Raw genomic sequence first — 52,973 nt, forward strand, 5'->3', positions numbered from 1 at the left:
TGCTGTCGTGTCTGCAAGGAGCTCTGCCCATGTCCCACTTACCGGATGTAGAAGAAAAAGACAAATATAGGAGCAGATCCTGCAATCTCCAGCAGCCTCCAGTTGCGAATACCATAACTCAATCCAGCCAAAAGCATCTGTCCGATGGCGAAACAGCAGTGAGAAATAAGCACTGCCTTTGGCCGGGAGGAGACACCAACCCATTCTGTAGCTGAGAAGAAGAATGGAGGTTCAGAGCCACTCATGCAAATGATTTCCCCTGATGCAAAGAGGGTGTTTCCCCTGGAGAAGGTCTCTCCAGGAGGTGAGGAGAGGACCCCGGCAGCCAGAGCTCTGGCATCAGTCACCCATGCAAGTCACCACTGTTTCATGAGACGCATCACCTCTCCTTATCGTCAGGGTGACCTGGTCCTCTGCAAGAGGACATGAAGCTCAGGTATGTCACCTCTTCGCCGTCAGCATCCACAGAATCCCTCACTGGGGCAGAGCTGGGGCCCTAATCGATGATGTCCCAGAGCCACTGGGCTCTCTCCCTGCACTGACCTCCCGAGTTGGGAGGTTGTCCCCTTGCCCTCCTCTGAGCACTGCCATGGGAGAGATGCTCCCTGTGGCTCTCACTCAGGGTGGAGGAGATGCCAAAGTGCCAAAAGACAGTGCAGAGCAAGAGCTGTCCTCACTGCGGTGTTTTTCAACTCGTACATAATGATTTTTATTTCTTTACAGACTTTTCCTATCGCATCTTGAGAGGCCACATCTGTCTGCCTTAGAGCATGGGCATCCTACTCACCTAAGGCCAGTATCGTCATGGTGATCCCTGACACTGAAGCCCCCACGACACATCTGAAGGCCATGTACACATAGAAATGGGGCACAAAGGCAATTCCTACACCAAACAAGCACTGGAGGAAGACAGAGATCAGAATGACTGGTCGGCGGCCAATCCTGGAGAGGAAGAGGGAAGACACAGTCGGTATTGGAGAGACCCCATGGAGATGGGGAAGAGCCCAGCCGGTCACACGGTGATTGTTATCACCTTCTCTTGAGGGTGATAAAGCTCAGACTAGGCTCTGGGTTGACATGAGAAGCACCCTGCGCACACACTGTGCCCTTCTCCCTTCAACCCCCACGGGACCTGAGGACTTTGATCAGGGTCCCTGTTAGTGAGGAGCGGTGACAAAATGCCCAGGGTGCAGTGACCAGGCTGGCTGGGAGCAGTGAGCTGCTCTGTGCACCGCTGGCTTTGCACAGACCCTGGACGGGCGGTTGTGTCTCCTCACCTGTCACTTAGTGGCCCAAAGATCATGGATCCTAGGAGAAGCCCCGCCATGTAGACAGACTGGGAGATGTCATTCAGGTCCTTCCTGTCACACACCAGGTCAAACTGGAAGAAGGAAACACAGATGCTTTTGTTCTTGACGAGCTCCAGATGCTTTCTGAACCCACCTCCAAGGATGTGAGTCTCCATGGTATGCACGTAGCACACAAGTCAGAGGTGGGGCAAGCCCACCCACTCAGTGGTGCCCCTCTCCTGGGCACTGGGACCTGCAGGACTGTCCCCCCAAGGCACCCCCAGGGGAGCCTCTTGGTTGGCAAATTTTGCTTAAAGTGGGACTTGGGACAGAAGTCTTAGCAGCTTGCTTCCCCCTAGAGCTCCTGCCCTCCCAGAGGAAAAAGAATGAGCGCAACGCTGATTCCTGAGGCAAGTAGTTTCTGTTAAAGCGATGTTCTGCATCCAGAGGGCATCTATGGAAAGAGTCATATAGGGAAGATCATGTATAGGAAATACAGAGAGGTCAGAAAGCAGCGCAAGAAGGTTAGCACTGCTCGCAGGAGCACTGTTGGTGTTGCTGAAGCTCCTGTTGACCATTAGATGTGTGGTTTTGCAAGCTTTCCTCTCCCGGTCAAACCTGGTGTCTCCGTACAGAGCGAGGAGCGATGAGGAACTCGAGCTGTTTGCAACCACCTAGAGCTGGAGTTACAACCCCGAGATCCCGAGGCAGACACCCCACAGCTGCTCGCCCTGACAGTTCCCCAGCGTACGTGGGAGCAGAAACCAAGTGCTGAGCTCTGCCTCCTTCCCCTGGCCACGGTGTCCGAAGCACAAAGCTGTGCACAGGGACAAGTTGCAAAGTTACCCTCAGTCTGCAGAGGGACATCTGGGGCAGAAAGACCCAAAAGGTCCCACCAGGAGTGATTAATCTCTCCACCTGCTCTGCCTGTGGCCCCGCTGGCATCTCTGTGGCAGCCTGCAACCCCTCTAGGACCACACCTGGGGCCTGGGTGGTGGAGCCAAGGTCCCCAAATCACCCCTGATGTAAATCTCAGCCCAGCCCAGCTGCACCATGGCCGGCACCACCTTTGACTGAACTGCAGGACAGGGCGGCCGTTTGGGTGTCCCATCCTTTCCATGTCCCCGGCACGTCAAAATGTGATTACAGACCTCGGTCAGCAGGGATGGCGGTTCTGCTGAGGGGTACACCCAGCCACTGCTGCATTTCTCCGTGGCGTTCAGGCCATATGTCATGATGGAGTCGAGGTCCCAATCCACCGGTGAGTACATGGAGCACTGCTCGTACGCCCCATCCACGTCCCGGGGCAGGGTGAGGTTCAGCTGCTGTTCCTCCGTCAGGTTGGGGCCGATGGCACGGATCCAGCTGGTGTCACAGTGATGTGGCACGTGTGGAATCATAAAAAGTTGGCAAAACTGGTGGAAAGCCACCGTGAGGCAGGGAAACAAGGTGAACAGTACCAGCCATTTCTGAAATGGCCCAAAATCACCAACCGCTTTCAAAATTTCCCCGATGCCTGACATTGGCAGCTGCGTCTGGAACAGGACAGTGCTGGGACAGACTTTCCAGAGGGCTGGAATTAATGTTTAAACCTAAGATAAGCTCTGCAGTTGTAGGCAGCCACCACAAATATGTAAAGTCAGGACAGAATGCCTGATGTTCTGCCTGTCCTAAGTACACCATGTAATATATTAATCATCTCTGTGCCACCCACGAACATACAGTGCTGGCTGGAGGAGAAGGACCCCTGTTTCAGGCAACCTGGGCCACCCCGTCTGCCGGGGCCAGGCAGCATCGACAGGGGAAGACTCTTCTCCAAAGCAAATGCAAGTGCAGCATTTGCTGAACCATTGAGCTGGTCCCCAGTGGTTCCACTTGGGAAAGGAAAGTTCAGAGAGGTCCACATGGGGGCTTGATGCAGAGCTGGGAAAAGTCCAGGGGAATAAAGGGAGTGATGCCAGTGGATGGGCAGAGCCAGAGACGAGGAAGGGTGACCAGTTGGCTGTGGTCCCAGGCGATAAGAGACTCCATGACCTTCATCTTTTGCAGCTTCCCTGCGCAGCCACGAGCAAGCCACGTGCGGGCCCTTCAGCCTTCCCACCAGTTCTGGGCCACCCCATAGGCTGGTGAGGGCTATAGGCACGGAAGATTTGGGGAAGGCATACAGGCATGGGAGAAATCCCACACAGGGCATTGCCACTTGAGGCAGGTTTGGCAAATCGCAGCTCAAATGCCTTCCTGCTTTAAAATGGCCATTGAGAACATGAAACCAACTCTGTTCAGCCCATCCCTGATGTAGGAACAGCATTTGCCTGCGGCCCCTTTGGGACGTCCATGAGGTAAAGCCTCCAGAAGTGCCCAAAAGCAACTTGGATGCTCCTTCTCCTGCCCACCGATCCATGGGAAGAGCGCTGTGTAAGTGTGATGGAAACCAGACCATGACTGCCCCATTTGGGTTGACCAGGGCACCCACATGGGTCAAATTTGGAGGTACACCAGCTCCGCAGGCAGCCAGAGGAGAGATGCTGCCCTCGTGCTAAGCCCAGCTCAGCAGCCACCAGCAGGCAGCACCAAAGATAGAGAAAAGCAGGCAGACACTGAACCAGGCAGAGGTGCCGGACAACACAGAATCACAGCATCACAAAATCACAGAATCACAGAATGGTTGGGGTTGGAAGGGACCTCTGGAGATCATCCAGTCCAACCCCCCTGCCAAAGCAGGGTCACCTACAGCACAAATTGGGTCTGTTCAAGTCAATTAAGAATCTCAGATGGAGGATGAAATTGAGATGCCTCTGTTCACCCTGGGCTCTGCTTCATCGGCAGGAGATGGGACAGGCCTAAATCTTGCTAAAAGCAGAATCATGCATGTCCACAAGCTCAGGAGGTTTTCCCAGGCCTGATCCTGCTGTCTCCCCTGGCTGTCTCCTGGCTCCATTCTAGAAGGAGTCCAGGGCACAAAGCAGCCTCATCCACTCTTCTCTGCCATGGTTTAAATGCAGAAGCCCAGGAGGGTCAGTCAGACACCAGCCATGGGTCTCATGGACCTGGAGAAGCAGGAGCCAGAGGACTGGCACAAAACACTGCCAGAACTTATGAGAGAGAAAATGGGGTCTGCTCTGCTCTGACCAGCATTGGAGAGCCTGAGCTGGGCATCACCCTTAAAGGAGGCTGGAGGATACCAAGGCCCAGGGCCGAGAACCAAAGGAAGGAGTGGGAACCCCGTCGCTGGAGGTTTCCAACAGCAGGTGAGGAAGCAGCAACGGTTGACCAGAGCCGAGTCACATCTCTGGGCTGAGATGGCCTCCTCGGGCCCTGACCATGTGTCCATGACACACCTTTCCATGGCTTTTGGTCAAGGTCATGAGGAATTTTTCTGCTGCTATTTGGGAAGATCTTGTGCACCAAAGTCAAAGCACGGAATGAGCGTTGCCTCCAGGCATGCCCTGCTTGAGCCCACCACACTCCAGCCTTCAAAACACCGTTTACCACAGCACAAAATGACCAGAAACCCAGAAACAAAAGGATGCTACAAATCTGAGTGACCAGCATCACCTCATGGGCTGAGGGGTACACCCAGCCACTGCTGCATTTCTCCGTGGCGTTCAGGCCATACGTCACGATGGAGTCGAGGTCCCAATCCACCGGTGAGTACATGGAGCACTGCTCGTACGCCCCATCTGCGTCCCAGGGCAGGCTGAGGTTCAGCTGCTCTTCTTCCGTCAGGTTGGGGCTGATGGCACGGATCCAGCTGGTGTCACAGTGATGTGGCACGTATGGGACCATAAAAAGTTGGCAAAACTGGTGGAAAGCCACCGTGAGGCAGGGAAACAAGGTGAACAGTACCAGCCACTTCTGAAATGGCCCAAAATCATCAACCGCTTTCAAAATTTCCCTGATGCCTGACATTAGCAGCAGTATCTGCCGAGACAGGCTTCCCCGGGGCTGGAACCGCTACTTAAGCCTGACATAAGCTCTGCAGCTGTAGGCAGCCACAAGAAGCATACGAATTTGAAGAAAAAGCAATGCTCTGGGTTTGGATTTGTACTCACACTGCATTCCCATTAAGTGAAATGGACATTTCAGGAGGTGCACATCCTCCAGGGGAGGTTACTTTCCATTTGGAAACTCCTCAGCTGGCAGGAGAGATTGTGAGAAGGTGATGGGGATGTGTCTGAAGAGCAGGGAAGCCTGGAGGCATGGGCAGTAGAAGACACCTCACGAGGAGTACCCACAAAGGGAAACACCCCAGGATGAAGGTAACTGGGGTGGACTCTTCAGTCACAGGAGGACTATGAAGGCAGCATGGAAAGGCTTTAGGACTGTCCATAAAGGGATTTCATACAGAGGCATGGGGGGCAGACAAAACAGGGATATAATTCTCCGGGGCTTTTTTAAGCAGGGTTTGGCCAAATACTGGAAAGACTGCAAAGAAGTTGGCTTCGATGCAGAAGGTGAGATTCAGGAACCCAGAACGTCCCTTACCATCCCATGTCTTAAACTTGGAAGTTACATTCACCCAAGAAAAAGTTTTCTGGGTCTGCAAGTAAAGAGGAACACCTTAAGAAAAATAAAGAGCCAAAAAATGGCAAACTAAGCCCAAGAGCCTTTGAGAGAATGCAAGAGGCAGCTTAGAAAGTGCCACCATCCAAAACTACAATTTTTTATTTTTGCTTTGGTGGGGAATTTTTGTTTAAGCAAGAACATGCATATTTTTAAGCAAACACTGATGGGTGCATCCCAGCCAAAAGGCCTGGGGAACATGCCTAGAACTGGACCATCCCTATCCCCTCCCAAAAGACACACACCTTGTTCTTGACAGTTCCTGAAGCTTTAGAGAAACTTCTCCATTCCCAGCACTCCAAGCAGGAAGACCCCTTCTGCTTCCATTAATGGAGACACCATGATCTTGCTCAAAAAAACCCCCACTAAGCTCGGGGTAAATCATGTCAACAAACTGGCAGAGTTTGAATGAACAGGGCACCTCAGGAACAGTAAACATACAAAAAGTTTCCAAGGACCTCCAGTGAGAAATATTAGGGTTTTTTTACTTCTCAGGTAACACTTCCCTTGATTTCTGAAAATTTCCTTCCTTTGTGGAAGATGTGCAAGAAATATTGAAAGATGTGAAGGAAAACTCTAGGGTTTCTCCAGTGCAGTGCTTCAGAGAGTTGGCTTTCCAAGAGGGAGCCAGGCACTCTCTGCTTGCAACCAGGCACTTCTCTTTTGCATGACATTAGGTGACACTGAAAGGTTGTGGTTCAGCTGGCAGCAGCCAGACAAGGTCCCTGTTAAAGGATGACCACGACTGGGGAAAGCTGTCCAGATGCCCACTCAGACACCAAATTGCAGCATTCACCGTGACAAATCTACTGCCAGAATCAGTGGCATATTAGTGTTTTCAATCTCGTGGCAAGAGGTTTACTGACAGTCTGCCAACAGTCTTCTCACCTCCACACTTGGTCAAGACCTTTCACTTCCAGCACCTCCTTGCTCTCGCAGCCTAAAGCACGACCGCTGGCACACAAGTATGCTGCAGCAGGGGATACTGGTGTGTCCTGGTTTCAGCTGGTGTAAGATTAATTTTCTTCCTAGTAGCCGGAGAGAGGAACGGCACAGTTAGAACTAAGAGTTGTCAGGATGACGAGAGATGAGGACATGCCTGGGCTCTATCTCTCACCATCAGTGTATTTTCCTGAAGTCCTGGCTCCACTACAAACTGGGTGAGAACTCAGAGGCACCCTTGGATCAGATCTGCCCTGAAGCTTCAAATTCAGCAAGAACAAGTATTGTGGAGGTGGAGAGGAGGGAGTGCAGTTCATGCTCCAAACGCTTCTCAGGGTATAAAATCATCCCACATTAATACCAGCCTGTGTCACCCTGAGGTGTTCCTGGACAGGAGAAATTCATTCTCAGCTGCACAGGACATGTAGAGCTTGGAGTAAACTTTTCATCTGGAGACAAGCCCTCAGGGTACAACATCCTAAATTCCATCCTGGCTCCATTCCTGCACACCACTCCTGCAGAGCATCCCCAACCCCTTCCCCACTGAGTCTTCCTGGGAGTTGTTGAACCTCCCACCACCTCAAATAGAAATGCCCCAGGGGCTGCAGACATCACTCGGACAAACCCCTTCCCCAAGATGCACAATCCAACCCAACGACAGATAAACCACACACCAAACACTTGCCAATGGACAATTTGTTCTTTATTGATTAAAAATTAGAGACATGCAGTAAAATACAAAGTCCAAAAAAGGAAAAAAGCCTGAATATTTTACATCTTTCGTTATAATCTACAATACACCAAAGCTGTGAAGAGGATCCGTTTTCATTAACAGAGCATTGTCCTTAAAAGTAGGAACTAACTTAAAATTACCACCTGCTTCCAGGTTCAGATCAGAAATTTGCAAAAAAACCAAATTCTTAGTGACGCTGGAAAACAATTGTGAACAGCATTGGCACTTACTGGAACAACATCAGAAAGGACAGTTGTCTAGCATTGTAATAGCCCAAGTAAATATTTTGGATCCCTACCCAAAACCTCTGGAGATACATAGAGCAAAACCCATCAGTTTCTTCCTTATTTATTTTCTCCATTAAAGAACTAAGGAGCCTTGGGTTAGTGTGAGCTCAAGCTCGCTAAGTCTTGGCTCTGGGAAGGTGGGGAATAACTTAATAAATAGATGCTGCATTGTTCCATTTGAGCAGTTCGAGTCCTACCTTTCTCAGCACCAGTACACAAATGAACAAGGAGATCCCCACGGCATGCAGGCAGAAGGGAAAATAATACTGTACCAAGACTATTTTGTCTCCATATCCTAAGGGTTTCCACTACAACCATATCGAGCACAGGGTGACACGAAAACCACGATGCCAGCCTGCTCTTCCCAAGCCAAGAAGCTTGATGGGGAAAGTCGTAGGGAGTGTTTTGTATCACAAAACAGGAGAAAGTGCCAGAGGTGCCACACACGTGTGCACGCACACACTTGGCCAAACCCAGCTACCACCAACTCCCTGGGATCGGTCACATGCTTCTTGGGCTCCTGAGAGCATCTGCTCAGCACCCTGGGATGCTCTCGCTCCCAAATCCTTTCTCCTCACCCTCCCCTTCACACTCACCAGCCACGGGGCTGCCAATAGCCCATGAGGACATAGCAAATATCCAGCTAGGGGCTAAAAGCAACAAGGGCGGTATAAAAAGAACATGCACAATTCAGGAAACTTCCACAGCTGCTCATAGAGAACAATATATAAATACAGATTGTTCATCTGAAAACTTGGAAATAAAAAAGAAGTCCTAATTGAACCCAGTCATTCTGCTTTAACACTTTGTTTCTGCATTGTTTGTGGCTGATGGAAACCAAACACATTTCCATCTGAGTGTTAAATTACAGACTTACAATTTCTGCGTAGAAAACTCTCCAGAGCCAATAGCAGTTACAAAGGCCAATTGTGAAATAGTAGGAAAAAAAAATCAACAGCATTTATTATTCACATATTGCATTACAAGTGTCTCTTATCAAACTCAGAGTATAATTTATATTATCCATGTAGAAACTCAAACTCAACACCACATAGAAATAAAAGCTAAATATGTGTGTGACAGGGTTTCAGTGACATCCTGATCAAACGTCGAGGCTTGGACCGACGAGCAGGCTGACGACCCGAGCGATTAGTGCAGGAGGGACACAGCCCGGCGCTCGCTTGCCCAGTACTACCACTCTACTGGCGATTCTTTATTGCTGTAAAACACGACAGGGATGGTTCCACGGGTACCAGTTTGCAGAGGACTGGGAAAGATGTCGGGAGGACTCGCGCAGCCAGGCATAACAGACTGGGTTTCAAGAACAGTTTGAAGTGCATCTTTTCCAAACGCAGAGTGACACAGACCTCCTCTCCCTCTGACCATGACTACTTTGTTGATCATCAGAAAGACCAGTTTCCAGACAGCAATGCCTCATTGGTCTGCTTTAAGAACAGACTACATCTAAGATGCAAAATGAAAGACGTTTTGAGGAAGGACTGCTTAACGTAAATTAAAAGGTTCAGCCCTCATGCCACGCCTGGCACTCATGTGGAGAGAACCAAAATGGTAAAAAAAAAATAAAATTAAGGCAGTTTACAAAGGGAAGCTGACTTCTAACACCTCAAAGTCAAGGAACTTCTCAAGAACACAAACACAAGGGAAGGTGGCTTTCCCTCCCGTGGGTTAAGACTTAGCTTGCTTTCTCAGGTGCAAGCATTCAAACCAACAGTTTTAAAAAACACAGCTGAAGAGAAGCAGATTTCTCAGCACTCCGGGTGACCCAAACAACATGTACACTGGTGTTTCAGATAGAAGGAGAAGCAGGTAAAGAACAAAAAAAGAACTGTTCAGTATTAAAACTTGTGCAAAAATAGCAAGTGAAAAAAAAATGAAACCACATGTAAGCAAACATTTAGGCAAGATCATCAGAGCAGTGGAACCCCCTGCTTCGTACTCAGTAGTATTTTTCTTTAAAGTAAGGCAATAATAAAATGAACATGCAGGCAATGACGTGTTGGATCTGCATGTTTGAGATGACAGATACAAAAACATGAGAGTTGTTTACAAAAGGTGTAAACGCCATCGGTAATTTCAGGAAGGTTTGTGATCCTATTAAGGAAAATGTTAAAGCTTCTAGGAAGGGGGCTGTAGTTCAATTCTTTGGCAGTAGTGGTTGTTGGTTTTTTTTTTTTAGGCTAACAGAAGCATTACGAATATGCACATGTGGGTTCTCAGTTGGGAAACATCTCCTGGGACCATTGTTTAGCTGATGCTGAGCTGTGCAAATCCTATAAGTTTGCCATCATCAGGAATATCTGAACCTTCGACACCAGATGCCTGAAACACAAGGAACAGAGATTCAAACAGCAACACACATGCTCTACCCCCCGATACATACCACGCTACGTATCACAACCAGGTGTACCAGATATGGTCTGGGGAGGGAGCAGTCACAGGACAGCTTTGCAATGTATTCAGCAGCTCACACTACCCAAAGTTAAAATCAAGCACTTTTTTTTTTATTGCCTTTTTCAGAAGCTAGGAAGGGCTGGGACTGAAGTTTTGCCAACGTCTGCTCTGACTAGGCGTTTGTGCATTAACTGGGGCAAAATAAGTGAAAACTCCTTACAGAAAGATTCAAAAATAAAGGCACTTACCGCATCACTACCAATAAACTGGTTACACCTTTGCTTTGCCACTGTAACTACCTCTGAATTTCACCACCTCTGAAGGATTCATCTGCTGTCCTTTCTCCTCTCCTAGCCTGTCTTCTCTTAGTTTTGGTTCTCTTCTTTTGCCCCCCACCATTTTTTTTTTCCTCCTCCTTCACTTCTTCCTCAGAGACAATGTATCTGGACCCTCCCCATTCTCCTCTTCCAAGAAAGGAGTCCATTGCATTTCTTAGCCCACTTTACCTGCCCTGAAGTACTTCTGTCCTTTCAGGGCAAGTATACATTCCAAGCCCAGAAAATACAGTTTTGTAACATTTTTATATGCTTATTAGCCAGGATAAGGGAATATTTGTGTTAGCACATCATCTCACACTCATTTAACCCAGAGGACACAAGCAGGGAGCTTGCATTACCTACTGTTAGACAACCAGTAGGAAGCTTTGGGAAAGAAGGGAGGATTTAGAGTGCATACATTAGATGCCCACAGTAGACATAACAGGCATCTATATGCAATGCCTTCTCTTTGCAAGTGACAACTTGTTCAATTAGGGGACAGGAAAAAATACCAGTTTGAAAGTGACGGATCTGTTTGCTTGGGGCTCCTCCACAATTTTCTGCAAATTAGCGGCAACTGAAATCACACAAACACACAAAGAAAATGGACAAATATTAGGACAGGCTAGAGAAAAACATCCCAAACTCATTAGGCCTCTTTCTATTACTTAAACTTAGAACTTTTTAAAATGATAAAAAAAGTTTAGGTCTCAGGCTCAATCTACTTAAGTCTAAAGCTTTAAACTGTGAAAATGCCGTCATTTGTTACTATGCTTCTTTTTCAGAGGTAACTATTTTTTTCCTGATGTGGTGGGATTAGTAGTAATAAACTGCCCAACTGCACCTAGAAATCCAGTTAACTTTGCACTAGCAGCCTTTCCAGGCGTTGCAGCCCGTGTGTAAGGAACAGTTTTGCTTGCTGTATTCGAAATATATAGGCAGCGCTGACAGTTTAAAAGTCTCACCTGCTGCACAGAAGGACACATTTATTTAATAAACTGTTGCTAGAGGTAGCTGTTCATCTAGTCGTTCAGACCCATGTAACACAGGCTGCTGCCCCATTGCATGTGCACTTCACACTTCCTTCCCCAGCCCTACTTAAACCAAAAAAGCCTGGCTGATTCCATTCCCAGACCTCTCTTGCGCAGGACTTGTGAGCAGTACAGGCTTGTGCAGCAATTTGGCAATGCATACATGTCAGATGATAATGCATCAATTAGCCTTCATTCTGCGTTACAGGGAACATTTGCTTCATAGTGTTTCCAACTAGATCATATTCTCGTGGACTGGGGGTTGCCTAAATGTACTGGCACAGAATTGTCACCAGAATTAACAGCAGTTTTGTAGAGTCACTGGGGTAGAGAACCAAGGCCACAGCAAACTCTCCCAGTACCCACTAATCAGATCATTTTAAACATGCCAAAAAAAAGATTGAAATGGTTAGAGCAGAAAAATTAATATGTAATTACCTATTACCAGATCTCTGCCATCAACAAGACCTGCTGAAATGAGTTCTTGAGACACACCATCAGCAGTATCTGTTGGGGAGAAACCCAAAAAGCCAGTCACCACGTAACAGAAATTGTTCGACGGTTGCAGGCATCACACAGAAACCTAAAGGAGCTTGTACAAACCAAATGGCAAAAGTGTTGTTTACACAAGATGGATATTAGGGTATACACCACGTGCAGTCAGACATCCCTGAGCTATGCTGTCAAACTCTTGAGTTGGAATTCATCGAAGGGCTGTAATTTGGTCACATCCATGAACAGTTTTACAAGAGATGTCTTCTCAACAGCAGTGCTCCAAGTCCAACCATAAGACAAGCCTTTTAGGAAATCACTGTGGACAGACACTCATACAGGGCTTCCATACACACAACCGCACAACACTGAACACAAAACTTCCCCTTCAAAACCACCTTCACACACTGGAATTTCCCACCAACTCACCTCTCCCTGGGGTAAATTCAAATCGAATATCATTGAGCTCTTTCTTTGAATTCCTGTGGAAAGAAGAGAATTTTATATAGACCATTTCATTGCACTGATCGGTGCCCAAAAGAAAGTGCCGTCACTGAATAATCAGTCTGTGAAGAGAAGTGAATTCATTGCACCCTTCCCCCTCAAAGGGCAGAAACTAATCACTTGGGTGTGCATCTGGAAGCAGGGCTCTCGGCCTTCTCAGAGCCCGAGTGGGCTGAAGTCCAGGATAAGTGAGTGCCACCTCTATGGTATAAGGCCATGTTGTTCCACTGTCTCAGCAACTCATATCTGTCAGCAGATATATCCTTGCAGCATCCCTTCCTTCCTTCAGAGGAAGGAAGCGCTTGCTTACTGCAGATACACACACATTATGCAACTGTCCAGGAACAACTGGGAGGTGATGCTCAGAAGTCCCAGTCCAATGTCTATCAACAACTAAGATGCCTCAGAGATGAGAGGCAGGTTCCTTAAACGAGAAACGTCAATATGTGTAACATAGTAGAATGCGCTTACAATCCTTTTTCTGCCTATTTCTAGGGACGCAGACCAGAATCCATGCCTTGAATTGGGTAAAAGTTCTTCACACTCAGAACTGGCTGAAGTCTGAAGTTGTGCCTGAAGAGTCAGATGGTCCAGCACAAGGTCAGAACCTCTGAATCCCTGATCCCCTTTAAGGAACCTGACTAATTCCTTCCTTCCCATCCCGTTAGAGTTTAAGAACATTTATACAAATATCAAAACCTCTTTCAGTCTACACCTCTTGCCAAACTGAAGAAGCAGATGAGATAACCTGCTTTTCAGGGTTCCAGTTTCAGAAGAGTGGTTGAAATCCAAGCTGACAAACAACATACAACCACCACCCTTTTAATTAAAAGGCAGATGGCAAGATGCACTACAGAATTCTTTCAGTGTCCCTCTCTACAAAGGCTCACTTTGACAGAACAAGTCAGTTTTGTGTCCTTACCTTAACCTTAGTACGAGGCTGATGGGGACTTTTGCATCTTCCTGTACCGGAGCCGCAGCAGGGGCAGGTGGAGCCTGTAATAGGATTACATCATTTTAAAGCACATTAACACTTCTTTTCTTTAGTTTTAAAACTAGAGATAACCTTGACCAACTACAAATACAAATAAAAGCTTAGCTTATCATTGGAATCACGCCACTAGGGTGAAAAAGAAGACAGACAAATGAAACAGGAGAACTTCATGCTTAAATAGTAACCCAGGAGGTTCTCTCTGCAATTGTCTCGAAAAGAGTAAAAGCCACACAACTTTGAGAAATGCCAAAATGGCAGGAGACTTCAGAAGTGTTACATGTAAGAAGACTGCTTGCTCTGCATCAAAGCTTCAGGGTTTTGGGCATTCACGACAGCTTCAAGACCTCCTGTGTTTTAATTCCCACCTCAAACATCTGACTTAAAAACCTGATACAATTGTGAGGATTACTTAGGAAATAATTTAATTGGCAGATTAGCATATACTCTGAGTTACTTTTTTGTGAAATCAAAGGCTTTAAGAGCACCTAGCAGCAATTTTATAGCTGTCTATTTTAATTTCTAAATTACATCTGAGTAATTATCGGAACGTGTGATCAAAGAATTTTATATTAGTCAGCAGCAAATTTCCAGTAGGAAAGATCCAGGAGGTGTCCGTCTTTATAGCACTTATGACACTTCCACTAAAGGGCTAACTGTTAATCAATCTTCACCAAGAAAAAACAACAAACAACAGAGAGAAGGATCAGTGACTCTTCTGCTACGCAAGTCATCTGTACTGCACATGCTGAGGCAGGGACTTTAAATTTGCAGTAACAAGACAGACACAATGCTAGGCTGATAATTTAAGCCTAGAAGTCTTGACCAAGCTTTTTCATCTAGATCATTTGCTTTTTCATGAGAGAAAAAAACCCATCCTTTGTTTAAGACTAGTATTTTACTCCATCTGTTGGTGCCCTTGTGCCAGCAATGCAGCTCAGGGCTTCCGATCACAATCTTGTTTCTGTTGAAGCTGCAAGTTTTAGCAGGTCAGTGAAAACAAACAAGGGTTCATAGAGAAGCCCAGAGGTCTACAAAACAGTAACCAATAAGCTACTAGAACCAGAGGAGAGCTATAAAGAATAACACACTGACACAGAGAGCTGTAAAGAACAACATATTAACGAAAAAGAGCTATAAAGAAGAACACACTAACAGAAAGGTATGAAGTTCACCTTAGGACAAGCTACCAACAAATAAGCTATTGGGCACTAGTGGCAGGGAGCAAGATACTCTGCTAGTACAACTCCAAACACTTTCACTGAGACCAACACTGCTACTTCGTTTACCGAACTGAGAGTCCTGGCCTTCACTGCTGCTGGTGTTTCAACTGCTGCATAAAATTCAGGGATTAAACACTGGCCCTTTTTCAAGAGATTTGAAGGGGTTTGATTTAAGTATTAAAGCTAATTTTAATGTAGTCAAGAATATGTCAGACCCCATCTCCACTATTTTTGTTTAATGACTAATGCACTGTCTTTAACAGTTTTGTAAACAGGAACATGAGCTGACTGCAGTAAAGTGATATACGTATCTTTCTACGTTCTTTAAAGTAAAAATAACGAAACATTTCTAGGAAGGAGTAAGTCTAAGAGTTATTTTCCTGACCAACACTGCCAAGTTTCTTCCCCTTAGGTCTGCCAAAAGGTGATGGTAGCTTGGCCCCCTCCAACAGCAACAGCCTCTCCCCACCAACAAACATGAACATTAGTGTCTTTTATAAAAAAGAAGTGCCATCATTCAGGAGTCTGGCAAACTCTACAGTGCTTTACTCCAGCAAACCACAAGACACGTTCCAAGTGTCTCAGTAATGACTTGGGTTGGCCATTTTTCTCTTTTTAACACAAGCCAGAGCTCTTTCCTGACTTTTCTATGCCTGCCTATCTGACCTATATCCTACACTTTGGGGTGATGTAGATTTCACATCCCCTATACTTCCCCTCAAAGGTCCGTTCTCCCCTCTCTGCTTGAAATGGAAGTGAACCACAAGGTTCAGAGCTTCCCAAATACGGGGTTTCTCCACAATTTTTGACTGCTACAAGGACAGTTTTAACCTAGGCCTCCTGTCTCTCTTCTGAAGTCTGGAGAACTTGAATGTTCTAGTTTCTTCCTCTCACTTTTCTCTCCACTCTTATCCCATAGATGCCAGTGATGCTGAGACAAACAATTAGAGTCTGTTTGTGCTGCACCTTAAAATTCAGGAACAAGCAGCTGGCACTTAAATGAGACTCTCCTTTTTTCTTACCTTCAACCTTGCCTCAAGCCAGAGTCCACTCCCTAAACAGCATAAAAAGTCACTGCTCACCCATAGAATAAGAACAAAAAACTGCCGCACCCACATTAACTGTCTTCCTTTTGCAAGCCACCAGGCCAGCTGGCCCTTCTGCATAAGCAGCAGTACTAAATCAACTTCAGACAAGCAACTTCCATGGCTTCAGATCATTTTAGCATGTCTGGAATAGAACAGCTAAGTGTAAAGCTGAAAGCTGATAGGAAGGGTTTCAGATCTTACCTGGGCTGCTGCTGGGGCTGCTGGAGGAGCCTGACTAGGTGGAGGTACAGCAGTTTGAGGTTGTGCAGGTACTTGTCCTGCAGCCTGAGGTAGTTGAGTAGGTGCCTGTGCTGGAGCATTGAGTGAAGGACCTGGAGGCTCAGCTGATGGGAACAGCTGCAAGAGAAAAAAAAAAGAAAAAGGTGTTTTAATGAGAAAAGGAATTCAAGAGTTCTGACTCCAGCATCAGCTTTCCAAAAACTGTTTGTTTGCCACACAAATCACTTAGAGAAGTTCAGTGCCAAGGGCATTCCCAGGTCTCCAGGACACTAACACTGATCCCAAGTTGGTGTTCAAGGGGTTTAATGTTTCCTCATGTCCAGGGACCCTTTCTGCCCTGACATTTGCAAGTTTTACTCACCAGTAAAGAAGGATAAGAAACCAAGACAGCAGCATGACTATGGGTCTTGGACAAAAATTACACTCTGCAGCTAGCAAGGTTGGATGCACACAGATCGTATCCTAGCTTAGACAAGAGCACCCTATCCTTTAGTTTCCTCCCTTCTTGGAATCTGAGTCTTACTCAGCTACTACTGCAAGTAGCCATGTAGTCACAGCAGAGCAAGTCTGCTTTGACTTTTAGTTCCTTTCAGAGAACACGGCCTAGCAAAGCATTAGGATAACTACTGACAATTTATCCATTCGTAAAACAAACATCAGAGTCAGAGCAATCCGGATATTAACTGAAAAGTGAATCCAGAGCTTAAGTTCTTCAAAACACACAAGACAAGATTGTTTAGGATTGGACTTAAGGTTAGTCCCTTACAAAAAAAAAATATGCAATTAATTCAAGGGTGGGGGAAAAGGGCTAAGTGAAAGTTTAACTTTTTTTACCTCTTGTGTTATTCAGAACAGAGAAAACCAGTTTTGGCATGGTAGCCAAAGAACTGTGAGCTTGATGGCACTTCTTTAGTGTGCCCCCCAACTTACTGCACTAAGTTGTAGGAAATATAAATCACCTTGAATATTGAAAACCTGGGCAGCAGACCTCCAATTACAGTACATATTAAGGGATGTATCACAGTGTGGAAATTCATCCCAAAAGGATTCTACTTTTCAGCTTTTTCTTTTAATTTAGAGTGTATGTCAAATCACAGTGTGAGAACTGTAGTCTTTCTTAAGATCTCCCTTTATAATCACTCCTTGGAAACAGACAAAGGAAGAACAGGACAGCCTAACCCAAGACTAATTTCTAGGAGACAGCTCTGTTTATCTTTCCACGCAGGTAGCGAAGAGAAAGACACAGTCTATTTTCCAGAAGCTAAGCAGTCTCTATCACTGAAAGAAAAGCTATACTAATATTCCTAATGCAAGAAACACAGAACAGAACTGAAGGCAGATTATAAATTGCAACTGAAGTTTTGTTTGCTACTGAATACTACTACAGATTTATTTCACAGTTCTGAGCATAAGTTCTAAACTGGTGGATTAGACTATGCAAAACAGACATTTTGAAGCTGTGTTTTGTTGGGTTTTCTTTAAGAGGAAACTCGAACACCATTGTTTTGCTTAGATTATTCTTGTGACCAATTCGTTATCTGACAACATACAGACTTTTGCCATAGCAAGTAAAGTTGGAAAGATACAAACCAAAGTTACCTCAGGAAGACCTCTTGGCATTACATAGTCAATGATTCCTTTTATAGGCAGGTTTTCAAGCAGAGCTCAGCTAGATACTAGCTTCTACTTCACACAGGATTGTTTTCAAAGGCTAATAAAAACATGTTCCTTGAAACAACAGCAATAACTAGGAGTCATCATTTCGGGAAGTCATTTGCAATTATAACTTACCTCGGAATTCTGTACAGGTTCTTTCACTCTGGGAGACTGAAAAACACAGAAAAAGCTGTCATTGTCTAGACAAAAGTGAAACTTATTGACTAGAAGTACTTGTTAGAACCATACTGAACATATGAAATCAACATAAGTGCTCTGAAGTTACATATATGTACAAGATGCATAATAAAAGGGACACCACATACGTTGTTGGCAATCTAATCATATCCTACCACCCCAAAACATACAGTCATGTTTCAGAACTTGCAGTTGATATTTACAGTGGCATACAAAACCCTAAGCTGCTATCATTGTTAACCATTAGCAAAATCAGTACTCTTTAAGATCACTCAGATTGGATCAAATTACTCACGCACCAAGCCGGCAAAATCCATTTTAAGCTACCCAAGTCTTGCAGAAAAAGATAAGCCACACAAATCTGCCTTGCAGAAATCTGCTAGGAAATAAATTCCCTTCATATACTTAGGGAACTAGTTTGCAAACCAACTTGCATAAACCATATAAAATCTCGGAGAGGGAAGGGGAGAAGTCAGCCTTACTCATGCTGCTTTATAGAAAGAAATCAATCTCTCACCTGCTCTCCTTGTCCTTGGACTCTGCATTATGCTATGCTCTCCGTGAGAGAGTACGCAAGTCCGGCAGTGAAACAGAGAGATCAGTGGAATGGAGGGGGAAGCGCAAAGCAACGTGACCAATCTTTGCTTATCAGTAAAACAAACATAACATTCACTAGCTATTTCACATGAGCAGGAACAGTACTGCTGGAAAGCCTTGCAATAAGAAAGTCTACAGCTTTGACTTCTAACAGGTCCAGTTACCACGTGGAGATAGACAGGTGGGATGGCTTGGTCCATGTTGGGATTAATAAGATAGAGTTCCTTCTCCACATAATGGTCTAAAATACAGGTTGCGATTAGGACAGTACAAGTCCAACAGAAGAACATCAGTCTTATCATGCCACTATCTTGAGCCAGTTTATGCACTAACCAATGCCACTATCTTAAAAAAATGCAGATTAGAGCAATTTGTAACATATAATCCAGAGGCTTCTCATGAGACAAGGTTAAAAAGTCTTATCCTCAGAACAGCAAGTTGCAAAAAGCCCTCTGCACAGGAGGAGAAGGAACAGTTCCTCCCAATTGCTATGTGCAGACAGTGTCAGGAAGAAACTCACGCAGATGGAAAGGTAAAGCCTGAAATCCATCTCAATATGCTGAGCCTTCACTTGACAGTTACCAGGCAAGATGAAAAACGTGGCATTGCTCCCAGAGATAAACAGCCATGCTCCACATCTGCAGGTCACAGCTGCAGCGCTGTTCTTCCAGGCACAAAGCTCATATCCAAAAGTACCCGGATGCCTCAAGGAATAACTCAAAATGAGCTTGTCTGAAAGATCAGTGTGCTAGACACTGTACAGACAAGTATGGAAACATTGGCCCTGCCCCACAGCTAACAACTAACCCAGATAAATGGCAAACAGAAGTAAACTAAGGAAAAACATGAACAGACGGAAAGGAAACAGGACAAACATTAAAAGACGTTTACCTAATTAAGGCTCAAATAGGATGACTTTGGGGATGTGCTGAAATAGATTACTTCTAACTTATTTTTGCTTGTGTAATCAGAGATGATATGAGTAACCAGTGAAATGTGACAACACAGCATGCCACTGCAGAGATTTATTGAGTAACGGAAGGCGAATGATTTAAGAGCCCACATAGCATAATTGCTTTAATTTGAATTCAAGGTTTTAAATGCAGAGAGGAGGAAGTGCAGTAAGTCTTTACATCCAAAAGGTAATGTTGAGCTAGCAAGTCACCATAATCAATTGAGTAGATATTTCTGACCGTTTATAATATCTGTCTGCTTTCAGGTGCAGTCCTAGCAAGAGACTTGTAAAATACATGTTTGTACATATTAAATTCACCCTATTTTTTCTGTAAAGAGGAGACAAGCAAAAAATACAAACAATTTTCATTTATGTAAATGTTTTTATGCAGGTTAATACTTCAGTATTTTAGTAAATTAAGTCAAACTGCAAGGCATCCTTTTACTTTAAGGCTGATAGCAATAAAATGCAGGTACAGATGCAATCACAGAATCACAGAACAGTTTGGGTTAGAAAGGACCTGTAAAGATTATCTACTCCACACCACTGCAATAGGCAGGAATAAAAGATGACACCTAGTTAATATAAGTTATTCTATCCTACAACTTAGTTAAAATTGTAGAGGGATTACAGACAGGTGGAATTTACACCCTGTGTTTGAAATATGGCCAAAATCACAAGATAAACACTAGTCCTCCTCAATAACACCACCGCATATGTGGCAAACACTGGCAGTTTGGACACAAGCCTTAAGACTGCTGGAAAAGGGATCAAATGCAAGAGGTGCAGAGGCATTCCTACTCTTTCGAGTAGAAGAAAATAACTCAAAAGCTATGCAGAAGAAAGACACTCAGGGCAGGAGTCAAGTACGTAGGCAGACACGTAGTGAGGTGCCCTTCCTGACCTCCAGAAAGGTACAGGTCTCCCAAAGTTCTGTGTTATATCTACACAAGATGCCTCCAAAATGGTAATATACATCTAGATTTAGGTAACTGAACTGAGATCTACTGCTCCAACATCCATCCTAAAGGTTTCCTGAATGGGAGACCTAGAAGTAAAGGCCAAGCACAGCCCAAATTACAGTGATCAGAACAAACGGCAGCACAAGGAAATATCCAAAGCTCCAAGAAAAAAAATAAAATATATAAACTGGCTTGAAAAAGGAGCTTGTAAACATGTGTGTCAATCTGCTTTTTCCTGCATAAGAAGAAACAAACAATTAAGTATTGTTCAAAACACAGTAAACAGTGTTAAGTAATAGTACCCTGAGCTTAGAGACAAGCTATAACAAGTTCTAAGTAATCTCTGAAATAGAGCTGGGGTCTTTTACAATATTGCCTCCTAAAATTTTACTATGTTTTAACCTACAAAAGGAATTTAGAACATTTCAGCTCATAAAACATCAAGAATTTCAGTAGTAGCCACCTGGTACCAAGAGATCCTCCTTGACTGTGTAATACAAAGCTGGATACAGCAAGCTCTTTAAAAAGTCACAATAGTTGTTGCCACCCAGTATGGCATTACTATATCAATAGTGCCTTTTAAAAATCCAAGCATCTCAAAAGATGATAAAAAGATGCAAAACCTCGCATTTAATATTTAAGTGTCTATACAGAACATCAGTAGAAGGAATACCAATGAAAGAGAAGTGACAAAGTTAAAGTTGTAAAGGGATAAATGCTTCAAACCAATACTACTTTTTTTCCTCTTCATATTGAAAAACTTCCTCTAAAAACCCTTCATTGCCTCACTAATTCAATTACCGAATGGTTAAAACACAAAGCCCACTTCAAGCTACCTGCTGTAGTGAAAAGGAAATAGGCAAGCCATTACAGTCAAAATCCACACTGCTGACTACTCGGGGAAGACAACCTGGATATTTATCGTAATCTTTTAGTTGCTCATTATGCATTATTTCTCTGTGTTTCTGGGAGTTAGTCTGGGTTTGGGGGTTTTTGTGTATGTGTTGGGAGAGGGGAGGTGGTGTTTTTTAGAGGATTTTCAAGTGCTAGACCAATCAATCTTCGTGACTTCAGGGATGCCGTAACATTTTCTGCTAGGACTAATTGATCTCAGTGTAACTGAGGGGTCAGAACCAGGCCCTGTGTGTTTCAGGTACCAGCCATAAGCACAGGCTCTATTGATTTCAGCTCCATCTTGGGGAGGGCAGTAGGAAAAAACCTCTCCTGACACTTCCAGAAGAGAGCATCTCAAACAGTCAGCACCCTTAAAAACAAAGAGTATCCTAGCTCAAGTGAATTAGTATGCTGAGCTGGGAGCAGACCGTCTGAATTCATGTTCTCAATTATGCTCAACATCCCTGAATGAGACCAGCTGTGCCCCAGAATGATGAGAAAAGAGATCAATACAATTTCTTCAATCTTCAGTCTGCTTTCTCTGGTTCGGCAACAAACTCGAGGAGAGGGATTATAACTTCCTGTGTATCATACTTAAAACAAGGCCACGTGCTTCCCAGGGATATTTAGACATACCACAGTTAGAAAACAAAGCAGAGACAGTAGAGTTATCGGAGTTTGGGGACCCACCCTGAGCTGTGAAATTGCCGCTCTGCCTTCCTCACTTTCTTCATCTAGTTCATCATCACTCCATTCCCAGCCACCATCTTCAGTCTTATGAAGACGTCCGCTGGAACCTGGGACTCTCCGGACCTGCTCAGCACAAAGACAGAGAACTGATATGTCAAGCAGACAGTTGCTTGACTACATTACATAGTTGATCTTTTTTAGGAGAAATACAAGAACATCTCCAGGTTGCACCAGTTGCCAGGGTACCCAAGTATTTTACTGAAATGTCTAGCGCTGTATCTAGAAAATGCCATACTACAGTAATTACAACTAAAAATGTGAACACAAGCATAAAAAACTAGTATGACTGTAACAGCCCAGGAGGTTTTTGGTACCTTTTTGGATCTTTCAGTGATTGTTGGTGCTCTCTGCAACATCTTCTCCTGTAAAAATTCTTTATTCTGCAAAACCAAAAATACCAAACATTTGCATTGCTGAAAACGCCCTTTGATTCCTTCAGTGTCTCTGATAAAGAAACTGTTAAGTTATTTCTAGCAGGAAGTGATTTACGTGTTTCATCCCTATTGTCCCAAAGATATTAACCACTTTCTTCCTTTGGACTATAGTATATGATATTTCATCCTAAATACCTTTTGGTTAGCAGCGGCACTTTCCTTATTCAAAGTGATACAGCATTAACAATCGAGGAGTTGTATACTATTCCATCTGATTTACTGGAGGAACATACTTATATTGCAGCATCTGATACCCTGCTGAGACATTCGGCCTTCTTCCATTCGCTGATACTACACCACCTGGATCCAGCGCCTTTGCTACACCTTACCCCTAAATTTATGCCTGTCCAACTGCCAAAGGCAAACCACAGACGTCGGGCAGGCCAGGATGCAGGAACCCCTCTATCCTGGGGTTACAAGACCGAGGAATTGGGGCAGCAGGATTTAAAGTGGGTGGCTGAGAAAACATACAGCACATACGATGTTTAGAGAGGACGTAAACACAGTGATCACAACAGATTAAATATTGGGAAACTGCTGTGATGCTTTTACTGTATTAAATTTCCTCTTCAGCAAGCTACTCCAGACTGGTTAACGTGTGCGCTTCTGAGCATACAATTTTCCAACCACTTGACTGCAGGGGAAGCAGGCCAGGCAAGCACCCCGGCATTAGCACTGGGATCTGGCAGGGTATTTCACACCACACGAGCGAGGCTGGATAGCCCTGCCATCTCTGCCCATGAAGTCCTCCCAGAACTCCCCCGTCCATGATGGTTTCTGGCACGCAGGATGGAGAGCCTCAAGATGCATGCTATCACTTCCTGGTGAGTGGATCTCAGCATTATCAAAACATACTTTTACATAGCATAGACTGTATTTAAATATATGGTTCAATATAGACTTCTAGAAGTTGGACTCTTCTGTCCTCAAGTTACATCTGTCAGTTTGGCAGTGGCTGATATATGAAAGTAATTTAACACTGAGTGTTAACTGGTACACATTTTCACTTTGGATGCCAGTTTAAGTATTGCCTCATTTACAATCATGTTAATTTTCTGTCACCACATATGCTAATATGTTACTCTGCAGCAGCTTAATGAAAGCATGAAGGAGACTTTACACACAATAAAGTATAACATGAACCAGAACTCCCATAACCAAATGGAAAAAGGTCAGCAATGTGTAAACCATCTTGTCACTTTGGACACCAGGTGTGTCTCCATTATACAGAAGCAGACTATTCAGTTGCCTAAAATCCCATCATGGACAATGAAAACCTAGTTAATACTGTCAAGAGCCCAGACATCAATTAAACTTGCCCTAAAGCGAACTCCTACATTTCATAAACTGGACCACTCTCTAGCCTTCCTTGGTTGCACTTAAGATTTCTGTCAACTTTAATAGGACATCCAGCTCCTGTACAGATACCTAGGTGTGGCCACTTCCATTTAAGCATCTTAATCTAGGAGCTGAAAACTACTTTGATTAATTGGTGATGCTGCTGTGCTATCCCAAGTATCAGATATCTTTTTGACAGTTTAATCTGTGTTCTGCTATAAAACCCATGTATTTTGATCACAAACATGCCACAGAAAAAATAAGCAAACAGAAAGCATTTTTTCATTCCCACAGAAATATACTTTCTCCTTTGTATTATTTCTGTCTGTCTCCCTCAATAAAACCTTGCACACCGCATATGTACTAATCTCCAGGCAGTATTTACATAAGTGCTCACTGGCAGTTCACTTCAAGGCTAGAAATGGGAGTTTCCTACTATTTTGTATCACAGGATCTTCACTTTCCATAAGGCAATACCAGGTGAAATAGTTGTAGGTAGCGCTCCGCACAGTGGGCCTCATTCACTACTTTGCATACAGACTGATTACAGCGTTTACTAAAATGTGAGTTACATTCACTGCCACAGAGACCTTTATGGTCAGAGAGGCAGCCAGAATGGCACCAGTACAAGAGAAGAAAAAAACCCCAAAAGCCACTGAAAGATATTTAAATGCGCAAGAATTTCTAGATAATTTCTTTTAATAGCAGCGTACACAAGGAGGTACAGAAGAGGGGTTTCATTCTGTTTGTTCACAATAACCCATTCAACTCACTCAGTTATGCTGGCCCTAACTGAGACAGCCCACACTCATGTCAATAAAGCTGTCACCATACCCATCATACTTCTGAAAAGTCCTCTCCACAGCCTCTGCACAGATCAGTTTAGGAAGTGTTTCCTTACCTTTGCTTTTGTGAAAAATTTGTGTCTTAAGAGTTCTGCTGCTGTCGGTCTGTCAATAAAAACAGATGTAGAAAAGACAATTAGAAATGCTGCCTTTCAACACAACGGTCTTCCAGGTTGCTGCAGCTTGTTGTAACATGCCATTGCATAATGGCATTGGCTTTTCCTGCCCAATTCCCCTAAAAATCAGCCAATGTATTCCAAGTAAATTTTACACCAGCAGCCTTTTAAACACTCAGTGTATTCTGATCAAAGTCCATTTTGTTCAAAAGCAGTGAATGACTTGGGGGCAGGGAGAAGTTGCTCCCATTTTGATGCTGAACTCAAGTCCCTTAGAGCCAGATCACAGAAACAATTTGCCCAAAATTGAAATGAAGGACCATCACCTACAGCAGGGGTGCAGTACTCACCATGTGCAAGTAACATAGTCAAGTATCTCTGAAATAACTCTATGTGTGTAATTAGTTCTATTAAACACAGGTGGGACAATCAACATTCCTCTAGTAGAAAAGGAACAAGTACAAACTATTTTCCCCTTTAAGTTAGACTTTAGGATAAATACTGGAAAGTAAAAGACATCCCTCGGTCAGTTTAGAAGGAGCTTTCTAAAGACTCAGGCCTACAGGAGAAAGTACCAGCTTACAGCAAACATTGCAAACTGTGCTTAAATAGTAACAGAGTTTAATTAGTGACTTGCAAAGGTCATTCATCACAGGCTTTATTTCACCTCAGACTACCCTAACAAAAATCATCCACTTTATAGCAAGGGAGCCCCCAAAATAATTGCAATTGCACTAAATCCTCCTCTTTGAGAACCTGTACAATATGCATAAGCTTATCTGATTCTGCTAGTTGCTCTTTAGGGGCCGACCTCCTGCTCCCACAGTCAGGATGATGACAGTGGCTGTTAGTGGTGCTTGAGCAGAGAGAAGGGGTATGCCACGATTCAAAGTGATTATGTTTAATTCTCATCAGCAGGCATTCTAACCTACAAGGTTAGGATATGCTTTAGAAAGGAGAAAAAAACATCATGCTGGGAAAAAAAACCTGCTATCAGCATTTATCAAGCACTCTACTGGATTCATTAAGTATTTCAAGTGTAAAGCGTGTTAGAAGAGAGAGATCCCATCTCATGATGCGTGAGAAGCCTTTGTTCCTGGATCTGTCACAGGAGGGAACTAAAAAATGTCTTCATTATTATTATTTTATGAAGGGACTTCTTCCTTTCCAGAATTATTTTGCTTACTGAGAAAAAAAAAGAAAACTAAGAGGTATAAAAATTGATCTGTGGGAATGCCTGTTTCTTTATCTTTCCATTTTAAGGAATACTATTCTTAACGCAGAATGAACACTCCTTTAAACAGCTTCACAGACTGGCAAATGCTACGTCTGTCCTCCACAGAAATATGTCTGAGCTATCCTATGTGACAGGTTGTGGTGTTTAAACAGTGTCATAGACAGCGAGACCCTCGTGCAGCTTTGAACAATGCCATAACATAATGATACGATGCTAGCCTGGGAACCACAATGTATGTACCACCCCCTTGGTAGTATTTCTAACATCACTGAGTAGTCAAGCTACTGTTAACGAGGGAGACTGAAAGTGTCATCAAGTCACTTAAGTAATCTGTATTGATGAAAACATGTTGGTAAAATTTGCCAGTGTTTTTCCTGATATTTCCCCCCAAACCAAGTATTACTCATAATTAAGTAAGTCAAAACTACACTTAAAGCCTTCTTTGCACTGGCAAATTTTTAAAAGTTTATTTATGAAGCTTCGCAAGTAAACACTATTGCCCAAGGTGTAATTTCTGATTTATAAACACAGAGCAGTTTTGACTGGGAACAAAACAAGAACTGCAGTCACCTGCTAGAGGTGGTGAGGGGAAGAATGGCACTACACACACAGTGGACCAGGATGTACTCTCATTAACCCAAATGGAAGCCATGTGCCATGGCCAGGCACAATGCCAGACATTTATCCATAAAAATAAGGACAGCCAAGAGAATTCGCTGTCACACAGCAAGATTGCTGTGTTCATTAAGACTGAAAGGCTGGAGGGGAAGAGAGCGTACCGGCTTTAAAAAGTATGGAATATGATGAGTTTTGTGGTTTTGTTTTAGGGGTTTTTTTAATTTATTTTCGTGTTACCTGTTCTTACCTTTTTTCAGGATCTTTCTGTAGGCATGATGAAATCATCTTCCTAAATGATTTCCCATACTTCTTCAGCATCTCCTTATCTTGCACACCAGTTTCCAAAGAAGGAGGATCATTTTGTAGCGTCAGCATTAAAACCTGAAAGAATTATGTCTATTGGCAATGAGATTTTTCTTGGCATTTGTTAAAGAGAGATCTTGGGAACACTGTATTTTAGACAAGTATTTTCATCAAGCATCCGAGCCAACAAGGACAGTTTCATTATGACAGCTCTCTGAGGGCAACATGAGCTTAGAGTGAAGTTTCTTACAGTTTAGACTGTCTCCTTGCATTCACTGGACAGCAAAAACTCACCTACCTTTTCCTGAAAGCAATTACAAGGTCTCTCCTCTTCCCTCTGCTTCCCACATTTGCTATCTTTGTAGAAACAATTATTTTCAAAACCTTCACACCACTGCAAATTCTAGCTGTCAGCTGAGAGGTTCAATACTCATAAAGCAGGATCTAGGGAGTTACCTCCACCTCCTTTCCTTGGGAAGTCAGGCTAATTTATACCCAACGATTCATACTACTGCTTTCCACCACATCTCCTGGCCCACGGGGCAGTCCGCAGGCCAAACACGAGGTTCGGGTGTGCCTTCAGGCCTGTTTAGTGTGATTAAAGATGTAAGCATAGCAGAACTTCTATCAGCCTTCCTCATTTAAGATGAGCAGTTGTGCAAGGCATTTGATTCAAAGGCTCTGTTTAGATCTCCCTGCAGGTATTTCTTAGCTAGAAATCAAATTAATGTAAAAGCAGAAGGGCAACAAAAAAAAAAAAGAGATAAGAAAAAGAGAGTTCACTTCCATGTAGCAATGCGACAGCAGGCGAAGACGTTTCTCACACAAGCACCCATCAAGCCAAACTCATTATTTCCTTCACATCACTCAGATAGTCTGAAGGAAAGGAAGAAATTTACTCATTTCCATTTTCACTTGTCACCTACATACAGATGAATATCTATTTTTAGAAAAGGAAGAGGCACATAGCACATTTAAATAGCTTTCAACAGCTATATTGCTTAGGGCAGCAAGAGCCCATCAATCTAGGTGAAATTATGCAGTTCATAACAGAATTCCCTGCTTTTTTCCTCTCTCCTTGGAAGGTCACTTAATGCACAGGTCATTTTGCTGTGTAACAAAATTAATCTGCAGTGAAATACAATTACATTCAATAAATAAAACACAGAAGTCCTCTTGCAGGCTGCACGACTGAAACCTCTACCTAAAAGAACTGGAGATTCGTCATTCTATCTACCATATGACAACACACGATACTAAATAGGTAATCTTGGTATTCAAAGCTACAATCCATGCCTTCAAGACACAATAAACAGAAGTACAGCTTGCAGAAGCTACTGCAAAATGCTATCAATAATCACAGCTCAGAAGGAAGTATCAATGAAAACAGCGACAGCTAAATCAGCAGCACGTTTCCCTGAACCCCTCGCTGCATTGCCACAATCACTGACGTGGTATGGACTTCAACGGCATTTCTAAACCACTCAGCTACACAACAGTCCCTGCACAGAGATGACACAAATCTTAAAATTAATTCTGTTCTACAAGAGTTAAACCAGTGTGAAGTCCTGGCATTTAAAGCGATACATGGATGTGGCTGTTCTAAAGAATTAGAAACTACTGGATTCCCAAATGCTATTGTAATTGTGGGGTGGGAGGGGATGAACTCAGGTCCTAAAGAGGTGACACCCAGCTTGCACAGCACTCCAGCAGATAAAAGGCTCAGAAAAGGAAAGCTTGCCCTGTGGTATGCCTAAACTGAGGGACTTGGCACCCACAGGCCTCATATCCCAGGTAACGAGTCTAACCATAAGCTATGAGGTTACTGAAAGGGCTCTCCACCCTCTCCTGTTCAATTTGAGGGAGCACGCATCCCAAGAGTAGAAGCAAAGTGGTCTTCAAAAGGGTGAGCCAAAGGGGTTCAAAGTTTTGTGACTGAGACAAGGCCCCATCAGATCTCAAAGGGTCTAAGGAAGATCTCAAACCTCAATAGAAGGACAGGATGCTTCAGATCTCAACTGATGGGGTCAACTCTGCTAATCGGAAGATGCAGACTCCCTGAAAGAGTAGCATTTTGGAAGTAGCTCCTGGTTCAAGAGTCAGGAAATAGCGAAAGTTCACCAAACTATAAGGTGATCTAAAGTTCAAGATATTTAAAAAAGACTTTTGAAGCATCAGTGTTTAAACAAGAACATTTCCTTCACTTCAACTTCTATAAAATATTAATGTTGTTGATACCACACCATTTCATACTGATGCGGTACTTTCCACTGGTTCAGTGATTGACAGGACTGTGTTGGAGTTAAACAAAATAAGACTTTTGGATAACTGGTAACAGGATTTCTGAGATGTATCAAGAAGAATCATCAGTGCAGTACAAGGAATAGCTCGCCATCTCAGTGTCACTGGATGCCAGGTAACATGATCTGAATCATCATTTATAGCCCTAAAAACATCTGCTGCCTTCAGAGCCTCCAGGACTAAAACACACAGCACTTTCCTCAAGAATAGTGACCCTGGCGAGACTCAGGATGTAAGGAAGAACTGCGCAGTTTCACACGATGCTGATTAAGTGGCGTATTTTTAAAAGGTGACTTCAGATAAATCTGAGAACATTGTGATCCACAAGTGCAAGTTGAGAGAATAAACTCTTCAATGAAGCACACTGGCCAAATTCTTGGAAACACCCACAGAACATGCTGATCCTTTCTTTATCTTGCACAAGTATCTGGAGACCTGCTTACCTTCATCGGGGGGTATTTATGGTAAGGAGCCGCCCCTGTAGCCAGTTCGATAGCAGTGATCCCAAAGCTCCAGATGTCTGCCTTGAAATCATATCCTCTGACCTGAAAAAAATATTAGAGGATATTAGCATGTGCCTCTTGCTATCCTACACTACGGTCCTTTTCTTTAGCCTATTACACATCCTTTCACCCTTTCCTTCTTTTCCCCTTGAGTTTGGAAAGACCAGCACTGTAGCATGAAAGAGATGGAAAGAACACTTTCTCCCTCCTCTCCCCCTCAGCTCCTTATACCTTCAAGAAGGTGTTTGAGAAGTCATAGTCTGATGAAAATTATGGTTGTGGACAGTACAACTAGAACTGCTCCACCATAAACCTCTCCATGTGTAGAACATAAAGGGGCACTGGATTAATCCAGGCTCCGAATTCTACACAAAGACACAGAGAGTCATTAAACAGTATAATGAAACTCTCATAGTTAATAGATGGACTGTTATCCCCTTGGGACAGATGCATCACTACACTTTTAGTCAACCGATTAATCAATCTGACTGCAAACATACTCAATCCTGAAACTTCAGTGCGCATCAGCTCAGTTAAAAAGGCCTTCATTCCTGTCTGCAGACTAATATTTCCCTCCACTAATTAATAGTAGCTTCTGCACTTGACATTAAACACAGACTTGTCCAGGAAAATTTATAGCATTTACTTCCTCTCATGCACAGGAAAAAATATTTCATACGCCAAAGCGGTTACTTCCTCGTTATCATTAGGTAATATTTTGGCACTTGCTTTCTCCACTGCAGGGGAGAGACATTATGTACTAACTTCAAGGGCAGCTACAAAAATGAAAGCGTTTTGGCTGCTTAGAATGGTTTGTATTTCTTCTCACTAGACTATGGAAAAATGAACATTGAATCAGAGCAAAACTAATAGGGATATTGTGTTCAGCTAACCTAACAAGCTTCAGAAGAACACTCATTGTGATGAAGCCAAAAATGTTCCCCAAACTACTTTTAAGACGATCTTGAATTTTGGCAAATAAACAAAACACCTCCTTGCACTATTTTTTCATATAATACTATAGTTCAACTGAAATTTATTATAGCAGCAGGAGTTTATATCTTGCCCTAAGTTCTTCAACTCTGTAGGCATCGTTTTCATGACTTTAAAGGTCTGAAAGGTTTCTTCAAGCGCCTCAGTTTATGGATGCCATGATTACGAACAGATTTCAAGTCATTTAACTAAACAAGCACAGATATCTAGTATAATCTAGTATAATTTAAAAAAAACACAGCGCAGGAAGAAATGTGCTGTAAGGGTGTTTTTTTCCCCCTTCACACTATTTTTAGGTTTTGAGAATAACTTTGGGACATTTCTTAGCTTTATCTTTCAGTTCGTCTTGCAGCAGATCTAGATACTGTACAACTCTCCATTCCCCACTAGGATTTTAACTGTTTAGAGGGTTTTTTTAAATTATATCGTATAAATCTGCTTGCAAATGAAAGCTAGGAAGTTCAAAACTGTCTACAGCAGTTCATCTTGACATCTGTCCAACACTTCTTAGTCACCACCCTGCAGTTAGTTTTTATCAACAACATATATTTTTCTCATCAACTTTTTTTTTTTGCCATAAATCTGTCAAGCAAACGTACATTACAAACAACAATGCCAGGCTATCATGTATTAACATGCTAAAGGATCTTAATGATGCTGAAGTAAATTGGGTCGATAATATCTACATATGGAAGGCTAACCTACAGCAACCCCTTTGTCCTTTTTCTCGGGTTGGATATAGCGGCTCAGGGTGACACCTGCTGGAAGACAGCAAGACGATATAAATGGACATTGAAGGGATTTTCACATCAGCATCCAAAATAATTGCCTTACCGTCTAATATTTGCAACAAGTCAGATGCACACAGACTTCACGGAAGTATTGGACTCCCTAGAAAAATCTGCCTCCTTCAGAAACACATCTGTTGCATCAAGAACCCCTCCTTTGTCACTAAATCCTTCATTTCTCCTTTTTAGCACCCTCCTTAAGAATTTTTTTTTCCACTGTTGTCGTGTGGATCGCAGCCACCCTAACTGTGATGAGTCTGGAGCACCACCGTTAGGTCCTGGTCAGCCTCCTGTGCCCTGTGCACCAGGACAGGACACAAATGACAGAAAAGAAAGGGACAACTCTGATCTGTTTTTCGAAACACTGAATACTCTATTTTTAAATCAACATAACAAAAAAAATCCAGAAGGAAATGACAGTGAAGCAGTTCAGCAGCAAGTTTGCAAAGACGGCTCCTGACTTGGGGAGTGTGTCTGGTACTTTACGGTGTCAGGCTTGTACTCTGACGGGGTTGCAGAAGTGCTGTAATGCACTAGCCCCTCAATGCCACCATGGGGAGCCACCAAAAAGGCCAAACATTAAAAAAGCCTTTCATTAATAATATATTTAAGCTACTCCAAAATTATCTCAATCCCTCAAGAAGTTTTAGATACAGGAAAAAAACGCATTAAAGTTCTACCACTGTTTTAGCTGCATTTCATTTCAGAGAGAGAAAGATGGGGGTCTTAGTCCTCCCAAGCTTCAAAATATTTTATTGAGAACAGCAAGGAGAAAAGTAACAATGTGGGTTTACTTTAATAAAACAATGTTTTCCCAAAATATTTTTGTTAAGATGACTCTTGGAAGGAAAAAAGGAAAAACATTTATAGTTAGTTGTATTTCTGCTTGGCACACCTGTCAAAAATCAAACCCTCTGTCAAACTGTTTTTAAGGGGGTGAGGGATAATTTTCAGAATGCTTATAGCACTGAACATAAATACAATAGACAGCTACTGCAAATGCCCTGTCAGGATTGTGTCCTGATTTTGTTTGTCGGTCTTGCTCAGAAATGGGCAATGATATTTTTACATTAAACAAAATTTCCAGGTGGCCTTCATCAAAAGTCACACAGACAAAGCTTCTATAGTTTAGTCTAGAAGTAGTGGAGGACAAAAAGTGATGTATCTCCACCCAACTGGAAGAAGAACGACATCTTTTTGCTAGCCAAAAGAGCAGCGGAGGAAAGGGGAGAGTCAAGCATTCCTCAGCATTTACAGTCTGGATACTCACAAGCCAAGAGAAGCTAAAAACTTGAATAAAGTCAACTGCATGTTATTTTACTATAATAACTCCCCACTCTGACATCTTGCAATTAGCTACCCCAAATTCTCACATTTGCAAATGCAGAAAAGCACATTACCAAGCTGTACACATGCACAGGTTTATGGTTGACTCGATGTCCTTTCCAACCTAAACAATTCTATGATTCTATATTTAACATGTGTGAAACTATTTATATTCTACCTCACATTTATGCAAGAGGGAGGGGCAGGTTAATCTTCTTTATGCAACAGCTGAGCTATCTCATCCTCACCTTACACAGGAGCTTGAAAAGAAGTAACAGGGCAAAAATCTATTGAACACTTAATATTCCCCAGTACAAGCCTGGCTGCAATAGGCAGATCAAAGAAAATCTGGTGGTTTTTAAAAAGCTTTACAGCATGCCCAATTATTATCTTAGTTTGAAGTAAATATGGCCATTGCTGTCAACGGGGAATTCCAGGTGCAGATCAGCTAAGAGGACACTAGGAAAAACAATTCACCTGTTCCATAACTTCTGGTGCCATCCAGCAAGGTGTGCCCACAAAAGTTTTCCTGACTTTATTTCTGGTAATGTCACCACCGGTGGCCAGAAACGCACTAACGCCAAAGTCTGAAAAGAAAACAAAACCAGATTTGATTAAGAACGCATCCTGAGCAAACTGCAGGGCTGTCCCCTCTTCCCCCTCATATTCCCAGCCATCTATTAAGTACTAGATCATACAGTTACGCATGAGGAGTTTCCTAATAAATGTGGAATGATCAACAGTTAGCTAAGAGTGCTGGTACATGAACGGTCTGTAGTCCACTATTCAATTACCGCAGACAGCAGAGCTTTCAGCCCTGGCTGGCAGAGAGGAAAATTCCACTTTCCATTACAGCCCACTGGGCACATTACAGCACAACCGTGCTCCCCCAGCAGACCTGCTACTGGACAAACCTGCCTCTGACAGCCAGTGCTTTATTTACATATGTATACATACATAACAAGTAATAACGGAACTTCAATTAGTATCCTGTTAATATTTGCAGCAACGAAGTCGGGTACATAAAAAGTTTCTAGACTTTATAACATTTAACTGCCCTAACTGCACCCTGCAGACTGGAGTTATCAGCCCCTTATCTGGATGTTTTATTACCAGAATATGCCTTCCTTGGTAATCTTCCATCGCTGAGATGCTCAGTGCTTTAACAGGAACTTGGACCGGTTCCTGACGATCCAGCAGCGTTACTGAATCCAGCAGCACATGCCATTAACCAGCCTGACCATCCCAGAGGAAGCCTCGCAGACAGGTATTCAACACCCTGCATAGCATCACCCTCACCTGAAACATCTTTCACAAGCTGAAGGATGCTCAAGGATGCCCGATGCACTCTCTGGTAATTGTATGACTTCAAATAAATCATTCTTTTACATCTTTGAAAACATAGTTCTCATAACACTGATGTTTTATGTAATTAAGAATGACATGGAAAACAGGATTTGTGAACAGCAGCAGTAGTGTGCAGGGACAGCAATGGGATACAGTATGTTTGTGCAGAGAAGAGTATTACAAAAGATTTGTCAACCAAGTCATTCAAGAGAGGATGACAGACTTTTGGAGAAAAAAAAAAAATAAAATACACCAGGTGATAGGGAAACTGTAAACACAGAACTGTGTAAGTATTTCTTCCCAGTTTGCTCCAAGCGACACTGCTTACGCATTGTCGAATTACAGACCTGTAATGGGTCATTCTCCATTACTCAATTTTATCTACACCAGCCCCCCTCCTTTTTTAAACACAGCACAAGCAATCAAAATCTTGAATGCCATTTTTGAGATTGATGACAGGCTTGGAGGATAAGTCTCTGAAATTCAAGGGCTATTTCACATAAAAACAGAACATTATTGACCATAACTGGCTTGCAAATTCTTGAAACTCAGCTGACGTAACTATAAATGCAAAAGTCTTACTCAGAGGGGCCACAGAGTTACTCCATGGCTTAAGGATGTTATCATGAGGAATCAACTGCAACAAAAGATCCCTCTTTATGATTTGCAAGTGATGGCATCCACATGAGGACAGTCCCAAGCTTCCCTCTGCATCACGCCTGCAGTGCAGCTAGCCCCTTCTCACCAGTCTTTCAGTATTTGAGAAACACCACTGAAATTATCACTCAGAAGAATAAGATGCTGAAAGTTTCCAGCTCTCTTAGGTTAGAGGCTTCGAAGGACAGAAACTTAGTGCTTACTAAAATATTAGACATGGATACCTGGAAGTTGACATTAAAGAAAGCTGCGTAGAAACGACAGGGCTAAAACAAGCACTAGCAAATGCCTATCATTAGGGTTCAGCTTCTTCCAGATATGTTGTCTATTCTCTTCCCTGTTCCCGGAGGCATCTTGTCTGCCTGCTAACCTTGATGTTTTAGCATGTCTCGATGGATCACTATCCCTGTCAGTACTGCCATCAGTATTTTTCCGGACACCCACTTTTTGCAACAGTGACTTTGCTTTGAGATCTTCCATGTGTGTATCCACCATCCTTTCTTTTCTCAGAAAACTGAATGAGCTTCCTAAAAAGTTCAGAGTAAAGTTACTTGCACTTTACTGCTCATTACAGGAAGTTTCACAAGATCTATTGTTCTAAACACAAGAGTAATTAGAAGTTCTTTTAAATAAGATAATACTAACATAAACTTGTCCAAGTGCCATCAGCATATTATTGTGATGTGCCGTATTTGAACTTGTGTATATTATCTTACCTCAAGTTTCCATGCAGTCATTTTGAGGGTAAAGGAAAGGCCGTTCAAAGCAAAAGCATTCCAGCAGTAAAAACACAAGTTCTTTACACAGCACACACAGCATTCACCACATTTCACATCAAACGTGGGTTTATAAATTCCAGTCGGAAATTGCGCCCCTACATCTCCTATCTGAGGTCAGCAGAAAGCTTAAACGGAATTAAATTTGATTCCGTTACACGGTTGATTTATTCAATGTTTTCCCAATCAATTTCCCTTATTTCTAGTGGGTTAAAATAGGCACAACCAGCCTGTGCTACCCTGCTGTAAGGAATGACTTTGAAACCATCTTACTAACGTAACTGACTTGAAACGTCATCTTACTAACTTTATCCAGGTCCCAGCTATTAAGGTAAGAACGTGCCTGCTCTCAAAAAATTTCTGTGAAGCAATAAAATAAAATCCTAACCACAAATTAGGGCTCAATTCTCACTTCCAAGCAGTTGGTTCTATCTGCATCTCAATTCTCTCTGCTGCTGATTAACTACCCTCAGAAAGGCAAAAACACAACTAGGTTATTGCAAGTGAGTTTAACTCTAGAAAATGTGCAAAGTCATGAAATCCAAGAGGTACAATAGCTCAGAGGTGTTTACATTTGTACTCTTCTTTGGCACCTTGTACTTTATATTGGCTCACTACTGTGATAACCGGAAAGGACTGCATCACCAGAAACAGGGAGGACTTGGAAACGTTTGGACCTGGCTTGCCATACCAGTAACCACCACTGCTGGGAATCCAACGACTGTCAGATATTCTAAAGGAGTGCAAAAATTGCAGACTTCCAGCAGTCCGCTAGCAAATAATAGTGTCCAGGATGTCTGGATACAAGTAGTAGGATTATTTTTTTTATCATTTTTCTGAAGCAATGGAGAAAAGATTCATCTGCTGGACCTGTTTCAGTAATATAAACCAAAGTTTTCTTTAAAAATCACCTCTCTCTCCAGACTCTCACATCACAGCAAAACCAATCCACAATGGAAGTGATAATTCTGCTGATGCAGGCTCTGGAGAAAATATGGCCAATTTTGCCTTTTTACAGTAGAAACATCATGTGTTGCAAACCACATACCCTACAAAACACTCTACAGTGGCAATGAAGTTGCAGGCTACTGTTTGAAAAAGCACGGTATTAGGCAACAATTCCCACTACTAAGGTATGCAAGTTGTCAAAAACTTCAAAACTATTCTGGCCACTCAGGAAACGCAAAAGCTGAAAGGAAAATCCCCTTGTACTATTCTGCACTGTGGAAACAAGGAACAACTCCCCAGCGCAAGAATGCTGTGGCAGGACCACAACACAACGGGCATCGCTGCTGCTGTGTATCTGGCACTGTTTAAGGCTGAGCTGGCTCTTAAAAGAAAGATACATTTCTACAGTACCATAATTTAGATTGTTTTATCCAAATCTAGAAGTCAGCCATTAAAAATGATCTCTCCTTGGCCATCTCATACTGTAACATTACCTTAATCCTAAAAAGCCTACGTACCTGCTACTGTAGGTAGCTACCTACAAGGGAGGTACAAGGGAAAGACGACTCTGCACTAACTAGGAGCCAGGACTAAAGCCTACTGACATCAGAAAGGCTCCTAAGAGCTTGGTGGGTTTGGATCAGACCCTAAAGCAGTTCCCAACTTCAACGGAGGCAGAACAAAATAAAACAATCTTGACTTCAAACCACTTGGAGTTGGGTTTTTAAACTTGGGCAGCCGAGACATTATCCCTCCTCAAGCAAAACTAAAAAGTATTCCCGAAGACAGCATTAACTGTTTTTTTTCCACCAGTCACCTTCCTTCTTGTTCAGTTGTTCACCACTAGAAAACATCTGCAGTCGTACTTAGTGTTTTTCTGTAAACTCAGAGCTTTTAGAGCGCCGAAGATGCATAAAGCCCGGCAAGAAGAGGAGGAAGGCAATTTTGTGCTGAGAACGCAGCAGGTGGTAAGACACCAGAGAAAAAGAAGATTAGTGGAGAACAAGAATCAAAATCTTCTTTCCTTTTAAAGACTATATGGTTATACCGTGGTATTGGATCTATAAATACACACTCGTCTCCCAAATTCTCATTTGGAAAGGTAGATCTCTACAGTCACATATATTTTTAATCAATTCACATGCAGAACGGCAGCTTTATTCCATCTCAAGTTTAGCCTTTTTGCAATAATGTCAAGGCACATAAAAGAGGTATGAAAACCCTTTGCTGCGCAAACGTGAAGATCTCATCTGAAACCGAGCCCCAACAGCATGTTAATAAAGATACGCTAATATTGCACAAAGTAACTTAAGGATGACAAAGCCCAGGCCAGGTGAAGCCATCGCCCTTGGAGAAGTTCACAAGTGGTTTCAACAACCAAATAGCGCAACATCTCTTCAGGAAACGCAGATATTACAAGTGACACAAAAAGTTATTTCACAACATGCTACTGCAGGGAAGGCAACAAAACTCTCCACTAACCACAGAGAAAACTACTTTTGCCCCTTTTTTGAAAGACAGAAGAGGCTCAGAGATGTCCACGATAAAACACCGGCTGCTCGAGTCAGCCCTGCAATCGGCACTTCTCTCCCCGAGTTAGATTCATGCCTTGCCCCTTGCTAAAGCAATTTAATCTCCCAAAGTTAGAGTTTCCTAAGGGAAAGTGGGGGAATGACACTGCCTGCATCATAGCTCGATGTTTATGTAGAGCGCTATTTTAGTACAATGAATTAAGAGCAGTCAGGAACACAGCGAACCGGTGACAAGCTGGCATGGATTTGTGGAAAGTTACACAAATTCAGTTACACAAGTTTTGCCTGGCCTTAACTATCCCCATTTTATAAATAGATAAAGCAAGAGGGGTTAGGCAATTTGCCCAGTATCAATTAGCAAGTCCTGAACGACTTTGTGAAATCTCAATCTACTTCAACCGCTTGGCAACACGACCAGCCCGGGACATGGCAGGCACACTGAGCGCCTTTGGGAGTACGCGTTAATAATCCCGACTGGTTTTAAAACCTGAAGACATCATGTTATTGTCCTTACAACAGAAAAATCCCACGCGTGGAGGGACGTGTGCCTTTCAGCCTTCTGTAGACCCTTGCTTCTTCACATTCAATCACGGAGAGGCAGGTGACAGCACTATTTAATATTTCAGTGGATAAAATCAGAGGAAAAAAGATTTAGTTTGTACCCAGTCTCAGTAGGATGCTAATATCGTGCCATGGTTGGAGCATGGTTCGCATCGAGCAAGTTTTGTGCACCCTGGGAGTTTCCCCTCAACCTCTCCCATCCCTCCCCAGTCTATCAAGACTCTCACTTCATTTCACAATAATTTATAGGACCTGCACAGTTAAATAAACTGAAGAATATTAACCCTTGTTTACTGTGAGAAGTCGTCTCCTGGTTTATGCAGCAATATTGGTGCTGATGCAGTTTATGTTGACAAAGAGTGTTTTTCCCCATGCAGGTTTTAGACTCCAGGGAGTCAATAAATGCCAGGGCAAAGAGGTTTTATGCTCTGATTAAAAAAAAAAAAATTTTGCCTTGGAGAGGCTGGAACACACGAGAACACGGCTATCTCAATTTACATTGCAACCATCGTCAGCACAGCCCGGAACAACAGTATCTGGAAAGAGTCCTGCTCTCTCCAGAAGATAGATTAATTCAATGTGCAGGAAAACACTTCAAACTGAGAAAGCGATACTCTCTGAATTTTAACAGGCTCCAAAAACTTGGTGCCAACCCACAAGCCCAAGCCAGTGCCTTTGGGGCGGGGGGGCAGGGTGGGTGGTGGAATAAAATGTTAAGATAGAAGCAAACAGCCTCGGTTTAGGTCTTACTGGTCAGCTGGATCTGTTAAAGGCAATTTTATGCCTTGGTTCAGTGGATGCACATTTTGAAAGCCAGAGGAGCTACATAGTTAAAAATAGACAGACCCATAAGTACAAATACCAAGTCCCAGGCCGCAGGGAAGATCTTGAAGCTGGGCACTTGTGCAGGTCATTAGAGGAATTTTTAGAATTCCTACTTCCAGCAAATGGCCCCAAGCTCACAGATTTCATCTCCGTCGCCTTACCTGTGCCTGTCTCAGCTCGCAGTGCTCCCACAGCAGTTTTCACATGGGATGCACAGCCACCAAATTCAGAGTTACAAACTGAACCTGAGAGATGTCGGACACACCTTCATCAAGTCGCTTTTTCTGTTCAACCTCAGCAGAATTGCACAGCCCAAATTAACTAAAGAGGCTTTAGTTTTCACTGGTGTGAACTGTATAATCCCGCAGCAAAATTATTGCTATGAATTCTATACAGTGAAAGTTTCCCAAGTAATTAAATTCACTGACATGTTGTGGAGGTATAGCCTGGCAGTGGGCTTTCCTCCACGACAGGGTCGAGCTTTTTTTCCTAAGTCTTGAAAGCAACTTTGCTTTTTTCCCCCTAAAAGGATTTCCACATTGAGATTTACATTCCTTACATTTACATTTAAGATCTACATTTCTTCTGAGATAAGAAACATGAATTGTGTCCAGCAGCAGGAAACACACAGGAACACAAGGTTGCAAAGGCCAAACATTGAAGAAGACCTTCTTACCAGTTGTTCCCAGGCAGTTTTGATAGAAGGATGGCAAAAGGGAAAGGAGTCATTATAAAAGAATTGAAGTCATTCTTTTCTCTACACTATTTGCATTTTTTGTGTACACCAAACCAGTTCCTTCAAGGGAGGGGCCCCATTCACTCTAACCTTCAGGCTTCATTCTACCGCTGATCAATCTTTTTTTTTTTCCCTTGTGGTGTAACTTTCCAGCGAAACTTAAACACGTTTGTTTCATGGGAATGCAGTGATGTCATCCAGCTAATAACTGAAGCACTTGACAATCATCAGAATTATTCATAATATGCACCAATATTATTGTCAAAGGCAAGTGCTTTGATCTCACTGAAACAAAACTCACTTTATTAGGATTGGTTTGCTTCCAGCATTTTTTCCTCCTCAAAAAATTCACAAGAAATTTTGCTATTTCATCCTGGGTCAGGAAGAAAGGAAGCTTAAGTGTCAGAAATTCCCACAGAAACAAAATTTCATGTTATGACCAGGTCAGGTTCTTCTCCAGTATTCAGTCAGTCATTTATTTTTGTTTCTTTCAAGTCATCAGCTGCCCTCGCAGAAACGAAAGTGCTTCCTGCCACTGCAGTGAACTTGCTGACCTTGGTTGAGTTTAGTGGCTCTGCTGTCTCATGAAAGGTTACAGTGTTAGTCCTTTTGCATGTTCAAAGAAAGAATTTGTAAAGCGAAAACTCTGCGTATCTCGCAATGTTGCTCTCACAGGATATGCAGAGCGATGGATGTTGCACGTATAAATCACTAGTAGACAGTTACAGTTCAGGGGAACACGTACAAATCAGACAAAAATAAAACCTCTGAAATTCCGACCAAGACTAGTCAACCTTAAAACTACTTATCAATGAAAAATTATTCAGCAGAAAAAAAAAAAATACATGAACAGGTACCTATTACCAGTGAGTCATAATAAAGAAAAAAGCCAAACCCTGACATCCTTGTGGAAGAGAAACACAAGCAGCTTTCTGCCAGGCTGGCAGAAACAGTTGGAATAACAGTGCATTGCTCTAATGCAACAGTTATTTGCAGCCTCTCCCAGAAAATAATCTAAAGCTCTATACAATTACAAATCCAAAATGTTACATCTTAGCTCCATTATGGAAAAACTGTAGGATTTCACTGTATAAAGTTATAGAGATTTCACTTTATAAACGCTCCTTTGAGCATTTTAGAAGACACTCCTTACCTTCCATCAGCTGCCACACAGGATGAATTATTTACACCTCATTAGAAATATAACAGCAGGCATTAAAAGCACTGGGAGACTTAAAAGGGAAAACAAAGCAACTTCAGGTTTAAACCGAAGTCCTGTATTTTAGATGTTACATCCTGTAAAAGGCCTTATTGCCTTCTGCAGAGGGAGAAGAGCTACCTATTAAAAAAAAAAAAGGAAAAAAAAACCTGTGCATTGCAATGCGTTCTGGGAAATCTATACCTTTCATTCCAAGATGCAAATCCAGGTGTAAATATATCAAAGGAGTTGGTGCCTCTCAGCACTACACAACGTAACAGGAACATCTGCCTAACAGGACAGCCGACGGTGGTTGCCACACAGCTGCAAAGCCCTGTCCCTTAACCCCAGCACACTGGCTTGACCCGCTGCTATGCCTCCATCAGCAGGACAGGGCACTGAAAAAGAGACCTTACCACAAACAGATACAGTTTTTTCCAATTAAATATGGGACTGAAAAAGTTAAGCATGTACATGGATGTTTGCTAAGACAGCAGGAGCAGATGTGAGCTCTGCCCTCCAGCTAGAGGCGGCACAAGGACTGGAAAGGCACCACAAGATTCATGGGAAGAGCACAGTCCTCAGGGAAAGGACACTCAGAGTGGAATCGTACTCAGGACAGGAAAACGGCACACTGGGAAGAAAGGGAAAAACAAGTCTCACGGGTTCTAAATGTACTCTCCAAAAATCTTGTCTTGCTTAATAGTCTACAGTAACAATAATGATCATTCTTAATTTCTGGAAAGAAGAGTGAAGTCTGTAAGAACATGTATGAAATAAAAGACCAGAAGAGTAGTATTGGAAAAAAAAACCCACACCCCACACACACCCCCCCTTACCAGGGACTGTTTCCAACAGACCTATATTGATGCAGCTCACGACAGCAGTGACTACAACAGACACCTCCAGGCACATCTGTATTAGCTACAGCAACTCTCTTCACAGCCTTCCCTACCCTGTCCCTCAGCTTGCTCGACTGCTTCCCAGACTTTCCGTTCTCCCCAGTGAGGGCTGGGTTAGGGCAGTCAGTTAAACGTGCGCTCTGTCACTCGGTTCAACTGAAGCAGACTAGGGAGCATCCATGCCAGCAGTCTGACCGGCAGATCTTTCGCTAATGCAAAGTTGTAAGTGGCTTTTACCAGACATACCAATTCCCTTCTGATGAAGCTATCCACTGTTCACCACAGTCCTTTTGAAAGCCACCTTGCACACCGACGATAAATCAGTGAGGTCTGTGCAGTCCACTTTCAAACCTATGAACTTGTTTTAAAAATTTGACTAGCTTATGTCAAGAATTTTATCTAATTTATTGATTCTGAGGACTGAACAGTCAAAGGATTTATTCATGTTGATTGCCATTATTCCAAAGAAGAGTATTTTAAGGTAGCAAGATGTAATAAACTCTAGGTTGGTCTTCTTTCGGTTTGGTTTATGGTTTGTTTACTGTTTGTTTTTTTGGTGTTGTTGGTTTTGTTTTGTTTGTTAGTTTTAAGAACTGCAGGGCTTCTTGAAGCTAACATTTTTATGTAGGTTTCTTCTTGATCATTAAATCATCTCTTTGGATACACAGTTATGCCTACAGCTTATTCAAAGCTACCAGGAAAGTTACCTGCAATTTGCACTGAGCCGTCTTCTCCAAGAAGAATATTTCCTGCTTTCACATCCCTGCAGAAAGATAAAGCAACAATAAGTGGAAGTCATTAAATCTTCCCTTCAACCAACAAAAATACATAGAAGGTTATTATTTCTTATATTTTGCTTCTTGCATTAGCACCTCCTGCTTCCAACCATACAGAAACAGCAGAGACTTAACACCAATTGTAACTTCAGCAGACAGACACTAAGTGCTATTTGTATGATTTATAGCTAGTAGCATTTTAAGTACTATACACAGAAAAAAAAAATTTGAAAAACTTATCAGAAGATACCCTCAAAAATACAAGGAAAGTGGTTTGTTCCAGGTTCTTAAGTTAACTAAAAATGTGAAAACAGAACCTGGTAATGGTCTGATACTCATGTACCCATTTTGGAGGGGGAGACTTCAAGAGATGGTGAGTTGATCTAGTCTCACTACCGCTGAATGCATTCTGTTCCTCCCCAGCCCCAAGTCTCGCTGCTCTCCAGCCCTGCAGAAGTTCCCCTGCTCCCTCAGGAAATCAGTTCAGCCCCATACACTGGTGAAAAAATGTTGTTTGCTCACGGCTTAATGAACCAAATCACATTACCAAGAGTCAGATGGGCAGAGCTGGTACAACAGAGATGATGAGAATGGTAAAGTGGGGCCAGTCTCAGCTTTAGTGAAAAAGTCTCTCTAATTATTTTTTTCCCAACCAAAGTCAACGAACACACAAGAACATCCAACATGTGCTATGAAAGTTATTGTACTATCCCCTTTCTACCCCAAAAAAGCTCTGGTTTCAGTTAACAGCAGCACTTCTCCACCCTTGAGGGGAATGCTACTTTCACTCCAAATATGCTTTGAAGTTTTACAGCTTATTTTCACAGGCTGCGCCCCACGCAAAGGCAAGAGAAGCACCTTTACAGTTGACATACACATTCCTCAGCATGGCTGCTATGCTTGCACTGGCTAGGAAACCATGCAGGTGCTGTCTCAAGAAAAGCTGCAAGAAAAGCAACTGTCTAGGGAATAGATAGCAATTCACAACACACCTCACCTTAATGGCAACCACCCGCACCGAAGAGAAAAAAAAAAAGAAAAAATATAAAACAAACTCCAAAACAAGTAGATTCTCTCTCCACTGCCTTCAGCAAATATTCCAAATCCTTTCACATATACAAAAAAAAAGTCAAAAGCTATTTTTTCTCTCCTTCCTCATGCATCACGAGAACAGAACTGGCATGATGGCCTGGCCAAAGAGCCCTGGTCAGTCCCTGGAAATCTCCTCCTTCCTGGCTTTGCTCTTCTGAAGAAGAACCTGGGCCGCTGCCAGTTCCAGGCCAGGATAATTTTAAACACGTCCTCTCCCGGATTAGCATTTGTTAGATTCTTCCCAATACTCCCTCTAGGACATTGGCATGGTAAGGCTTTCCCCCAGCACACAACAGAACAAAAGTGAACAAAGACTGTCCATAAAACAGTCCCGCTAAAGATTACTTTAACAGCAAACTGCAGCTGACAGCAGCCTTCAGTCTTCAAACAAGTATTTCAAGTCCTGCCAAATGTACTCCTCTTGCTAGCAGTGACCACCTTGGAGCCTGAGTCCTGTTTGAAGCACAAGTGTAAGGGCAAGTACAGGAAAATACTCATTTGCTTTAATCATCAAGAACACTTGGATAGACCTATACGGAAACACTGAAGTTGTATGGCGAGATAGCCTTGAGAAGCTGACTTAATAGCAGAATGGGATTCAAAGCAGTAAGAAGCTGTGCAGTGATGCTGGAGTAAGTAGACATACATAAAACAATCGCTGTCAATCAGCTCCAAACCTGCCCATTTTACAGAGGCAAAATATATGAACATGCGTTTAGGGACGAGTCAGCTTTCCCTGCCAAGAAGCATTATTATGTTTTCTTCCTGCAATTAACAGCTGCAGACGTTGCGGACAAGAAAGCATCAGCCCTGCAGTGGATGGAGGCTCTTTAAGTAGATGGAGAGACCTGAAGGGATTAAATACAACATCACGTGTGTAGTTACGCTACCCGCCGCCCCCTCAGCATCCATTGGCCAAATCCAATACAATTGGAGTTGTAAAGAGTTAATCACCATGACAGATACAAATCTGACTGACCCCTGCACTCCCACAAAGCGTTCATGGTCTGTAACAGTGAGAGAATGAAAAAGCTCCCTGCCAGCATTTAGGTAGAAGATGCCTTTGGGATCCAAACCCATGAGCACGTGGAGCCAGGAGAGCACAGCACCCAAGTCTGCTGCTTCCTAGGTAAGGAGCTGGCTCACATGGCCCGAAATGTGCTTGGCATGGGTGCAGCCATCTGAAGGAACGCCCCCCTCCTTGCACCAGCACTAAATCAGAGGGAACTGAGGGTGTTCAGGAAACTCTTCAATCCTACTGGAAATGTTTATCCAGGCGGTCGGTTGTCCGGTGACAGCCAGGACACACAACGCCTTTTCAAAGCTGCCTGCCAGTTCCAGGTTATGGGGAAAGGAATAGCATGCACCAAGGTTGCCTGTCGAAGTTATTGTTCCTCGTACTGAAGATGGATGCAAGTAACAGTAATTTCCATCTGTACTCCAAGGCAGCCCAGGATGCTGGAGCGTTTTCCCAGTAAACTGGGCTGTGCGGTATTGTATAGCCTTTCCAAACTTCCCCAGTCGGCACGACGGCGTGTGCAGTTCATCGAGCCCCCAAAGCAGACCACATTCAGCAATGAAGGAAGTACCAGGGAAGTTTTTAAGCAGAAACATGATAAAAGCCTCAATCATCGTGCGCTTCAGAGTCCAAAAAAAACCAAAAACCTCAGGCAGGTTTCACTGACACAGCAACAATGGCCAGAAAACAGCATGCAATCAATGCCACCAGACCATCCTACCATAACAGAGCAGGTTGGACAGGCTCGGAGTGCAAAAAGTAGTGAAACAAGCACTCAGATTGAATCCCATAGGAAAAAAGACCCAAAGGACTTCAGTCCCTAAACCTCCTCCAACGTAGAGGCTTGTTTTCAATTTCAGCTTGGATTAATTAATATTTACATATTTTCTCACTGGAAACAAAAGTCAGTAAATATGGTGCTCCAAGAAATTAAAACAAGTCATTGCTACAGTAAGAAATCCAGGAGGCCAACAACAGCCACTGCCAAATATCCAAGTCAGGCTGCAGAATTAAAATCACCACTTGATGTGGCATTTCCTCCGGGTGACCAACCCCCTGAGAAGGCCATTACTCACCCCAGCATGGTGTGCTCCACCCCAGAGCAGCAAAAGGGATTGGCAGCAAGCTGTTTGGGGACGTCAACTCCGTTTCGGAGTTAATGTACCATAGAGGCAACTTCCAGCTTTCTTCCTTTTCCTCATCCCAGCGTATCGGCATCGCATCGCCCACTGCAACAGCACCGGGTGAACATCGAGCAGCAACAACACTGGGTGAACACGGATCCCTTTCTTTAGCATATACTGGCATCACCAGTAGTGTCTTCAAATTAGGTCCTCTTAAAACCATTGTTAAGATTAATTAATTATATTTAAAGGGGAGAGAGGAACGGTGCTTTCCTGTTTATTCACATCAGGAGTTGCTTATAAACTCACAAGCTGAATAGCGAGAAGTTTGTTACTCCAGGATATAGTTATTGCCAAGTATAACAATTTGAAGGTACTTCCTATAATGTGGTAATGACCGTATCCTGGGCTGATACACTCAGAATAAATGGTGTGCCTCTAGCATAATTATTATACTGGAAACAGGAAGCAGTTTTACGCTGTAGCGTAAACAGTAATTATATCACATTTTAAATGAAGCTATAGAAAGCTGGGGTAAACTCTTTCTTGCCAGTAGCTTAACAAATGGTACCATAGTTCTGGACCTTCCTGCTCCGTAGCTGCCATCTTCCTCTTCTAAAGCTTCCAAGAGCCCTTCCACAAAATAACAATTATGTTTTTATTTACCTCGTACTTCACGACCAGAGGGGGAAGAGGGGTTTGGACTCGCTCCAGCGCAAAGCTGGATTCTCCACATCAGCCTTGAAAGGTTTCGCAGCAAGGCAGAAATTCCTCCTCATCTGCATTCCAAACTGGTTTAGCTTCCCAGCACAACCAAACGCTAAGGTACCAGTTACACCACATTAATGCCTCCAGGTTAGGGCTGGGCCGTAGGCATTAGATGCTATGTAACCAAAACTGATCCCCGATCCAACAAAATTATAATCCAGCATCCAGCTACAGGAGACTCGGGAGCACAGGAAGGCAGTAAGATGAGGCTCCCCAGTTTCAAGTGCAGTGTTCCCACACCCCCCCACAATTAATTTTTCAACGGGGCAGGGGGGGAACTACTGGAACTGTATCCTAATGGCTTGTTCCCACTATAAAAAGCCTACACAAGTCCTTAAAATCCTGCTAAATGATCAGACTTGCCCTCACCTGTAGCCCTCAATCCTTGGCACCGCCATATAGTGGTTGTCGTTGCAGTGACGACACAAAGGAAAAAAAGCAAAACTTGCTGGTCTGTAATGGGAGAGCAGCATTACCAATAACCAGCTGCAACTCTGCAATCCTGGCATACGCAATAAAACTTCATATTACAGACGTAAAAGAACTGGTGTTTGCAAGAAAAGCAATGAAGCATGTTAAGTTATTGCTTTTTAAACAAGCCTCTTAATATTGTTTGGAAATCCAAAAGGATTCACTTGGCTTGTGTTCAAAAGTCTACATTGGGAGCAATAACTAGCAGAATTTGTTAAGGCCACTGCAACCACGATACAAGTGACCTGAGCAAAGAGTGACATCCCAGGACTTCTGTAGCCTAGCACTGAGAAGAAAACTGTCACATGAAGGGGGCAACGGAGAAAAGCCCTGTTTATTATGCTTTTCCTTCCAACCTGCTCCTATGTGCCTTTAGGATGCAATGCCGGCTGTCAGCACAGACATCAGTCATCTGCCCATTAGATGCAATTTACATCAACTGTAACAAGAAATTTTCACGGACTGAACTCTAGAATGCATAATTTGGCATGAGGAAGGAGTGGCTGGTCCTGGCAAGTTTCATTTGAAAAAAAAAAGAGAAGGTGCAAGATGCAAGAATTACTATTTTCTGTTACTGGTAATGAATAACTCAAAATATTTATACTGAATGCAACCAACTGTTGGAGTTGACATTGTTCCGAGTAATTTGCAAAATACTTTCAGGACAATATCTCTATGTACAGTTAAACATGAAGCAATTTGTGACATTATACACCAAATGAGCACTAGTCTCTCTACTATCGAACATTACTCTCCCTTCAGCAATGTGCTGTTACCTATGTCACCTCTTCCCCTTGCCTTACAAGCCACGATATACAAAGTTGGCTACACACAAGAGCTTCACCATTTGAGACAGAGCTGCAAAATGGAAACTAGGCTTGCAGCGTGCAAGCAGAGTAGTATTTTTATGCCCTCAAATGTCAGCACGTTCAGTACAACATAGGAGAAGGCATTCAAGATGACTGTATTAGAAGTGCTGTACGTTAGCATGCTCCCTGTTCCTGCTCAGAAAAGCTGCGTGTACTAACATTTTCATGCCACCGGGTTGAGCTTGAAGTCCCAAACTCTTCGGCAAGATGTAATTGTCTGTTACGGTGCTGTACTTAACTCTGCAGAGCTGGACTCGGGAACTTCTCCCAAAGCTTGAAGGTCTTCCAACAGCAGAGAGCTGGCAAAGCAGCCTCCATACTCCTCTCTCCAGCCTCCCTGCTGAGGCAGGCATAAGCAGGAGGAAGAAAGGGCCAAGTCCACAGCTTGCTTCATCCCTGCTCATCCACAGCCCTCTCAGCAGGCTCTTGCGGCCACTGGCAGCCAGGACCAGCAGCAGCAGCCAGGCTGCTATAAATTACAGCAGGGGACCAGCCCAGCGACACACTTTATTGCTCAGGATCAGGGAAGCACAGCAACTGCTTCTACCCTCTTCTCTGAGCTGCTCTGCTGGCTGCTGGGCCGTGGGGAAAGATCAGGGCCTCAAGACAGGAGCTAAATGCCAGCAGCACAAGACAACTCATCATTTACCCTGAGTCTCATAAACAGGAGGGGCATTTTTAAAGCCCCAACCTCAGGGGGGCTAGGCAGATAGGAATATTTATGGGCTTTTTAACTGTCATTTTAAGGTCTGGAGAAAGTTAAATAGATAATCTGGTATTATCAGGAATTTTAAAAAGTTCTTTTTTGGCTCTTTTAAGCAGTGTGAAGCAAGGCTTTGAAAGGCAGAAGTGACTGATAGACTGCGGCTTTGCAAACAGAGGGGTGTGTAGACAAAGCCTACTGGAAAGGATTGTCAGCTTCCAACAAGATGAGCTATATGAGTACATCGAGTACTTGTTTTCTCTGTGCGCTACCCTTAACGTCCAGGCAGACCACACTCAGCACAGCGAAGAGACCTCCTGGGAGAGGTAACAGCATCCAGTCTCCTGGCATAGGCAAACAGAAACCCCAGTAAGGCTACATGAGAAATGAATCTCCCATTGTACTTTATTTTAGCTAAAATATAAAACACCTTCCAAAGGAACCACGATGCACTTACTAGGTACAATTCCTCCTGATTTTTTGCCCTTGCAATGCTGCAGAAGTGGACTGCTGCTTTAAGTAGAGGGTTTGGGGGTCCAAGAAGCCATGACTCAGAAATTTGATTCATTTTAGGTTAAGTCGCTATGGCAGCTCAGACAGCGGACGGTTCACCAAAGAAAGCTGCAGGAGATCCGCCTGAAATTCACTGTCATCTTAGTTATCTGAATAGCTCTAGGTGCTGGTAAGATGCTGAGGCAGTAAAGAAAGAGTTGCAGACCTAGGGCTAACTCAGTGCGAGTCTCTGATGTGAAGGGAGACAGCAAGCGGCGCGTCACATCGCTTAGTGCATTCCTGTCGGTCACAGTCACTGTTATCGCAGCGCCTGCAACTTTCCTTTATCTCAGCAAATTATGGCCAGCTTATGTTTTTTGTTTGTGTGCCAACTTAGTCTTCGATGGTTCTGCGCTCTCATTAATTCCTTCTCTTCCCACGTGTTTACAAGCCTAACGATGGTTAAAAGGAGGTGAGGTTCAATGACAGATCCTGTCTGCCTTGGACGTTACCTCCCATCCATCACCATGCCTCCAGCCCAGCATCACTGCTCAGGTAACCTCAACTGCACATTAGTGTGGGGGAAGTTGCTCCAGCTAAAACCAAAACCTTAAAAAAAAAATTTCAGACAGATCAGCTCCTTTGGCCTGATAATAAAAGTGTTACGAACACTAGACCTAGCCCTATCTCCCAATACGGAGACGAGCTAATCATACTAACCGTCACAGCCCCGCTTCTTCCTTCTACAAGAGGCTCTTGCTTCACACATTCACCCCAACGCACATCACCATTGTAATATCAGCTTATGGCAAGGAGGATTTGCCAAGCAGCTAGGCCTTCTGACAAGCTTCAGCCCTTCGGCAGTCAATGCAAGAAAGAAGCTGCGTCTCTAACCTCATACATCGCTTTTTAAAGCTTCCCCTATTCAGTCAGAACTTCAGTTTCTTCTCTTACATCCCCCATAAGGACTCTGCCCAGCAGGCTTTAAAATCAAGTTTTTGTACCATTGAACAGCTACTCAAAATGTACCAGGATTTCTTCCACAAATTCATCTATGCAGCCCTTCCATTTCCTTACCTACTTCCTAAGGACTGCAGTGGGGACAAAGCTCCTTTAAGAGCTGCTGCATGAAAAGCAACACACACAGCAAGCTGTGGAGTCACAAGGTCTGCCTCCTACCCCTGGAGGCCCAGATATTTTTGGGAGGCCCTGCCTTTGTCGTTGGTAACAGAGGAAAATAGTCAAATTATAATATGGTCTTATTTCAATGTTTCATGTCAAATTATTTAACGTGCAAGGAGGTCAGCATGCTTCATGTGGCAATACTAGTGATGCACACCACCACACTGTGATATCTCCTGTGTGCTAAAGCGTGTTCCTAGCATGCTCAGAAATAGGAACCTCCCTGAAACTACCACATGCAGATCACCCCAGTTTGAGTACAAGATGGATCGGGTAGCATAAGAAAGAGGAAAGTCAGTGATTCATGCATCTCCCTGCCTTGATTCTGCATTATGGATAGATGAAAGTTCATTCCAGTAAACACACAATGAACTTGGACCAAGTAAGGCCCCAAAATTTTGATATAGGCCAGCTCAAAAAGGTCTTAATTTCCAAAAGGTAACAAGCACCCATGTTCTGGAGAAGCGGTATGTATATCTATACACACACAAGGTCCAAGGCATCGTCCTGTGCAGCCAAGAGCCATCCATATCTACAAAGCCACGCACAGCTCTTGCTCAGCAATATTCGCAACATGACACAGGAGAAATTCAAGACAACCAGGGTTTGCGAGAAGCTTGCCAGCTCGACTTCCTTGTCCGAAAACTAGAAGACGACAGTTTTAAGCATGGCCAGCACAGGCAGAGGAAAGATCTCCTTATGTCATCCAGCTATTCCCATAAAATGGAGAAAGCAGTTATAAAATTGGATATCTGTACACTGGGAACAGTCCTCTTGGCACTCCCAGTCTAACCTGGTGATACTTTCCAGGATGCCATGAAACGATAGATTTCTCTGTGGCAGTTCCCTGTTTGTTGTCCTAAACGTGTATGGGTTTTGTCTTACTTTTGGTTTTGAAAGTATTAAGCTTTACTTTTTAATGCTAAAGTTTTATAAGAACTCTGTAAGACAGGATATAATTTGATTTAGTAAACAAGCAAAAATAATTACTGATGCAACCTTGCAAAATTGTCAAGTGTGCTTAATATGTTACCATACAAATTTAGCAAGTGACCTTTTTCTCATGCTTTAGCGTAAGACATGAATGAAAAGACTGCACTGGTCTGAATAAGTGCCTAAGGCATCTCCACGTAGGCAGCTTTTAGGAGCTATGAAGGCCAGAAAATCTGCTGCATTACAACAGGGGACAATATTCAAATTCATCTTTTTGAAGCGAGTTATTCACTTGATGCATCACAGTAGAAAGGATGAACCAGATGAACACCAGTGATTTAAACAATTATTTTACTGCTGGAGAGATGCTGAAAGAGCCTAAACTACATGACCTAGTCCCAGTAATCTACACCAGATAAAAAGCAGTGACATGAGAAGGATGTCACAAACAGAGTGGTTGTATGTACATCTGAATGGCACTTGGTTTCTTCAAAGTCGAAAGCTAAGAGTCTGTTACATTTTCACCTGACACAATTAATGCTGCAGACGGTGAATGAAGATTATTCCCCCTGGAAACATACCAAATCCAAATACTCCTGAAACATGGGAATTGCTAGAAACAGTTGAGTGTGCAACTCAGTCATGGATCACTGACAAAACCTGTCACTGCTGTTGAAACTTTCGGACCTCTATCTCCTGCTCTTCATGGTATTTTTCCTGCTTCTCAACTCCACATAACAAAGCGGGGACAAAAACCTAAAAACTCACCTCCCTAATGCAGTGCATAGTAGTTGTACTGAAAAGTTGTTTTCCCCTTGGACTAAAAGGGAACTACAGGCCAGCGAGTCTCACCTCTGTGCCTGGCAAGATCATGGAGCAGATCCTCCTGGGAACTATGCTAAGGCACATGGAAAATAAGGAGGTGATTGGTGACAGCCAACATGGCTTCATCAAGGGCAAATCGTGCCTGAACAAATTTGGTGGCCTTCTACAATGGGGTTACAGCACTGGTGGATAAGGGAAGAGCAACTGGTGTCATCTGCCTGGACTTGTACAGAGGATTTGACGCTGTCCCACAGGACATCCTTCTCTCAAAACTGGAGAGACGTGGATTTGACAGACGGACCACTCGGTGGA

At 43.3% G+C, this 52,973-nt stretch overlaps 2 protein-coding genes across 2 annotated transcripts; both read right to left on the bottom strand.

Annotated features, from left to right (window-relative positions):
* Positions 1–42: 42 nt before the first annotated feature.
* LOC104154607 (solute carrier family 22 member 13-like) lies at positions 43–2,812 on the bottom strand (the record flags this gene model as incomplete). The annotated part of the gene is made up of 4 exons (XM_009705599.1): positions 2,441–2,812; positions 1,278–1,381; positions 788–942; positions 43–211 (listed from the first exon to the last, which is right to left on the bottom strand). Coding segments are annotated over exons 1-4 (800 nt in total), but the record flags the coding sequence as incomplete, so codon positions are not given.
* A 6,593-nt stretch (positions 2,813–9,405) lies between these two features.
* On the bottom strand, positions 9,406–46,512 carry OXSR1 (oxidative stress responsive 1). Its single transcript, XM_009705600.1, has 15 exons — positions 46,460–46,512; positions 43,116–43,171; positions 33,404–33,513; positions 29,760–29,861; positions 26,960–27,093; positions 24,798–24,846; positions 22,439–22,504; positions 22,065–22,187; positions 17,904–17,939; positions 16,074–16,229; positions 13,493–13,566; positions 12,496–12,548; positions 12,013–12,081; positions 11,056–11,120; positions 9,406–10,154 (listed from the first exon to the last, which is right to left on the bottom strand). The coding sequence occupies exons 1-15, from the start codon at positions 46,510–46,512 to the stop codon at positions 10,080–10,082; spliced, it is 1,221 nt and encodes a 406-aa protein (XP_009703902.1). The 3' UTR covers positions 9,406–10,079.
* Positions 46,513–52,973: the final 6,461 nt, after the last annotated feature.

Source organism: Cariama cristata, unplaced genomic scaffold, assembly GCF_000690535.1.
Source record: "Cariama cristata isolate BGI_N322 unplaced genomic scaffold, ASM69053v1 scaffold8398, whole genome shotgun sequence".
Taxonomy (NCBI): Eukaryota; Metazoa; Chordata; class Aves; order Cariamiformes; family Cariamidae; genus Cariama; species Cariama cristata.

Excerpts from the sequence above, each read along its gene's own strand:
- OXSR1 (XM_009705600.1), bottom strand. The coding sequence starts at position 46,512 with ATGCCGATACGCTGGGATGAGGAAAAGGAAGAAAGCTGGAAGTTGCCT. Across the intron at positions 12,549-13,492 it reads AGCCTCGTACTAAGGTTAAG|GAATTCAAAGAAAGAGCTCA; the intron begins GTAAGGACACAA and ends TTCTTTCCACAG. Across the intron at positions 10,155-11,055 it reads GATCCGTCACTTTCAAACTG|GCATCTGGTGTCGAAGGTTC; the intron begins GTATTTTTTCCT and ends CTTGTGTTTCAG.